Below are 70093 nucleotides of genomic sequence, written 5' to 3' on the forward strand. Positions count from 1 at the left end.
CAACTTCCAGCCAATGGATCATGTTACAGCTTTCTCTGCTATCCCGAAGAGCCCATTATTAAATATTTGATCCCCGTGTAGGTGCTTCTAGACTGGAGTCAAGTCACCCCGGGAGGTGGGAGCTTCTCTTTGCAAAGCTAAATAGCTTGAGCTCCTGGGGTCTATCACTCCAGGCCCCGTTTTGTAATCCTTTAACCATTCGCGTGGCCCCCCTCTGCCCCCTCTCCAATATATTCACATCCTTCTTGAACTGCACCGGAACTGGACACAGGACCCCAGCAGCGGTCGCACCAGCGCCAAATCCAGAGATAAACTGACCTCTCTGCTTCTATGCGCGATTCCCCTGTTTGGGCATCCTTAGCGCCTTTGGCCACACTGTCGCACGGGGGCTCACGTCCAGCTGATTATCCCCCATGGCCCCCTGCACACTGTCAGCGTCTCTGCGTCCCTGGAGAGACACCCCCCCCCACTGGGCTGGGAGCATGGCCGACGCTCTTTGGCCGTATCACAGCACGTGCTGTTGGCTTGTGCCCAGACTACCCTAGCGCTGGGGCTGTTGGTAACACTGGACTTTTCTCTGCTGCCTACGGCCTGGCAGACGCCATGTGCCAGGGGTTAATCACTGGCAGTGCCACGCCCGGCAGGGGCACAAGCCTCTGAGAGGAGTTTGATCTCAGTCCGACTCGCTGCCGAGGGCAGCTGGGGAGACACAGGGGCTGCTGGAGCCCGAGTCCGGGAGGCACCGAGCTCGGCCTTAGGAAAGGCCACGCTCAGGGCCTAACAAGGAAACAGCTTCCTTCCCATCATGCAGTGAGCTGGGTGCTGACTGGCCGAGCTTTCCTCCAGCTGGCATGAGAGCAAATTCACCCTCTCACCCCCACAGAGCCCTGGGCATTGGGTGGGGGAAACTGAGGCACAGAAAAGGGAAAGAACATGCCCTGGCCTCACCCTACTCCCCTAGCGCTGGGCTCTGGTCCCGGAGCACCAAAGTCTCCTCTTTTTCTGCTGGAGACTCCCCAGTTTCCCACCCTGGGATCCCTCCCAGCCACCGATGTGCCACAAAGGGGACCGGCTCTATCTGTCCTACCATCAGTGATGTCTCCTGAGCAAGCACCAGGGCCGGCCCAATTCGTTTTTTCATCCTAAGTGGACCCCCCCCCCGTCAAGATAGAAAATGGGAATTTTGTTTCCCTCCCTCTTTGGACATAATCTATCAGGATTTCATCCACCGAAAAGTTGCCAGATTCACAGGGCAGTTGGGGTTTTCCTGCAATCCCCAGCTGCTGGAGGCATGGGATTGCTGCGCTGTGATAAGGCAAAGCAGTGCGCATCACAGGCACAAACTAACCCACGGAAAGAGCTAGCTCCCTCGATGTTCACCCCCCCCAATAAAAAAGAGGGGTTCTATATATTTGCTTGCTGGTCTTTGGAGCCCCTTTTCCAGCTTCTCCCTCCAGTGGCAAGGGCTGGAAAAGCGGCTCCAAAGACCGGCAAGCAAATATATAGAACCCCTCTTTTGTGTGTGTGTGTGGGGGGGGTGAACATCTGAGGGGCCGGCTCTCCTTCCATAGATTAGCTTGTGCCTGTAAATGTCCTGATTGCGGCTAACGCAAGACAAGCCACTGTTCTGGGGGATTCCACGTGCCCAAGGGTTTGCCCTGGTTTTAGGTGGTTGAACTGGTCAGAGTTTGACAGTGTTTCAAATCACGCCATGAGCCAGACCCAGCGTTGGGGGTAGATTAGCCGCTGCCTGTGCCAGTCTTTCTGCTGGACAGAGGGTGAGGTCCGAACTGCCCCTGTCCCACCCCCCCACCCCCAGCTGCTGGGAATTTCCACCCCACAGAGAGCCAAGACTAATCATGTGACTTGGCAATGCCCTAGCACAGTTAGGGAGGGTGAAACATGGGGAACAGGCAGGGACGATCCTGCCCCATGGGTGGGGAATAGACTGCGGGGGACAATCCTGCAACCTGGGAGAATAGAGCAGAGGGGACGATCCTGCCCCTTGGTGGGGGGGGATAGAGTGGGGGGGACAATCCTGCTCCTTGGGGGGGATGGGCTAGATTGGGGGCAAACACCCTCCACACGCCCTCCCCCCTCCGCCCCCTGCTCTTAGCCGGCCAAATCTTCGCTTCTCTCTGTCCAGGCAAAAATTTTTGTTTCTGAGAAACAAAAGCGTAACTCCCTGTGTCTCATCCTCCCAGCAGCCCAGCTGGTGGGGGTTTGAAGGTGGGTGGGGCGGCCCTGCTCTCACATTGGTAGTGCGAGGGGGTGGGAGGCAGTGGGCCTGTGGGAGGGGAGCACAGAGAGGCCCGGAGAGGTGGGGCCAGGCTGGAAAAGCAAGTGACAGAGACTGGAGGGTGCAGAGAATCTTCATTCCCCAGATCCCCCCACGGGCTCTTCGGAGCAGCAGGGTCTGGAAGTGCACGTGCTTTAAAGGGCACTGAAAGTGTCAGGAACTGTGACCAACTTGGGGGGAAGAGGGAGGGGGACAGTTTGGCCAGAGATACACCCCCTTGTGAATTTCTGGATGTTACCACTGTCTCTCCGTCCAGAAATGACATCCCAACTGCCTCTTCTCAGAAATGAGGTATTTCTTAGAACTGAAAACAAAAACCCTTAGCAAATATTCAACTCTTTCCACTGCTGGGTAATGGTCACCTGGGGCTGAGATGCAGTCACCTCTGGGGTGGGACAGCTGAGGAACAGCAGCACAGCAATACTACATGGGGATGGCTCGCCCAGCGCTGAGATGCAGCTGTCTCTAGGGTGGCTTCTTCAGATAACGTGATCTTATGAATGGGTCCTTTTGTCTTTGGAACTCACTGCCACATGAGCCCTGCTATGTATCCTGGAGCTCTTTGCTGAGGCTTTTTACTGCTTTTTACTCCTGTTTGATGGTCTCCTGTCTGGTATTTCCCAGGTTTTGGTTCTTTACATTAAGGGTGAACCACTCAATAAGACTCATAGACTTTAAGGTCAGAAGGTCATCTAGTCTGACCTCCTGTACATTGAAGGCCACAGAACCTCACCACCCACTGCTGTAATAGACCCCTAACCTCTGGCTGAGTTACTGAAGTCCTCCAGTCATGGTTTAAGGACTTCAAGTTACAGAGAATCCACCATTGACACTAGTTCAAACCTGCAAGTGACCTGTGCCGCATGCTGCAGAGGAAGGCGACCCCTCCCCCCAGGTCTCTGCCAATCTGACCTGGGGGAAATTCCTTCCTAGTCCCAGATTTCGCAGATTTTATCTGCTGTCTAGGCATGCAGCCAGCATGAAGCCACCCAAAAAGCACTGAGTTGCAGCTGATGCTGGGGTGGGACAGCTGGGTAACAGCTGCAGAGTCGCACTGAAGTTCTCAGTGGGGACCTTGCTGTCACCAAAGGCTGTTCCAGGGGAGCATCTCCTTTGGGCTTTTACTGCCATTGGCCACGATACACTGACACTCTGGAACCCTGTATCTCTCAGTAGCACACAGTATTCACCCCGTGATATGATTATGAGATGTTTTGTATTATGCATGCCTTGTGAGGTGGTATGTCAAATGTCTGGATCTGTTGAACATTCATAACCTGTTGGATTGGATGTGCTGTCATTGTATGGGAAGTTATGCTCTATGTGTGTTTCTGAAATATGTTGTGAGGTTGGGAGATGCCCACAGCCAGCTTTACAGTAGAAACAAAGGAGGGCCAGAAAGGTGTTGATGGCCCATCAGGAAGAATCCACTCTCTGAGAGACTCCTTGGAGAGGGCAGTGGGATACTGCCTGACCAATGGGACTGCCTGACCCCCATGACACAGCAAAGATCTTTCTAGCAACTGAAAGAAAGTATAAAAGAGGGACAGAGACATCATAGAATATCAGGGTTGGAAGAGACCTCAGGAGGTCATTTAGTCCAACCCCCTGCTCAAAGCAGGACCAATCCCCAACTAAATCATCCCAGCCAGAGCTTTGTCAAGCCAGGCCTTAAAAACCTCTAAGGATGGAGATTCCACCACCTCCTTAGGTAACCCATTCCCGTGCTTCACCACCCTCCTAGTGACATAGTGTTCCCTAATATCCGAGCCTGGACTCTGTGACTGCATTAGTCGCCAACAGGGGAGTGTGGCAGGAGAGGACACAGAACATGTCTACAAATAACATTTTCTGGACTGCTGAGGTGGGGGGAGAGGCCAGATTCCATCTGGCGCTTTAGGACTCTGAGGACGCTCTGGGATCGGGAGCGAAGTCTCTGGAGCCTCGGGAGGTGCAGGTTTGGAGACATGTGGCTCCTACCTAGTCCAAAGTAACCTACCGTGCTCCCCCACAAGAGCCATGTTAACAGGCAACACTGCCTCTCTCTTTCCTTGGCCAGATGGATCGTGTCCTTTTTCTGGTGGCTAGTCCGGAAAAGGAGGACAAGAGCTCACTACTGCTACCACCTGAGGGAGTTGCTGGGTTGAGATCAGCTGGTAGAAGGAGGCAATAGCCCCAGAATCTGGGACTTCAAGCCCCTAGAGTGACCTCTTACCTTTATAGACCCCTCCCCCCATCATACACAGCTATGTTAAAGGTTAGCGTGATAGTAACGAGACCCCTTTTCAACCTTCACCACACAAGAGAGAGCCGGCAGCATTTGTCATTAACGATTTATTTCTCCTCTCCTGGCTCCCAAACTGCTTCTCCTCCCTACTGCCGCCAGCCACCTTCGAGTTCTCCCTCTTCTCTCCCCGGCTCTGCTCACTTGAGTGCAGCAGCTCAGCGGATGGTCCAGCTTTACTCTTTCACTTCCACTCTTCTTCACTTCTTTGGGGGGCTGCATTTGCCATTGAGCAGGCTGATGGAAATACCTGAGTGCTCTGTCTAGGCCAGGGGTCTCAAACACGCGGCCTGCGGGGCTATTTCTCCGGGCCAGAGCCCAATGCCGTCCTGCACCCCAACCCCCTGCCTGCACCCCAACCTCTGCCACACCTCGCACTCCCTCCTGCACCCCACACCCCAACCCCCTGCCCTGAGCCTCCTGCCTGCACCCCAACCCCCTGCCATGAGCCCCCTGCCTGCACCCCAACCCTCTGCCATACCTCACACTCCCTCCTGCACCCCACACCCCAACCCCCTGCCCTGAGCCTCCTGCCACATCCCACATCCTTCCTGCACCCCAACTTCCTATCCTGAGCCCCCTTCTGCATCCCCCACCCCTTCTGCACCCCAACCTCCTGCCCTGAGCCCCATCTGAACCCCAACCCTCTGCCACACACCACACTCCCTCCTGCACCTCAACTCCCTATCCTGAGCCCCCTGCTGCATCCCCCACCCCTTCTGCAGCCAACCTCCTGCCCTGAGCCCCGTCTGAACCCCAACCCTCTGCCACACCCCACACTCCCTCCTGCACCCCAACCCCCTGCCCAGAGCCCCCTACTGCACCCCCTGCCTCACCCCTCCAACTCCCTGCCCTGAGCCCCCTGCACCTCAACTCCCGCCCTGAGCCCCTGCCACACCCCTCCTGCCCCCTCTGGGGGCAGGGCTGGGGGCAGCGAGGGGGGGGTGTCAGTGATGCGGCCATTGGGCCAATGAACTGGTCCTCATGCGGCCCTCGGGGTCATCCGAGTTTGAGACCCCTGGTCTAGGCTCACAGGCCCAGCAGCTAAAGCCAAGCCCCCTCAGCGATCAGCTGTCCCAACCAGGCTGCGGGGCCGGCTCCAGGCACCAGCGGAGGAAGCACATGCCTGGGGCGGCATTCCGTCCATTCTTGGGGCAGCACAGGCCGGGCGACTTTTTTGGTTTTTGCACTTCGGCAGTTCGGGTGGCGGCAGTCCGAGCGTTGTTGTTGTGTTTTTTTCTGCTTCGGCAGTTCGGGTGGCGGCAGTCCGAGTGGTTGGGGGTTTTTTTGGTTTTCTTTTTGCTCGCTTTGGCAGTCCGAGCGTTGTTGTTGTTTTTTTTGCTTGGGGCGGCAAAAATGGTAGAGCCGGCGCTGCTGGGCTGAGGTCGCTCAAGTGGTCAGCCCCTCAACGCAGTGTATCAGGGGTGGCTCAGGCCTGGGCGGGGCCCAAGCACCCCACAAACAACCAGACTTCCAGGGCGGGCCCTGGCCTGGGTGGAACCCTGGCAGCCAGCAAACAGACAGACTTGACAGGGCTGGCTCTAGTCTGGGCGGGGCCCCGGTGGCCAGCCAACAAACAGTTCCTGTCCTGGGCTAGAGCCTCCTTGCACCATGTAGGGGGTCAGCCACCCGGGGTGGGGTGGCAGGGGGACGCGGGCCCACCCTCCTCCCCCGCGTCCCAGCCCAAGGCGCTGGCAGGGGCAGGATTGGTTGCCCCTGCGTCGGCGGGGATCCAGCCGCAACACGCCGACTGAGTCGCGCCGGGCCCTGCAGCCAGCAGCTCCCGGGCTGCCCCTGGGCTACTTCCTGCCTCCCCGGGGTTTGGTACCTGCGGCCTCCAGGCCTCTTCTGGCTCCTCGGGGTAAACCGCAGCGGGTACTCCGGGCCGGTCCTCGTCCATGTCTGGGGTTAGGGTTAGGGTTAGGGGCCTCTGGAGAACAGGCCAAGTGTCCTCCTCTGTTGCAGGCTGTCCCCCAACTGTGGTGCAGGGCCGGCCTTTTATGTTTCCGGCCACGTCCCGGTCCTTATGGTGAGGGGGGCGGGGCGATATAGGCTCCGCCCTCCAAGTGGCGTGTAGGGGGTCCCTCGCTCTCCTGCTCGGAGGGAGGCCGCTCAGTCGCAACAGAGTCCACCAGAGGCCCTGGTGGCCAGCCAACAGGCGAGGGGGATGGGGCGATATAGTCTCCGCCCTCCAAGGGGCGTGTAGAGGGGCCCTCGCTCTCCTGCTCGGAGGGAGGCCGCTCAGTCTCACTACACTCCCCGTTTAGAGGGAGGAGGAGTTGCTGGTGGCCTTGGAGGCAGAACTCCTGCAGCGCCTCCGGCACTTGGCGCAAGTGCCGGATGATGTGAAGTTGGTTCATTATGTTGGCCGTGACGTCCTCCTGCTGCAAGGGAACGAGGACCTGTCAGAGACTCAGACGCCCCCGTGGAATCAGGGGGAATTAAGGGCACCTGGGACCAGCAGCAATTCCACCCAGCACCCGCGCACCTCTGAGGGATGAAGTCCCCCTCCTGACACCCAGAATGGAGTCTTGTTGTCCTTTCTAGGGACCTCCAGTGCCAACAACCTCCTTGTAGGGGGAGCTCCTGCCACCTCCCACCCAGTGCCCCTGACAGCTGTTCCACCTCCAATCCACAGCTCAAGTTCTCTGACCCCTCTCCTCAACCCCACCCAGGTTGGGCAGGGAGGGGGCTCTAGCGGAGGGGGGGGGTGGAGGGATTCTGGCAGCAGTGAAGTGGGATGTGGGGAGCTTGAGACCTTTCCCCAAGTCATCCCAGCCACTGAGGCTGAAGCCGCAGAATGGCAGCCCTGGTGAATGGGGCAGATCAGCAGCCCCCGCCCATGTGCCTCAGAACTGCCCGGTCAGTCGCCATCACCCCTCAGTCCTTGGCCTCCCAGGCTGCCAGTGATGGGAACAACTCTGGGAGGTGGCGCGGGTGACAGGTGAGGCTCGCAGAGGGCACGTAGAGGACTCTTCTGCCCTTCCCAAGAACAGAAGTCCGTGCTGAGGCAATGCTTGTCATTCATTAGCCTTGCTAAAGAGCTGGGCTGGAGCTGCTCCGGGGACAAGCTGGCTCCCTCCTGCTCATGGAGGTGAATTCATTTCCCTTCCCAGGAGCACCTGCTCTCACTCTCATTCCCCACCAGTCGCCTTGCTGCCAGGCCGGCGAATGGCCAGAGGATGGGAATGAGGCCTGGGCCCCGCCCCAATCTCCTGAGTCTAATGCAGCTGCTCACCTTGTTCCCCATCAGCTGCTGGGCTTGCCCCAGGAGGGAGTAAGTAAGGAGCAGCCCAGCCTGGCTGACACGCAGCAGGGGGTCGTGCATGGCCAGCACTGCTGTCTGCAGGAAGAATCTTCTCTGCCCCTCCGAGAAAAATTTGGCAAAAACCTGAAACCAACCAGATGTGAGGCTTCAGCAGATTGCCCCGAACCAGGCTCCAAATCTTGGCCTAGAACGGCAACTCCGTCGCATGGCTCCAGGAGGCAGCCACCCGCCCTGCAGAGCTGTGCCATGCCCTAGCAGAGTGTCCTTACCTCCCCCACCCTGGCTGTGTTCTTATAGCCGAGGAGCCTGCTGTCCTGGTGCCAGTCCCAGCACCAAAGGTCTTCGACCTCATGGATGTTAAGGTCTGGGAAAGAGAGAGACACACACACCTTTGTCATTCTGCTTGCAGGGCTTGTGTCCTTCCAATCCCATTGGTGGCTGCACAGTGGGCAGAGCCCAACAGAACTGCGGGGGTGGTGGAGAACACAGAAAGAGATAGAGAGAGACTTATCCGCCAGCCGGGGTCACTCGGAGAGAAATTGGCTGGGGTCCCAGTCTCACTCGTCTAGCGGGTGCCAGTTCCCAGCCGGGTTCCTTACCCCTCTGGCGCAGCAGGAGCTGGTAGAGCCGGTAAACCCCCTCCCTGGCCTGCCGGCTGATGTCCTCGTCTGGGTCACCGACGAACAGAGCCAGCTGTGCCACGTGGTGACCCATCCTGGGGAATTCGGCTGAGTTCTAATGGAAGGGAGAGGGAGAGGGGACTCCATCAGCATTTTCCTGTCAGCTCTCAGTCCCGCCCGGGCCAGGACTCTCCTTCCCCTCAGCCCCTCTGCAGGAGATGCTAGAGGATAGGAGCTAGAGCTGGATCCTTAATTATCTCTGCCCGCAAGGGAGCTCGGAGAACAGGGATGTGGGCAGGGCCCTCCATGAGGATTTGCTTCCCCAGCTGCTCCAGGATGACAGGAAGGCAAGAACCTGGAGCATGCTCCCCTTAAAAGCGAGAGTCGCCACTTAACCAGGACAAGAAGAACTTGACTCAAGCCAGGCTCATTCTCTGCTCTGACTCTGCCTCCCCAAGAGGAACACTCCTAACCCACAGCCCCTGCAGCAGCAGATCCTCCAGCCCGTTGGAGCCAGCCCCCCTACGCCTGGAGTCAGGAAGCTGGGCTCAGAGGCCACTTACGTCAAAGTCAGGGAGGGAGATGACGGACGTGAGCAGGGCCGCGCTGCTCCTGATGGCCCTGGCTCTCTCTTCTGGCACCCTGGACACGGTCCAGTAGTTAATGTGCTGTGGGGAAAGGAGGCAGCTCAGGATTGATGGGGGGGTGCATGTGTAGTGCTAATGGCCCCCCCCCATCCCAAGGGGGCTGAGACATTGCATGCGGTGGGGGTGGAATATCTGATTCATTGCCTGCAGAGCTTTAGAAGGGGACTCTTGCCCCCAGGACGATGCTTGTATCCTGCAGGTCACAGCTTGTCATTGTCTCTCTAGATTGGGACAATGCTCGGTGTCGGGGCTGGTCCCATCCTCCCTGAACTCCTGATTCCTGAACAGCTCACCAGGAAGGAGACAGACCCCTCCCCCCTCCCTGGCTCTCAAGTCCTTGGCTGGGTGAAGGGACTGAGTGTGAGCACAATCCCCCCAGGAATCTCGGGGCCCGTCAGACAAGGGGCGATTCTCTGGGGCCCTCCTGTTTCTCTAGGAACGAGGCTGTGGCTGTTCTCTGAGGACCATCTTCTGGATCTCCCAGGAGGGGTTCAGACTCTCACTCCCCAAGCCAGCCGGGGGCCCTGTGGTTAGTGCTCGACACAAGCAGGTAGAGCTCTGGGTGAAGTCCCAGCTCCTTCCTCTGTCCTTCAAGGAGGAAGGGCCTGACACTGCATTGCACTGACTGCCCTGGCCAAGGACGGCCACTGGCGGCCCAGCTAGGAGGACAGACTGGAAAATGGATCTAAGAGTTAAGGTAAAATTGCCCCCACCCCCTCATCGGGCTCACCTCCAAGATGTAGTGGAGCTTGTCAGTGTCTGGGGTCTTTGCCAGCAGGTTCCCCAGCATGGCGTCCAGAAGGCCTGGTATGACCCTATGCAGATCCTGCAAAGCAAGGGAGAGCCATGGGTCAGAGTTAGGGAAACTGGGGCTACACCTGCCACAGGATGGGAAGAGGGGTCTCTGGGAAGCACTGGTGAGACCCCCAAACACATATCCTGGCCTCTCTCATTCACATCCCACTGCAGGCAATTAGCAAGGATTCGGGCAGGATAACAGCTGGCTGATCTACCTGGACTTGATTGGTGTCCGTCTGCGTGCCCAGGGTGAAGACTGCGTGCAGGGTGGCTTGGAGGAGGTGGGTCTCCAGCTCCGGCTCCAGGGCAGGTGTCATAGTGCTGGCAAGAGAGAGGAGCCGGTATTAGACTGTGCAGTGCGGGGGTGGGACTGGCACCAACACGGACGTGAAACTGCAGGGAAATAGGCAGAGGCTGGCGAGAATGGAAACTGAGGCACTGAGCCAGGGAATGATAAGGCCAAGGTTGCCCAGACCGACAGTGGCAGGGCAGGAATGGCGCCTGTTCCCTGGACCCTGCTGCCCCTCCTGTATCTGATCCTGGGAGTCAGCCTCTCCCCAAAGCCATTGCAATGTGACTGGAGTGAAAAGAACAGAGCAGCCAGGAGAGGGAGTGACCCTTCCTGCCACCTCTACCAGAGGAGCCACCCTTGGGAGGTGACCTGGGAGTGGGAGGGGCAGTGACTCCCAGCCACGGGTGTGAGCAGCACCGGGGTTAGGGGAACCGGGCGGGAGGGTCTCGGTACCTGAGGTTGGCCACAGCAATGAGGGAATTGGCCAGGACAGCGCCGGGTGGAGAGTTAGGAGGAAGCTCCTCAATGAGCTCCTGTGAGACGCAAAGGAGACAAAGGAGCGTGTGAGATTCGGGCCTCACTGACACTCCCCAAGGAGGAGATTACACAGCCAGCAGGATCCCCCCAGCTGCCTCCCGCTCCTCCGATTCCTGCCCACTAGTTCTCCCGTCTCCTCTCCCCAATCTTCAGCCCCAGCAATCCCTGCCCTCAGCTGCCCTCCAGCACCAGCCATCCCCCAACCATTGGCCCGGGGAGACCCCTGCCCCTCCCATATCTCTGTCCACCCTCCAGCTCCCGGGCGCCGTGTCTCACTCACCACAATCCTCTCCGCCACAGCCGCCTTCGAGCAGTGTGGCTCCAATGTGTAGTCCCCTCTCTCCTGGGCAGCGAGGCACGCGGTGTAGATGGCGTGCAGGAACTCGAGCTGCTGCGCCTCGTCCTGCACCCACCAGGAGTGGGGTTAGGGGAGAGAGAGCCAGTTAGCCAGGGACCTCCCTGCCCCAGCCACACCAGCTGCAGGACTTAGGCCTGAATGGGGGATAGTGGGGACCTGCCTATTGTTCAAATCACCCACGACTCCTCCCCAATCAGGGTCAGGAACTGGGACAGTACCTGTGGGGGGAGGAGACCCCGGCTGGTGTGTGACAAACACCCCCATCTTGGGGGTCCCAGATCATGAAGGAGAAAGGTCCCCATTAGGGCCAAGACCTTCTGCAGGGGGTCAGGATGCTGGGAAGGAGCAGGACAATCTCAGTTCCAGCACAGCTGGGGAACGTTTGTACCTTTTCTCGGGCATGGAGCTGCTCTCGGATGTTCATGAGAGCAGCCTCCTCTGTTACCAAGTCTACCCCTTCTTCTTCCTCCTCGTCGTCCTCGGAGTCCCTGGCGGACGCTGCACCAGGGAGAGAAGGGGACAGGGTGATGCCTGCTGCCACTCGGGGGAAGGACAGGGGCATGGTGGGACAATGTGTCCCCTTCCCACCTCCGGGACATAGGGCAGATTGGGCCCCACACTCCCCCCCTCAGTGATGGCATCAGCCCCCAACTCCTTCAGGAGCCCATAGCAAAGAGCCCCTCCCCACTGTCCTGGACTCCCTTGGAGGTGCCTCCCCCCCACCCCCGCCCAATGGAGCACCAAGGACCAAAGTGGCAGCATCTAGTGTCCGTGGGGTTCACATGGCTCAGGCCAGACACCTGGGCTGGAGACCCACCCCCATAGCACTGCTCGAGGGCCTGGGCCCAGGGTGTTCACAGCCCCCTCCTCACTCCTCCCTGAACCCAGCCTGGCTCCTCACCTGGAAGAAAGCAGAAGCGTCCGTCGGCCAGGGTGCTGTCCGAGTCGCAGGCGCTGCTGCTGTCGGATGGGGAGCGGCCCGAGCTGCTGGGGCTGGCAGAGGGATCCTCCACCTCCTGCCCTGGGGAGGCTGGAAGGTCCTCACTGACCGAGCAGGGCGATGCCCCCTGCTGGAAGTTGGGGCTGGGCTCCTGGGACCGCTGCTGCCCACACAACCACAAGCCCCAGAGCCACCCTGCCCGGTTCCGCCCCTGGGCTGGGTCCTGCCTGCCCAGCCCCAGCCTGGCCCAGCTCCATTTTGGCCTGGGAGGTGATGCTCCCACCTCGGCGCCTGCGCCGGGAGTGGGTTTCCTCCGCCAGAAGGCTGGGCACTTCCACCTCCTGGCGCGGCCGGGAGCTCCTTCCCCGCCAGCGGGGACGGAGGGGCCGCTTCGCTCCTGGGGAAGATGGTGGCTGCTTCCCTCAGGCTCTGGGGCCACCTGCAGAGCCTTCTTCCTGAACATCCTCAGGAGCCTGGCCATCCTGGAACCCAGCGGGGAGCAGGCGTGAGTCTGGGGTCAAGGCAGCCTCTCACTAACCAGCCTGTTTGCTCCCTCCCCATCCCTGCCCCAGCCAGAGCAGCTCCTGCTCCCCCCACAGGGGTACAGGGAGGGCAAGCTACCCCCACTGGCAGGAGTTCATTGCATGATCTGCTCCCCCTCAACGCTCCCCCTCGTCATCCCTGGGGCTGCAAGAACTGGGGAGTCTCGTCCTTTTCGAACACTGGGGTCAGTCACAAAGAAACTGGTCACTTTGGACAAGCAGCTCCCTCCTGCGACCCCAGACCACACTCACACCCCCCCACCTCCCGCCCAGGCTAGAGAAGGAACAGAACCCAGGCAGGGCCGGCTTTAGGTTGATTCGCCCGATTCCCCAGAATCGGGCCCCGCACATAAGAGGGCCCCGTGCACTCACCCCGGCGGCAGTCGTCTTCGGGGCCCCACTCCCCTGGCCAGAGCGCCGGCCGGAGCGCGGCAGCCCCGCGGCTCCGCTCTCCCGGCTGGAGCTCCGGCGGAGCATGGCAGCTCCGTGGCCCCGCAACCCAGGCCGGAGCGCGGCAGCCCTGTGACCCCGTGACCCCGGCTGGAGCTCCGGCGGAGCGCAGCCAGCCCTGCAGCCCCGCTCTCCTGGCTGGAGCTCCGGCCGGACCACGGCAGCTCAGCGACCCCGGCCGGACCGTCGGCCGGACCGCGGCAAGCCCCGTGGCCCTGCATTCCTGGCCAGAGCGCCATCTGGTCTCCTTTGGGAGAGATTCTCTCCCCCTCTTTCTGCCTCTCCCCAGACAGACGGGGGATGCCCCCGAGGAACCCTAATGCCACTCACTTGCTCTGGTGACGGAGCGATGGATGGAGGATGTTCAGGGTCGTCCCTCGCCCTTCTCCTCACTCTCCAAGCCCAAGGCAGGCTGGAGAGGGTGGTGGTGAGCTGAGGAGTTACCCTGCCCAGGAAGCAGGCAGGGTGATGGCACGGGGCGATCGGCTGGCTGTGAAAACAAGAGTCTGTCTTATTGTCAAGGGACGGAGAAACTCGGCCAGCAGCAGGGGGTGCAGAACACCGCCCTAGTGGGGTGGTGACAGCGCATCCGGAATTCCGACATCCCAACACTTTACACACCTTCCTGGAGCCTCCCGACCCCCCTGGGCTGTCGGGACTGCGACCCCAACCCCACTGATGAGAAACAGGCCTGGGAGGGGAAGCTACTGGCTCAGGGTCACACCAAGTGTCAGAAGTATGGATGGGACCCAGCAGGCCTTCTTTCCAGGCCCCTTCGCTAACCACTGCTGCACGCTCCCTCCCACAGCTGGCAATTACAACCAGGCCCCCATGTCCACTCCCCCTGCCTTTGAGAGAGAGTGTGCGCCGCTGGAGTGACTGGACCAGGGGACTGGGAATCAGGACTCCTGAGTTCCATTGCTGGGTTTCCTGTTGGTTCCACTGCTGGGTGTTTTCCTTTCCCTGTGGGACTTTGGGTAAGTTGCTCCCGCCTCTCTGGCTCTGTCCCCAGCAGTCAGATGGGGATTTCATACTTTCCCACTATTGGAAAGTGCTGGGAGAAGCCCCCAGCAAAAGCTGCTCTGACAGCGCTAAGCAGCATCTGCCCATTCAAAATCGGAGCGCACTGCCCAGGAGGAGGAGGGTTTGGCTCTGGGGTTTCACTTCAGCCCAGTCTATAGAGAGGGGCCCAGCCATGGACTTTGGCTCAAGAAGACCAAGTCTCCAATTTGTTAAGGGCGTTTTGAATTCCAATCCTGTGCTCCAAAGTGCTTGGTGTCATTTGCAAATTGTAGAAGCATGCTCTCCACTCCATTTTCCAAATCCTTAAGGAAAATATTGAATAGTACCGGCCCCCGGACTGATCCCTGCCGGACCCAGTAGGTACACCCTCTCCGTTGGACAGCCAGACATGGAGAAGGGCTCTTGGAGTCTGGGCTTTCAACCAGCTCTGCACTCCCATTCCACTGATTACATCTAGACCACATTTCCCTCCGGCTGCTGTGGGGAGCCCCGGGCCCTTTAAATCCCCACTGGAGCTCCGGCAGCCGGGCTCCCACGGTGATTTAAAGGACCGGTGCTCCTGCCGCTGCGGGGAGCCCCGGGCCCTTTAAAGCGCCGCCGGAGATCCGGCAGTCAGGCTTGGGCGGGGATTTAAAGGGCCCAGAGCTCCGCGGTGGCCGGAGCCCTGGGCCCTTTAATTCGCCCCTGAGCCCCGGAGCTCCCAGCCGCCTCTGCAGCTGGGAGCTCCGGGGTGATTTAAAGGCCCTGGGGCTCCCAGCCACAGCCAGAGCCCCTGGGCCTTTAAATCTTGAAAGGCCCCGCCTCTTCCAGTTGAGGCCACACCCCCGCTCAGGACTCCGGCATAACGGTAAATCCTTTAAGTTCCTTTCACCCCTGGGCAGGGATAGAGCCCAGAAATTGAGATGATGGGGAAATTTCATTGAACCGTTTCTGTCAGAAAATCCCATTCAGACTAAACCAGTTTGTTTCTTGAACTCATAACAAGTGGGATGAAAGTTCTTTGCAAAAATATTTTGTTGCAAAACAAAAGCATCTCCTGTTTGTCACAGTGTGTTAAATTGTCTCCTCGCACACCAAGAGGAGACCCTTAGATCTCGAAAATTAGATAAGAAGCCTGAGTCTGAGCTAAGTAGTTGCTGCTCTTATCAATTTCAAAATAAAAAAATACAAATAAAATAGAATATTTCAGCTATTCTATTATGTCACAATCTGATCTGAGTAAACGTGATAGGACACCTCATATTATGCACTCCTCCTAGTGACACTCTCCAATGGATCCCCATCCTCCACCCACCGTGAGGTAGGTAGGAGCAGATCATTATTATCCCTACTTGAAAGAGGGAGAAGCTAAGGCTGAGAAAGGAGAATTGACTTGTCTTAGGTCACACAGCCAGTCAGTGGCAGAGTTGGGAATAGGACCCAAGAGCCCTGATTTTCAAACTAACCATCGGATCTTGAATTTCATACATTGAAGGACCTGAATAAAGTGCTCTCAGATGAGTTCCAGACCAACAACAGTGCACAGTAATTATTCAGCAAGTATTTGAGGAGAACTGCAATGTTAGAGAGAATCATGAGCTGCTCAGAGACAATTAATGCAGAGAAGCAGCAAAATTCATCAAACCTAGAACTGCTTATGACTTATTTACTTGGTCTTAAAAGAGAACAAGAACCTGAGTCTCCTCCTTGTCAATAACCCCCTGCTCAGGCAGTCAGGGTAGAGGCTGAGGACGGGAGGCTGAGGGTTCTCACCAGAGAGCCCAAAGGATGGCCCAGGTCACTGGTGGGGATCAGTGGCATAGCCAGGTTCTAAGAGCAGGGGGAGCAAACATTAAAAAGGCGCCCCCCCTTGGGTCCTCCTCTGGCCACGCCCCCCTTGGCTCCTCCTACGGCCGCTCCGCGCCCCCCCCCCTTGGCTGGCTCCTCCGGCTGTGCCGCGCCGCGCCCCCCCCCCCCATGGCTCCTCCGGCCGTTCCATGCTGCCGCCGTAGCCCCCCTGTGACTCCTCCGTCTGCGCTGCGGGCTGCCATGCTGCGCCCCCCCTCGCTCCTCTGGCCGCGCCGGCCCCCCCCATGGCTCCTGCGGCTGTGCCGTTCCATCCCCGCGGCCCCACATGGCTCCTCCGGCCGTGCCATGCTGCCGCCGTGGCCCCCCTGTGGCTCCTCCGTCTGCGCTGCGGGCTGCCATGCTGCGCCCCCCCTAGCTCCTCCGGCTGTGCCGGCCCCCACCATGGCTCCTCCGGCCGTGCCGTTCCGCCCCCGCGGCCTCCTATGGCTCCTCCGGCCGTGCGGTTCCGGCCCCGCGGCTCCCCCTCATGGCTCCTCCGGCCGTGCAGTGCCGCACCCGCGGCCCCCCATGGCTACTCCGGCCGCGCTGCGGGCTGACATGCTGCGCCCCCTCTAGCTCCTCCGGCCGTGCCGGCCCCCCCCCCCATGGCTCCTCCGGCTGTGCCGTGCCGCCCCCGCGGCCTCCCATGGCTCCTCCGGCCATGCCGTTCCGCCCCGCAGCCCCCCCCCCATGGCTCCTCCGGCCGTGCCGTTCCACCCCCGCGGCCTCCTATGGCTCCTCCGGGCATGCCGTTCCGCCATCGCGGCCCCCCCCTCATGGCTCCTCCGGCTGTGCCGTTCCGTCCCCATGGCCCCCCATGGCTCCTCCGGCTGTGCCGTGCTGCCCCCGCGGCCCCCCATGGCTATTCCGGCCGCGCTGCGGGCTGCCATGCTGCGCCCCCCCTAGCTCCTCCGGCCGTGCCGGGCCCCCCCCATGGCTCCTCCGGCTGTGCCGTGCCGCCCCCGCGGCCTCCCATGGCTCCTCCGGCTGTGCCGTGCCGCCCCGCAGCCCCCACCCATGGCTCCTCCGGCCGTGCCGTTCCGCCCCCGCGGCCCCCCCTAGCTCCTCCGGCCGTGCCGGCCCCCCCCCATGGCTCCTCTGGCCATGTCGTGCTGCCCCCGCGGCCCCCTATGGTTCCTCCGGCCGTGCCGTTCCCCCCTGCGGCCCCCCCCATGGCTCCTCCGGCCGTGCCGCCCCCACGGCCCCCCATGGCTCCTCCGGCCGTGCTGTTCCGCCCGCACGGCCCCCCCTCATGGTTCCTCCAGCAGTGCCGTTCCGCCCCCACGACCCCCCGCATGGCTCCTCCGGCCGTGCCGCCCCCCCCCCATGGCTCCGCCGGCCGTGGCGCCTCCCCCCATGGCTCCTCCGGCCGTGCTGCCCCCCCCCCATGGCTCCTCCGGCCGTGCTGCCCCCCCTTTGCGTGCAGGAGGTCAGGGCAGGCCAAGCTTCAGAGCGGAGCGTGGGCCCCGCCTGCTGGTGCCATGGTAACCCCTAACTAAGGCGCCGCTTTTGGAAAATGTGCTAAGGGGAACTGGCTGCTTCCCCTGCACCCCCCTAGCTACGCTACTGGTGGGGATCACTGCCGGGGCACTATTTCAGCCCCACATTTTTGGGTGGACCTCCCACAGTGGGAGCTGCAGAGCACTCCCCCGCGACACACAAACCCACACACCCTGGTGTTGGGAGGGGAACAGGGGAAAGGACAAAAGAAGCAAGAGAAGAAAAGAAAGGAGGGAGGGATGGCGGAAAAGGTGAAACCAAAAGGACAAACCCCAATGTCCCCAGTGATTCTAAGGGACAAAATCCCTGGTGCGGAATCAAATTCTGCCTCCTTAAGCTGGTGTTTTCCATGCCTAGAATTCAACTGTCACCCGATGGATCAGACTGAACAGGTTTCCAACCTCGAGGAGGCTCTTACCTTCTAAACAGGGACGTCTGCTTTCTAGTATAATCACGGAAAGGGAAGGAGAAAACTCGACAGAGGTTCCTCCTGCCGCTCACGTACGTGAACCCGAATGTTCTCTCAGTCCTCAAAGAGAGACCTCGAGACAGAGACTTGCTGAAGCAAAGCCACAGGAGTCTCTGAGGTTTCCCGGGCCACTCGCCTCTGTCCTGCCTGGCTGATGTCAGCATCTCTCTGTGAGGTCACCACCTTTGACCAATAGACTGAGGTCCTGCAAAAGGCCTTTGTGATGTCACTGCCACGCCCCTCCCTTGCGGTGCTAATGTCCTGCCCCTGGCCAGGCACTTTGGAGGTTTGAGCTACTCCCTGTGGATCACCCCACTCAAGGAGTGTTCATTTTAGGAAGCAAGCCGACTAGACAGTAAAACCTCAGACGCTGCTCCCAATGCTACACTCAGTTTTTCAGAAATTAGTAGACTTGATGGCCACAAGAGACCATTAGAGCATCTAATCTGACCCCCTGCATGTCACAGGCCTCCTGTATGACACAATTGCTACTTTGGGGGCAAACACATTCCAGAAAGGCATCTAGTCTTCATTAAATGACATCAAGAGATGGAGAATCCACCACTTTCCTTGGTAGCTTGTTCCTGTGGTGAATCATTCTCGCTGTTGAATATTTGTGCTTTATTTGTAAGGCCGTGATCAAGTGGCTTGATGTTTTTGGTCTTTTGGCCTTGAGATGAAAACCTTGTCTGTGTTTCTGGGACCTTGAAGTGAAAAAAATTCTCTTAATTTGTCTCTTTTCACCTTCCAGCCACTGGGTCTTGTTCTGCCTTTCTCTGCTCGATTAAAGAGCCCTTTAATACCCAATCTTTTCTCTCCATTAAGGCACTTCAACACTTCAATGAAGTCACCTTTCAATCTTCTTTTGATAAGCTAAACAGGTTGAGCTCTTTCAATCGCTCACTAGAAGGCATTTTTCTCCAGCCCTCAGAACATTTGGTGGCTCTTTGCTGCCCCAGCTCCAATTTCACAACATCTTTTTCAAAGGTGGACACCCAAACTGGATGCAGTATTCCAATATCAGTCTCACTGATGCCGTGTCACCTCCTGTGACGCTATTGACATAATCTGTAACTGTATAGATCACCGTTGCGAGCACTGTTATATATTTGCAGCCAATATTGTATAAAGGTTGTTGTGGAAGGGGTCTATGGAGAGGTTATGATTGGCTGATTATAATTATGCTATCTGTATCAGTTTTGTAGTTGACGTTATGAATATTGGCTCTATAGTGTCTGTATTTCAAACTTGTGCTATGCTTCCGGGGAACACCCCAGACAAGTTGCTGTTAGTTCTGCCTAGCCTGCTTGATGGCCCACTAAGGACCATGAGCTATACAATTGACCCACTGAGAGAAGGTGGATACACCTTGTGACTCAGCAAGGCATGCAGGGACCTGTTTATGGACAGAACTCTAAGGTTTTTCTATGCCACATGCTGGATAGAGTGTCCTTGGGACAAAGAAAGCAAAGACCACACGGCAAGAGACTATAAAAGGCTGATGCCTCGTCTCCATCTTGTCTTCAATCCTGCTTCATACCTCTGGAGGGACTTTGCTAAAAAAGGAAGCTCTATACAAAGGACTGAACGACCCATCCCAGCTGTGGATGTACTCCAGAGACCTGATTTGAACCTGCAGTTTATTCTATCACTGCTACAAGCCTGAACCAAGAACTTTGCCATTACTGTATGCAGGGCTGGCTTTAGGAAGTGTGGGGCCCAATTTGAACATTTTAGGCGGGGCCCCGACAGGGATGATTAAAAAAAAACACATAAAAAACCCCCTTTCATTTCTTCCATGTATTATTTACTTTCCATAACTATATAAATAAAATCAAAATTATATATTACATACATTGCTAGCTGGAGGCAGGGCAGGGGCTGACTGGAGGTAGGGTCTGCCTGGAGACAGGGCAAGGGGTGTGGGGCTGGCTGTGGGCAGGGCAGGGGGTGCGGGGCTGGAGGCAGGGCAGGGGGTGCAGCAGGGGCTGGCTGTGGGCAGGGGGTGCGGGTCTGGCTGGAGACAGGGGCTGGAGGCAGGCAGGGGCTGGTGCGGGCAGGGCAGGGGGTGCGGGGCTGGAGGCAGACAGGGCTGATGCGGGCAGGGCAGCGGGTGCGGGGCTGGAGGCAGGCAGGGGCTGGTGCGGGCAGGGCAGGGGGTGCGGGGCTGGAGGCAGACAGGGGCTGGTGCGGGCAGGGCAGGTGGTGCGGGGCTGGAGGCAGGGCAGCGGGTGCAGCAGGGGCTGGCTGTGGGCAGGGGGTGCGGGTCTGGCTGGAGACAGGGGCTGGTGGGGACAGGGGGTGCGGGGCTGGAGACAGGCAGGGGCTGGTGGGGGCAGGGCAGGGGGTGCGGGGCTGGAGGCAGGGCAGGGGGTGCAGCAGGGGCTGGCTGCAGGTAGGGCAGGGGCCCCCCTAGTTCTACCACCCTGGCCCTTTGAATAGCTGCCGGAGCCCTGGGGAAGCTGCGAGACTCTCGCGGCTATTTAGAGGACCGAGGCAGCAGAGGCAGCTGGAGCCCCGGCACTTTAAATAGCCCCCGGAGCCCCCTGCTACCCCAGGGCTCTGGTCCAACCACTAGACCCCCCCCCCATAAGCGCCATAGCTCCCCCTTCTCCGCCACTGGGTACATAAAACTACTAGTCCCAGAATCCCTTGCTTCCCCCGCCCCACCTCCTGATTTGGCAGCCAATTGGCCGGAGTCGTTTGCTGATTGGCAGTTGCGCGGGCCAGTGGGGGCGAGCCCGTGCCCGGCGCGCGGTGGCAGCAGGCGATGGCGGCGTCGGGCTGGGAGCGGGCGCTGCGGCTCGTGCTGTGCGCGCTGGGGCTGGCGCTCTCCGTGTACGCGCTGCACGTGGAGAGCTCGCGGGAGCGGGCCCCCGGGTACCGGGCCATGTGCGACCTGAGCCCCTCCGTCAGCTGCTCCAAGGTCTTCACCTCCAGGTGAGCGGGGGGGACCGGCCCCATTGCAACCCCTCGCCCCATGGCATGACTCCCCCTCCCCCTATTGCAACCCCCCGCCCCATGGCATGACTCCCCCTCCCCCCATTGCAACCCTCGGCACCATGGCATGACTCCCCCTCGCTCCTCTGCAACCCCCCGCCCCATGGCATGACTCCCCCTCGCTCCTCTATAACCCCCCCTGCTCCCCACTGCATGGCTCCCCCTCCCCCCACTGCAACTCCTGGTCCCCACTGCAACCCCCGGCCCCATGGCATGACTCCCCTCCCCCACTACATCCCCCGTCCCCATGGCATGACTCCCCTCCCCCCACTGCAACCCCCGGCACCATGGCATGACTCCCCTTCGCCCTATTGCAACCTCCCGCCCCATGGCATGACTCCCCCTTGCTCCTCTATAACCCCCCCTGCTCCCCACTGCATGGCTCCCCCTCTCCCCACTGCAACTCCTGGTCCCCACTGCAACCCCCGTCCCCATGGCATGACTCCCCTCCCCCACTACATCCCCCGTCCCCATGGCATGACTCCCCTCCCCCCACTGCAGCCCCCGGCCCCATTTATAATTCCCCTCTTGCCCCACTGCAACCCGAGCTCCTTTTGCAACACCATGGCCCCATTGCATGACTCCCCTTCCTCCACTGCAATCCCCGGCCCCATTGCATGACTTCCCTCCCTCCACTGCAACCCCGGCCGCATTGCATGACTCCCCCTCGCCCCACTGCAACCCCAGCTCCCTCTGCAACACCCCGGCCCCATTGCATGACTCCCCTCCCCCCATTGCAACACCTAGCCCCATTGCATGACTCCCCCTTGCCCCACTGCAACCCCTGCTCCCCACTGCAACAGCCCGGCTCCATTGCATGACCCGTGCTTCCCATTGCAGCCCCAGCCCCATTGCATGAACCTCCCCTGCTCCCTACTGCAACACCCCTGTGCTATAGCCCCCTTTCCTCAGCCTCAGGGTGTTTTGGGTTCAACTGCTTGGGGAATCTCAGCGCGGGTTAACAAGGGCTGTTGCACATCCACTCTCCTTTGACAAAGAGACAAACTAATTAATGAGCTTGTCCTGTCCAAGGGAGTCTTGAGCCATGGAAGATGGTACATTTCTGGGCTGCAAGGCTGGGGTCTGGGGTGATTTGTTGGAGCCTCTCTCTGTGTGATTCGGGAGTGGCTCAGGGAGCATTCACGCAATTGATCTGGGGGTGAGTCTCCACATGCTGATGGCTGAGTGATCACAGTGCCTGGAGGGGCTGGCTGCCAGTCTCTGGGAAAGCTTTGTAAGACAGCCCAAGCTGGATTGTTAAAGGGGCACAGAGGTGCCACAGTTCCAGATTGTACCCTGAGGATCCCATCACAGCTGCCCTAGCATCGGCTGCAGCTCAGTGCCAGTTATACAGCCCCTCCGCAGCATTGCAATGGGCGTGTTGCTTTTTGAGGGCTTTGTTCGCTGTCTGGGCTTGCAGCCAGCAGCTTACTCTCTTCTTTCTTCGAAAGAGCAGCTCCCACCTTGCGTTCGGTTTCCAGCTCTGTCAGACAGGAAACAAACTCAGTGCAGGGCAGAGGATGTGACAGCCCTGCTATTAATGCACGCTGGCCATCCGGAGGGGGGGCGCTAAGCCTGATTTGGGGCATGTAGGCAGGAAGCTGGGGGCCTGGTTAGAATGGAGGGTTACCCAGATAGATAGATAGATAGAGAAGGGTGTGTGGGAATAGTCAATCTCTGGGGTTGTTATTCGTACACAAAGGAACTTCTTAACTTGATTCAATGTCAAATGTCACAGCCAGGAATGGGCCGGTCCTGATCTCTGCTTAGCCCAAGGTGTGAACTGCAATTGGCAACACTTCATAAACAGCTGACACACTGTTGGAGCTGTCACATCCTAGAGGGGAAATGCCCAATGTCCCATTCTCCACACCCCAGAGTCAGCCAGTCCCCTGCCCTGGGGCTGGATTGGAGTCCGAGCCCCTGAGAGGAGAATCATAGAATCATAGGATATCAGGGTTGAAAGGGACCTCAGGAGGTCATCTAGTCCAACCCCCTGCTCAAAGCAGGACCAACCCCAACTAAATCATCCCAGCCAGGGCTTTGTCAAGCCGGACCTAAAAAACCTCTAAGGAAGGAGATTCCACCACCTCCCTAGGTAACCCATTCCAGTGCTTCACCACCCTCCTAGTGAAATAGTGTTTCCTAATATCCAACCTAGACCTCTCTCACTGCCACTTGAGACCATTGCTCCTTGTTCTGTCATCTGCCACCACTGAGAAGAGCCGAGATCCATCCTCTTTGGAACCCCCCTTCAGGTAGTTGAAAGCAGCTATCAAATCCCCTCTCGTTCTTCTCTTCTGGAGACTAAACAATCCCAGTTCCCTCAGCCTCTCCTCATAAGTCATGTGCTCCAGACCCCTAATCATTTTTGTTGCCCGCTGCTGGACTCTTTCCAATTTTTCCACATCCTTCTTGTAGTGTGGGGCCCAAAACTGGACACAGTACTCCAGATGAGGCCTCACCAATGTCGAATAAAGGGGAACGATCACGTCCCTCGATCTGCTGGCAATGCCCCTACTTATACAGCCCAAAATGTCGTTAGCCTTCTTGGCAACAAGAGCACACTGTTGACTCATATCCAGCTTCTCGTCCACTGTGACCCCTAGGTCCTTTTCTGTGTGATGTCTTTGAGATACTCCTGTCCCTCTTCTGCGCCGTAGGCTTCGGAGAGCTGCCAATCTCGCACCAACAGGTCCAGAGCCTGCAACAGAGAGCGCAGGAGAAGGGTCACACTGGGGCTGGGAGCACAGAGAGGAGACCAGAGCTGGAGGCTGCTGCCGAACCCAGCCACCGACATCGAGATCCTGGGCATGACGTGAGTGTGGAGGTAGAATAATGGGAGCAGGGACTGGCTGTTTGTTCGGGGTTTGACCAGCACCTGGCACAATGGGGTTCTGGTCTAGGAAGGGGGGGTCTGAGGTGCTCTGGCAATAGAGACAATGAATAATAAGAATTAGGTGGGGGTGATGGGAGTGGGGGGTGGAACCAGCATTGGGTTGATGGGAAACGAGGACTCACCTGGATTGGGGGCAGACTGCAGGTCTCTCCGACCTCCTTCGCAACATGAACGAACATCTGCGATGCAGCGAGAGAGAGACAAGGAATTTTTTTTCCATCTTGAACAAAAGATCCCCCCACAGGTGACAAAGACGGAAAACTGAAGATTGAAACCTGAGAAACAATGATAGCTCCCTAAAAATGTGAAGAGAGACACCCAAGAGATACTAACATTTGGCTGTTCTTTGAAAATGGAAATTTTCATGAAAAGATTCTGATTTTGTCAGTTTTCCATTTTTCAGCAAAACTTTTATTTTCCATTTCTCCACACTGTCACTATGAAATAATCTGACAGCTAATGGTGGATACTAAATAACCAACAGCTGGCAGCCAATAGTGACTAACAAGTAACCAATAATTGGCAGCTATTAATGAAGATAAAATTACCAATTATAGAAGTTAATCGGCCAAGTGAAGTAAAAGGCCTAACACACAACTCAATGGCATTTCTCTTTGTCTGTCTGTATCGTGATAACTTTTTGAGACCACATATGATCAATTCGGAAATTTCAGGGGACGCGCTAGACATCAATGAGAAGAACCCCAGTGATTCGGGAGGAAATCGGAAAACTGAAAAAGTCCAGTTTCCATTTAGATCTGGTGAGTAGCATCAGCAGCCAATGAGCCAACCACTCTGTTGAACGGAGGTAGCAGGATCTTCTGGGTGCTGAGCTGGGAGAATGGAGGTGACACAGAGCCTCTAGCGTGGGGGGATGGAGAATGGGAGCACATAGACCCCTGGCATGTGGGGAGGGGCACACAGAGGTAGGGCTGGGGGATGGGACATAGGGTCAGGGTTAGAGTTGGTTGGGTAGATTCCAATGGAACATTTTTCCCATCACAAACATTTCCCTAACGCAGAGCATTATGGTTTGCCCCAGGCTGGTTCCTGCCAATCCAGGCTGAGTGTCTGGGCGCAGGGCAGGTGGAGGTGTCTCCTGCCCCATACTCAGCAAATGCAGAGCGCAGGGCTGGGCGGCACGGGTCTACTGGGGCGTCGCTTCAAGAGGGCCGAGGTACGGCTGGGCTGGCGTTTCCCTTAACTCTGCAGGCCCTGGTTTGGCTGAGCACGACACTCTGGATGGGCACATGTGGCCCCCCACCAGAAAGCCCTGCTGGAACTGGTCAGTCTTGAGAAATGCTGATTTATTGGGGGGAAGAGGGGGAGCTCTATCTGGCCCTTGCTCCGCCCGCCCCAGCTTTGGGTCACCAAACCCACTGGGCGCCACCACGAGGCTCCCGACCCTCCCGGCAACCTGAGTCCGCAGGCGCATTGCAGATCATTTAGGGGAGTCGACCAGGACACAGAAATCTCTTCTCCACCTGTAATGACCAACCACCCAGAGCTACAGGGCTAATGAATAAGAGCCGCCAGATAATGGTAATTAACCGTGAATACGACAATTGCAAATATTTAATAAATACTCATCACTGGTACTGTTTAGACTCTGCATCTGAAGCCCGGCCTAGCGGGAGATCTCTGGGACTTTCTAACCATCAATAACAGCCCCAAAGCCTATAGACTTCCCCTTCTCCAATCCTAACAGCGCCTGGACTCCTGGGTCCTTCCCAGCAGGGCCAAGGCTGAGAGGTCAGTGTCAGTAGAGCCGTGTGTATCCCCTGCCCCACCCACCTCCAGATAATCTGCCTCCGTCCGCGTAAACATGCTGGAAATGTTAAAAATCTAGAAAATAATCAAAAGAAAAGGTGAGCGCCCCCTGCCGAGCCCCACACCTCACCCCAGCATGGCCCCCCTGCCATGCCCACTTCCACACCCTGCTCCCCGGCGCCCTCTGCTGGGCCTCCTACCATTCCCTGAATCACAGTGACCCCTGCGAACCCCCCACCTGCTCCCCACTGCACGGTGCCCCCTCCCGAGTCCCCCCGACTCCCTGCTCCCCCAGCACCCCCTGCTGAGCCCCCGCCCACTCCCTGCAGCCCAGCACCCCCTGCTGAGCCCCCGCCCACTCCCTGCTCCCCAGCACCCCCTGCTGAGCCCCCGCCCGCTCCCTGCTCCCCAGCACCCCCTACTGAGCCCCCCGCCCACTCCCTGCTCCCCAGCACCCCCATTCCCCCCTCCAGCCTCTCTGCTCTGCACAGGAACCTGTCCCCCACTTCCCTCATTCCCCTTCCCTACTGCCCCATCCACCAGCCTGCCCCTCTGCCCCACTCACCTTCCTCCCCTGGGCCTGGACCCAGAGGGGCTGGCCCCACATCCACACCCCCTTTGTGACGGTCGCCGTCCCGGCGCGACATTCAACCCCCCCCCAGGGCCACGTGCTGTTGGTTCTGTAGGGGGGCAACCAGAGACAGGGGATGTGGGAATGCGGTTTGGGGGGGTTGGGGTGCTCAGGGTGCAGGGAATGGGTGGGGACCTGTGGGGCAGGGGCAGGGGCCATGGCTGAGGAGGGTGAGGTCTCGGCAGCTGTGGTCAGGGCCTGGCACAGGGAGAGGACGGACACTGGCTGGGGGTTGGGGGGACCTTTGGTATAGGGGGTGCGGGCTGCAATGAAGCAGGCAGGGGACTCGCTGGGTCAGGTGGAGCATGCGGTGAACGGGGCGGGGCCCTGGCTGCGTAGGGTTGGGCCTGTGGTGTTGGGGACGTGTCCTGTGTAGTGTTGCCAACTTTCTAATGGCTGGAAACCAAAACCCTTTCCCCGCCCCGTGCCCTGCCTCTTCCCCCAAGGCCTCGCCCCCTACCCTACCTCTTCCCCCAAGGCCCCGCCCCCTGCTCACACCTCTCCCCCACTCCTTCCGGTCTCGCTCGCTCTCCGCACACACTCCCCCCTCTCCTGGGACTCACCGGCTGCCGCTGGGAGGAGCTGATGGGGCACAGCAGTATACAGCAGGGATTGGTCCCTGGCACAAGGGGGCAGGGAAGGGTTGGTCCCCATACCGAGGGCCCAGGGCGGGGGCAGTGAGGGCACAGTGGGACAGAAGGAGGCGTGGGCAGGATCCCTTCCCCCCGGGCGGTGGCACCTTCCTCTTGGAGCCTGGTCCAGAAGCCAGCCACTGCTCTGTCAGGCTTCAGCAGCTGAGCAGAGAGCAGCTCCTCCATGTGGCTCCAGCTGCCCCCCAGTGGCAGAGGCCGGTTACTGTGACCAACCGGACTTTTAGTGTCCGGTCAGCTGTGCTGACTGGATGCTGCCAGGTTCCCTTTTCGACTGAAAACTGGACACCTGGCAACATAGGCCTGTGGTGAAGGGAGCAGAGGCCCTTCCTGCGGAGGGCAAGCCTTATCTGGGGTGGGCGGGGTCTGTGGTTCAGGGGGCAGGGCCTTATCTGGGGTGGGCGGGGTCTGTGGTTCAAGGGGCGGAGCCTTAGCTGGGGATCCCGTCCCCACTCACCTGGCGCTGGAGCCGGCGCAGCAGGCAGTTCATCAGGAAGGATTTGCCCCGGCGTTGCTCCCCGATGATGGACACCAGGCAGACGGGGGCGTCCCCCACCCCACCCTGCTCCAGGCAGCGGCTCAGGGCCTCTTCGTCTAGGATCAGGCCCCCTTGCTCGTCCAGACGCACCAGCTGCACCGGCGCACTGGCTCTGGCTGAGCCCCTGGCCCCTGCTGCTGGGAGAGAGCAAGGTCAGAGCTCGGACCCCACCCCTGAACCAACTAGGCCCCTGCCCCCCAAATCAGAGGTTGCGCCCCCTAGGGAGGAAAGGCCCCGTGTCCCATTCCCCACCCCCTGATCCAGCCAGTCCCCGCCCTGGGGCCTGTGAGAACCTGCACCCCTTTCCCCTGATTCAGCCTGTCTGGTCTAACTGGCTCCATCTCTTCCTGCAGAGGTGCTGTGATTTTCTCCCCCAGGGCTCTCAGCCTCGTATCCGGGATCATCCTGTCCCTGGAGCAGGGAGCCCGGCACTCAGGGCAGCTGGGTCCCCAGGCCGAGATCCCGCGCCAGTGAGCCACGAGGCAGCCCTGGCAGAAGTTGTGGCCGCACTCGATCGAAATGGGATCATCCAGGCAGATGGAGCAGGTGATGTCCTCCCGGAGTCGCTGCATCTCTCCAGACCCGCTGAGTGGGGGGAACCTACTGGGTCAGGACCTGGCACCCGGAGCAGTAGGGCTCTGCTGCAGGACGGCTGATCTCTAGCCCAGGTGTGACCCTTCCTGGCAGCAGGAGTCTGGGGAGGAGCGGGAGAACATGGGAATATTTCTGTGAACAAGCTGCGTGACTCAGTTTACCTGCCCACTTTGTGTTCCTGTCCCCCGGGCAGCACCAGAGCGAGAACACGGATTCCAAGAAGTCATGGCAGAGATTGGTAGATTCCCAGGCCAGGAGGGACCAAGGCTGAGCTCCTGGATAACGCAGGCCAGAGAACTGCCCCCAGTTAATTCCTGTTTGAACGAGAGCAGATCTCTTAGAAACACATCCCACCTCGATGAAACACATCCCACCGCACTCCTTGCTACATTGTTCCCATGGTTAATTCCCCTCCCTGGTAAATACGGACATCTTCTTTCCAGGCTGAATGTGTCCAGCTTCAACTTCCAGCCAATGGATCATGTTACAGCTTTCTCTGCTATCCCGAAGAGCCCATTATTAAATATTTGATCCCCGTGTAGGTGCTTCTAGACTGGAGTCAAGTCACCCCGGTAGGTGGGAGCTTCTCTTTGCAAAGCTAAATAGCTTGAGCTCCTGGGGTCTATCACTCCAGGCCCCGTTTTGTAATCCTTTAACCATTCGCGTGGCCCCCCTCTGCCCCCTCTCCAATATATTCACATCCTTCTTGAACTGCACCGGAACTGGACACAGGACCCCAGCAGCGGTCGCACCAGCGCCAAATCCAGAGATAAACTGACCTCTCTGCTTCTATGCGCGATTCCCCTGTTTGGGCATCCTTAGCGCCTTTGGCCACACTGTCGCACGGGGGCTCACGTCCAGCTGATTATCCCCCATGGCCCCCTGCACACTGTCAGCGTCTCTGCGTCCCTGGAGAGACACCCCCCCCCACTGGGCTGGGAGCATGGCCGACGCTCTTTGGCCGTATCACAGCACGTGCTGTTGGCTTGTGCCCAGACTACCCTAGCGCTGGGGCTGTTGGTAACACTGGACTTTTCTCTGCTGCCTACGGCCTGGCAGACGCCATGTGCCAGGGGTTAATCACTGGCAGTGCCACGCCCGGCAGGGGCACAAGCCTCTGAGAGGAGTTTGATCTCAGTCCGACTCGCTGCCGAGGGCAGCTGGGGAGACACAGGGGCTGCTGGAGCCCGAGTCCGGGAGGCACCGAGCTCGGCCTTAGGAAAGGCCACGCTCAGGGCCTAACAAGGAAACAGCTTCCTTCCCATCATGCAGTGAGCTGGGTGCTGACTGGCCGAGCTTTCCTCCAGCTGGCATGAGAGCAAATTCACCCTCTCACCCCCACAGAGCCCTGGGCATTGGGTGGGGGAAACTGAGGCACAGAAAAGGGAAAGAACATGCCCTGGCCTCACCCTACTCCCCTAGCGCTGGGCTCTGGTCCCGGAGCACCAAAGTCTCCTCTTTTTCTGCTGGAGACTCCCCAGTTTCCCACCCTGGGATCCCTCCCAGCCACCGATGTGCCACAAAGGGGACCGGCTCTATCTGTCCTACCATCAGTGATGTCTCCTGAGCAAGCACCAGGGCCGGCCCAATTCGTTTTTTCATCCTAAGTGGACCCCCCCCCCGTCAAGATAGAAAATGGGAATTTTGTTTCCCTCCCTCTTTGGACATAATCTATCAGGATTTCATCCACCGAAAAGTTGCCAGATTCACAGGGCAGTTGGGGTTTTCCTGCAATCCCCAGCTGCTGGAGGCATGGGATTGCTGCGCTGTGATAAGGCAAAGCAGTGCGCATCACAGGCACAAACTAACCCACGGAAAGAGCTAGCTCCCTCGATGTTCACCCCCCCCAATAAAAAAGAGGGGTTCTATATATTTGCTTGCTGGTCTTTGGAGCCCCTTTTCCAGCTTCTCCCTCCAGTGGCAAGGGCTGGAAAAGCGGCTCCAAAGACCGGCAAGCAAATATATAGAACCCCTCTTTTGTGTGTGTGTGTGGGGGGGGTGAACATCTGAGGGGCCGGCTCTCCTTCCATAGATTAGCTTGTGCCTGTAAATGTCCTGATTGCGGCTAACGCAAGACAAGCCACTGTTCTGGGGGATTCCACGTGCCCAAGGGTTTGCCCTGGTTTTAGGTGGTTGAACTGGTCAGAGTTTGACAGTGTTTCAAATCACGCCATGAGCCAGACCCAGCGTTGGGGGTAGATTAGCCGCTGCCTGTGCCAGTCTTTCTGCTGGACAGAGGGTGAGGTCCGAACTGCCCCTGTCCCACCCCCCCACCCCCAGCTGCTGGGAATTTCCACCCCACAGAGAGCCAAGACTAATCATGTGACTTGGCAATGCCCTAGCACAGTTAGGGAGGGTGAAACATGGGGAACAGGCAGGGACGATCCTGCCCCATGGGTGGGGAATAGACTGCGGGGGACAATCCTGCAACCTGGGAGAATAGAGCAGAGGGGACGATCCTGCCCCTTGGTGGGGGGGGATAGAGTGGGGGGGACAATCCTGCTCCTTGGGGGGGATGGGCTAGATTGGGGGCAAACACCCTCCACACGCCCTCCCCCCTCCGCCCCCTGCTCTTAGCCGGCCAAATCTTCGCTTCTCTCTGTCCAGGCAAAAATTTTTGTTTCTGAGAAACAAAAGCGTAACTCCCTGTGTCTCATCCTCCCAGCAGCCCAGCTGGTGGGGGTTTGAAGGTGGGTGGGGCGGCCCTGCTCTCACATTGGTAGTGCGAGGGGGTGGGAGGCAGTGGGCCTGTGGGAGGGGAGCACAGAGAGGCCCGGAGAGGTGGGGCCAGGCTGGAAAAGCAAGTGACAGAGACTGGAGGGTGCAGAGAATCTTCATTCCCCAGATCCCCCCACGGGCTCTTCGGAGCAGCAGGGTCTGGAAGTGCACGTGCTTTAAAGGGCACTGAAAGTGTCAGGAACTGTGACCAACTTGGGGGGAAGAGGGAGGGGGACAGTTTGGCCAGAGATACACCCCCTTGTGAATTTCTGGATGTTACCACTGTCTCTCCGTCCAGAAATGACATCCCAACTGCCTCTTCTCAGAAATGAGGTATTTCTTAGAACTGAAAACAAAAACCCTTAGCAAATATTCAACTCTTTCCACTGCTGGGTAATGGTCACCTGGGGCTGAGATGCAGTCACCTCTGGGGTGGGACAGCTGAGGAACAGCAGCACAGCAATACTACATGGGGATGGCTCGCCCAGCGCTGAGATGCAGCTGTCTCTAGGGTGGCTTCTTCAGATAACGTGATCTTATGAATGGGTCCTTTTGTCTTTGGAACTCACTGCCACATGAGCCCTGCTATGTATCCTGGAGCTCTTTGCTGAGGCTTTTTACTGCTTTTTACTCCTGTTTGATGGTCTCCTGTCTGGTATTTCCCAGGTTTTGGTTCTTTACATTAAGGGTGAACCACTCAATAAGACTCATAGACTTTAAGGTCAGAAGGTCATCTAGTCTGACCTCCTGTACATTGAAGGCCACAGAACCTCACCACCCACTGCTGTAATAGACCCCTAACCTCTGGCTGAGTTACTGAAGTCCTCCAGTCATGGTTTAAGGACTTCAAGTTACAGAGAATCCACCATTGACACTAGTTCAAACCTGCAAGTGACCTGTGCCGCATGCTGCAGAGGAAGGCGACCCCTCCCCCCAGGTCTCTGCCAATCTGACCTGGGGGAAATTCCTTCCTAGTCCCAGATTTCGCAGATTTTATCTGCTGTCTAGGCATGCAGCCAGCATGAAGCCACCCAAAAAGCACTGAGTTGCAGCTGATGCTGGGGTGGGACAGCTGGGTAACAGCTGCAGAGTCGCACTGAAGTTCTCAGTGGGGACCTTGCTGTCACCAAAGGCTGTTCCAGGGGAGCATCTCCTTTGGGCTTTTACTGCCATTGGCCACGATACACTGACACTCTGGAACCCTGTATCTCTCAGTAGCACACAGTATTCACCCCGTGATATGATTATGAGATGTTTTGTATTATGCATGCCTTGTGAGGTGGTATGTCAAATGTCTGGATCTGTTGAACATTCATAACCTGTTGGATTGGATGTGATGTCATTGTATGGGAAGTTATGCTCTATGTGTGTTTCTGAAATATGTTGTGAGGTTGGGAGATGCCCACAGCCAGCTTTACAGTAGAAACAAAGGAGGGCCAGAAAGGTGTTGATGGCCCATCAGGAAGAATCCACTCTCTGAGAGACTCCTTGGAGAGGGCACTTAGTCAGTGGGATACTGCCTGACCAATGGGACTGCCTGACCCCCATGACACAGCAAAGATCTTTCTAGCAACTGAAAGAAAGTATAAAAGAGGGACAGAGACATCATAGAATATCAGGGTTGGAAGAGACCTCAGGAGGTCATTTAGTCCAACCCCCTGCTCAAAGCAGGACCAATCCCCAACTAAATCATCCCAGCCAGAGCTTTGTCAAGCCAGGCCTTAAAAACCTCTAAGGATGGAGATTCCACCACCTCCTTAGGTAACCCATTCCCGTGCTTCACCACCCTCCTAGTGACATAGTGTTCCCTAATATCCGAGCCTGGACTCTGTGACTGCATTAGTCGCCAACAGGGGAGTGTGGCAGGAGAGGACACAGAACATGTCTACAAATAACATTTTCTGGACTGCTGAGGTGGGGGGAGAGGCCAGATTCCATCTGGCGCTTTAGGACTCTGAGGACGCTCTGGGATCGGGAGCGAAGTCTCTGGAGCCTCGGGAGGTGCAGGTTTGGAGACATGTGGCTCCTACCTAGTCCAAAGTAACCTACCGTGCTCCCCCACAAGAGCCATGTTAACAGGCAACACTGCCTCTCTCTTTCCTTGGCCAGATGGATCGTGTCCTTTTTCTGGTGGCTAGTCCGGAAAAGGAGGACAAGAGCTCACTACTGCTACCACCTGAGGGAGTTGCTGGGTTGAGATCAGCTGGTAGAAGGAGGCAATAGCCCCAGAATCTGGGACTTCAAGCCCCTAGAGTGACCTCTTACCTTTATAGACCCCTCCCCCCATCATACACAGCTATGTTAAAGGTTAGCGTGATAGTACCGAGACCCCTTTTCAACCTTCACCACACAAGAGAGAGCCGGCAGCATTTGTCATTAACGATTTATTTCTCCTCTCCTGGCTCCCAAACTGCTTCTCCTCCCTACTGCCGCCAGCCACCTTCGAGTTCTCCCTCTTCTCTCCCCGGCTCTGCTCACTTGAGTGCAGCAGCTCAGCGGATGGTCCAGCTTTACTCTTTCACTTCCACTCTTCTTCACTTCTTTGGGGGGCTGCATTTGCCATTGAGCAGGCTGATGGAAATACCTGAGTGCTCTGTCTAGGCCAGGGGTCTCAAACACGCGGCCTGCGGGGCTATTTCTCCGGGCCAGAGCCCAATGCCGTCCTGCACCCCAACCCCCTGCCTGCACCCCAACCTCTGCCACACCTCGCACTCCCTCCTGCACCCCACACCCCAACCCCCTGCCCTGAGCCTCCTGCCTGCACCCCAACCCCCTGCCATGAGCCCCCTGCCTGCACCCCAACCCTCTGCCATACCTCACACTCCCTCCTGCACCCCACACCCCAACCCCCTGCCCTGAGCCTCCTGCCACATCCCACATCCTTCCTGCACCCCAACTTCCTATCCTGAGCCCCCTTCTGCATCCCCCACCCCTTCTGCACCCCAACCTCCTGCCCTGAGCCCCATCTGAACCCCAACCCTCTGCCACACACCACACTCCCTCCTGCACCTCAACTCCCTATCCTGAGCCCCCTGCTGCATCCCCCACCCCTTCTGCAGCCAACCTCCTGCCCTGAGCCCCGTCTGAACCCCAACCCTCTGCCACACCCCACACTCCCTCCTGCACCCCAACCCCCTGCCCAGAGCCCCCTACTGCACCCCCTGCCTCACCCCTCCAACTCCCTGCCCTGAGCCCCCTGCACCTCAACTCCCGCCCTGAGCCCCTGCCACACCCCTCCTGCCCCCTCTGGGGGCAGGGCTGGGGGCAGCGAGGGGGGGGTGTCAGTGATGCGGCCATTGGGCCAATGAACTGGTCCTCATGCGGCCCTCGGGGTCATCCGAGTTTGAGACCCCTGGTCTAGGCTCACAGGCCCAGCAGCTAAAGCCAAGCCCCCTCAGCGATCAGCTGTCCCAACCAGGCTGCGGGGCCGGCTCCAGGCACCAGCGGAGGAAGCACATGCCTGGGGCGGCATTCCGTCCATTCTTGGGGCAGCACAGGCCGGGCGACTTTTTTGGTTTTTGCACTTCGGCAGTTCGGGTGGCGGCAGTCCGAGCGTTGTTGTTGTGTTTTTTTCTGCTTCGGCAGTTCGGGTGGCGGCAGTCCGAGTGGTTGGGGTTTTTTTTTGGTTTTCTTTTTGCTCGCTTTGGCAGTCCGAGCGTTGTTGTTGTTTTTTTCGCTTGGGGCGGCAAAAATGGTAGAGCCGGCGCTGCTGGGCTGAGGTCGCTCAAGTGGTCAGCCCCTCAACGCAGTGTATCAGGGGTGGCTCAGGCCTGGGCGGGGCCCAAGCACCCCACAAACAACCAGACTTCCAGGGCGGGCCCTGGCCTGGGTGGAACCCTGGCAGCCAGCAAACAGACAGACTTGACAGGGCTGGCTCTAGTCTGGGCGGGGCCCCGGTGGCCAGCCAACAAACAGTTCCTGTCCTGGGCTAGAGCCTCCTTGCACCATGTAGGGGGTCAGCCACCCGGGGTGGGGTGGCAGGGGGACGCGGGCCCACCCTCCTCCCCCGCGTCCCAGCCCAAGGCGCTGGCAGGGGCAGGATTGGTTGCCCCTGCGTCGGCGGGGATCCAGCCGCAACACGCCGACTGAGTCGCGCCGGGCCCTGCAGCCAGCAGCTCCCGGGCTGCCCCTGGGCTACTTCCTGCCTCCCCGGGGTTTGGTACCTGCGGCCTCCAGGCCTCTTCTGGCTCCTCGGGGTAAACCGCAGCGGGTACTCCGGGCCGGTCCTCGTCCATGTCTGGGGTTAGGGTTAGGGTTAGGGGCCTCTGGAGAACAGGCCAAGTGTCCTCCTCTGTTGCAGGCTGTCCCCCAACTGTGGTGCAGGGCCGGCCTTTTATGTTTCCGGCCACGTCCCGGTCCTTATGGTGAGGGGGGCGGGGCGATATAGGCTCCGCCCTCCAAGTGGCGTGTAGGGGGTCCCTCGCTCTCCTGCTTGGAGGGAGGCCGCTCAGTCGCAACAGAGTCCACCAGAGGCCCTGGTGGCCAGCCAACAGGCGAGGGGGATGGGGCGATATAGTCTCCGCCCTCCAAGGGGCGTGTAGAGGGGCCCTCGCTCTCCTGCTCGGAGGGAGGCCGCTCAGTCTCACTACACTCCCCGTTTAGAGGGAGGAGGAGTTGCTGGTGGCCTTGGAGGCAGAACTCCTGCAGCGCCTCCGGCACTTGGCGCAAGTGCCGGATGATGTGAAGTTGGTTCATTATGTTGGCCGTGACGTCCTCCTGCTGCAAGGGAACGAGGACCTGTCAGAGACTCAGACGCCCCCGTGGAATCAGGGGGAATTAAGGGCACCTGGGACCAGCAGCAATTCCACCCAGCACCCGCGCACCTCTGAGGGATGAAGTCCCCCTCCTGACACCCAGAATGGAGTCTTGTTGTCCTTTCTAGGGACCTCCAGTGCCAACAACCTCCTTGTAGGGGGAGCTCCTGCCACCTCCCACCCAGTGCCCCTGACAGCTGTTCCACCTCCAATCCACAGCTCAAGTTCTCTGACCCCTCTCCTCAACCCCACCCAGGTTGGGCAGGGAGGGGGCTCTAGCGGAGGGGGGGGGTGGAGGGATTCTGGCAGCAGTGAAGTGGGATGTGGGGAGCTTGAGACCTTTCCCCAAGTCATCCCAGCCACTGAGGCTGAAGCCGCAGAATGGCAGCCCTGGTGAATGGGGCAGATCAGCAGCCCCCGCCCATGTGCCTCAGAACTGCCCGGTCAGTCGCCATCACCCCTCAGTCCTTGGCCTCCCAGGCTGCCAGTGATGGGAACAACTCTGGGAGGTGGCGCGGGTGACAGGTGAGACTTGCAGAGGGCATGTAGAGGACTCTTCTGCCCTTCCCAAGAACAGAAGTCCGTGCTGAGGCAATGCTTGTCATTCATTAGCCTTGCTAAAGAGCTGGGCTGGAGCTGCTCCGGGGACAAGCTGGCTCCCTCCTGCTCATGGAGGTGAATTCATTTCCCTTCCCAGGAGCACCTGCTCTCACTCTCATTCCCCACCAGTTGCCTTGCTGCCAGGCCGGCGAATGGCCAGAGGATGGGAATGAGGCCTGGGCCCCGCCCCAATCTCCTGAGTCTAATGCAGCTGCTCACCTTGTTCCCCATCAGCTGCTGGGCTTGCCCCAGGAGGGAGTAAGTAAGGAGCAGCCCAGCCTGGCTGACACGCAGCAGGGGGTCGTGCATGGCCAGCACTGCTGTCTGCAGGAAGAATCTTCTCTGCCCCTCCGAGAAAAATTTGGCAAAAACCTGAAACCAACCAGATGTGAGGCTTCAGCAGATTGCCCCGAACCAGGCTCCAAATCTTGGCCTAGAACGGCAACTCCGTCGCATGGCTCCAGGAGGCAGCCACCCGCCCTGCAGAGCTGTGCCATGCCCTAGCAGAGTGTCCTTACCTCCCCCACCCTGGCTGTGTTCTTATAGCCGAGGAGCCTGCTGTCCTGGTGCCAGTCCCAGCACCAAAGGTCTTCGACCTCATGGATGTTCAGGTCTGGGAAAGAGAGAGACACACACACCTTTGTCATTCTGCTTGCAGGGCTTGTGTCCTTCCAATCCCATTGGTGGCTGCACAGTGGGCAGAGCCCAACAGAACTGCGGGGGTGGTGGAGAACACAGAAAGAGATAGAGAGAGACTTATCCGCCAGCCGGGGTCACTCGGAGAGAAATTGGCTGGGGTCCCAGTCTCACTCGTCTAGCAGGTGCCAGTTCCCAGCCGGGTTCCTTACCCCTCTGGCGCAGCAGGAGCTGGTAGAGCCGGTAAACCCCCTCCCTGGCCTGCCGGCTGATGTCCTCGTCTGGGTCACCGACGAACAGAGCCAGCTGTGCCACGTGGTGACCCATCCTGGGGAATTCGGCTGAGTTCTAATGGAAGGGAGAGGGAGAGGGGACTCCATCAGCATTTTCCTGTCAGCTCTCAGTCCCGCCCGGGCCAGGACTCTCCTTCCCCTCAGCCCCTCTGCAGGAGATGCTAGAGGATAGGAGCTAGAGCTGGATCCTTAATTATCTCTGCCCGCAAGGGAGCCCGGAGAACAGGGATGTGGGCAGGGCCCTCCATGAGGATTTGCTTCCCCAGCTGCTCCAGGATGACAGGAAGGCAAGAACCTGGAGCATGCTCCCCTTAAAAGCGAGAGTCGCCACTTAACCAGGACAAGAAGAACTTGACTCAAGCCAGGCTCATTCTCTGCTCTGACTCTGCCTCCCCAAGAGGAACACTCCTAACCCACAGCCCCTGCAGCAGCAGATCCTCCAGCCCGTTGGAGCCAGCCCCCCTACGCCTGGAGTCAGGAAGCTGGGCTCAGAGGCCACTTACTTTCAAAGTCAGGGAGGGAGATGACGGACGTGAGCAGGGCCGCGCTGCTCCTGATGGCCCTGGCTCTCTCTTCTGGCACCCTGGACACGGTCCAGTAGTTAATGTGCTGTGGGGAAAGGAGGCTGCTCAGGATTGATGGGGGGGTGCATGTGTAGTGCTAATGGCCCCCCCTCATCCGAAGGGGGCTGAGACATTGCATGCGGTGGGGGTGGAATATCTGATTCATTGCCTGCAGAGCTTTAGAAGGGGACTCTTGCCCCCAGGACGATGCTTGTATCCTGCAGGTCACAGCTTGTCATTGTCTCTCTAGATTGGGACAATGCTCGGTGTCGGGGCTGGTCCCATCCTCCCTGAACTCCTGATTCCTGAACAGCTCACCAGGAAGGAGACAGACCCCTCCCCCCTCCCTGGCTCTCAAGTCCTTGGCTGGGTGAAGGGACTGAGTGTGAGCACAATCCCCCCAGGAATCTCGGGGCCCGTCAGACAAGGGGCGATTCTCTGGGGCCCTCCTGTTTCTCTAGGAACGAGGCTGTGGCTGTTCTCTGAGGACCATCTTCTGGATCTCCCAGGAGGGGTTCAGACTCTCACTCCCCAAGCCAGCCGGGGGCCCTGTGGTTAGTGCTCGACACAAGCAGGTAGAGCTCTGGGTGAAGTCCCAGCTCCTTTCTCTGTCCTTCAAGGAGGAAGGGCCTGACACTGCATTGCACTGACTGCCCTGGCCAAGGACGGCCACTGGCGGCCCAGCTAGGAGGACAGACTGGAAAATGGATCTAAGAGTTAAGGTAAAATTGCCCCCACCCCCTCATCGGGCTCACCTCCAAGATGTAGTGGAGCTTGTCAGTGTCTGGGGTCTTTGCCAGCAGGTTCCCTAGCATGGCGTCCAGAAGGCCTGGTATGACCCTATGCAGATCCTGCAAAGCAAGGGAGAGCCATGGGTCAGAGTTAGGGAAACTGGGGCTACACCTGCCACAGGATGGGAAGAGGGGTCTCTGGGAAGCACTGGTGAGACCCCCAAACACATATCCTGGCCTCTCTCATTCCCATCCCACTGCAGGCAATTAGCAAGGATTCGGGCAGGATAACAGCTGGCTGATCTACCTGGACTTGATTGGTGTCCGTCTGCGTGCCCAGGGTGAAGACTGCGTGCAGGGTGGCTTGGAGGAGGTGGGTCTCCAGCTCCGGCTCCAGGGCAGGTGTCATGGTGCTGGCAAGAGAGAGGAGCCGGTATTAGACTGTGCAGTGCGGGGGTGGGACTGGCACCGACACAGACGTGAAACTGCAGGAAATAGGCAGAGGCTGGCGAGAATGGAAACTGAGGCACTGAGCCAGGGAATGATAAGGCCAAGGTTTCCCAGACCGACAGTGGCAGGGCAGGAATGGCGCCTGTTCCCTGGACCCTGCTGCCCCTCCTGTATCTGATCCTGGGAGTCAGCCTCTCCCCAAAGCCATTGCAATGTGACTGGAGTGAAAAGAACAGAGCAGCCAGGAGAGGGAGTGACCCTTCCTGCCACCTCTGCCAGAGGAGCCACCCTTGGGAGGTGACCTGGGAGTGGGAGGGGCAGTGACTCCCAGCCACGGGTGTGAGCAGCACCGGGGTTAGGGGAACCGGGCGGGAGGGTCTCGGTACCTGAGGTTGGCCACAGCAATGAGGGCGTTGGCCAGGACGGCGCCGGGTGGAGAGTTAGGAGGAAGCTCCTCAATGAGCTCCTGTGAGATGCAAAGGAGACAAAGGAGCGTGTGAGATTCGGGCCTCACTGACACTCCCCAAGGAGGAGATTACACAGCCAGCAGGATCCCCCCAGCTGCCTCCCGCTCCTCCGATTCCTGCCCACTAGTTCTCCCGTCTCCTCCAATCTTCAGCCCCAGCAATCCCTGCCCTCAGCTGCCCTCCAGCACCAGCCATCCCCCAACCATCGGCCCGGGGAGACCCCTGCCCCTCCCATATCTCTGTCCACCCTCCAGCTCCCGGGCGCCGTGTCTCACTCACCACAATCCTCTCCGCCACAGCCGCCTTCGAGCAGTGTGGCTCCAATGTGTAGTCCCCTCTCTCCTGGGCAGCGAGGCACGCGGTGTAGATGGCGTGCAGGAACTCGAGCTGCTGCGCCTCGTCCTGCACCCACCAGGAGTGGGGTTAGGGGAGAGAGAGCCAGTTAGCCAGGGACCTCCCTGCCCCAGCCACACCAGCTGCAGGACTTAGGCCTGAATGGGGGATAGTGGGGACCTGCCTATTGTTCAAATCACCCACGACTCCTCCCCAATCAGGGTCAGGAACTGGGACAGTACCTGTGGGGGGAGGAGACCCCGGCTGGTGTGTGACAAACACCCCCATCTTGGGGGTCCCAGATCATGAAGGAGAAAGGTCCCCATTAGGGCCAAGACCTTCTGCAGGGGGTCAGGATGCTGGGAAGGAGCAGGACAATCTCAGTTCCAGCACAGCTGGGGAACGTTTGTACCTTTTCTCGGGCATGGAGCTGCTCTCGGATGTTCATGAGAGCAGCCTCCTCTGTTACCAAGTCTACCCCTTCTTCTTCCTCCTCGTCGTCCTCGGAGTCCCTGGCGGACGCTGCACCAGGGAGAGAAGGGGACAGGGTGATGCCTGCTGCCACTCGGGGGAAGGACAGGGGCATGGTGGGACAATGTGTCCCCTTCCCACCTCCGGGACATAGGGCAGATTGGGCCCCACACTCCCCCCCTCAGTGATGGCATCAGCCCCCAACTCCTTCAGGAGCCCATAGCAAAGAGCCCCTCCCCACTGTCCTGGACTCCCTTGGAGGTGCCTCCCCCCCACCCCCGCCCAATGGAGCACCAAGGACCAAAGTGGCAGCATCTAGTGTCCGTGGGGTTCACATGGCTCAGGCCAGACACCTGGGCTGGAGACCCACCCCCATAGCACTGCTCGAGGGCCTGGGCCCAGGGTGTTCACAGCCCCCTCCTCACTCCTCCCTGAGCCCAGCCTGGCTCCTCACCTGGAAGAAAGCAGAAGCGTCCGTCGGCCAGGGTGCTGTCCGAGTCGCAGGCGCTGCTGCTGTCGGATGGGGAGCGGCCCGAGCTGCTGGGGCTGGCAGAGGGATCCTCCACCTCCTGCCCTGGGGAGGCTGGAAGGTCCTCACTGACCGAGCAGGGCGATGCCCCCTGCTGGAAGTTGGGGCTGGGCTCCTGGGACCGCTGCTGCCCACACAACCACAAGCCCCAGAGCCACCCTGCCCGGTTCCGCCCCTGGGCTGGGTCCTGCCTGCCCAGCCCCAGCCTGGCCCAGCTCCATTTTGGCCTGGGAGGTGATGCTCCCACCTCGGCGCCTGCGCCGGGAGTGGGTTTCCTCCGCCAGAAGGCTGGGCACTTCCACCTCCTGGCGCGGCCGGGAGCTCCTTCCCCGCCAGCGGGGACGGAGGGGCCGCTTCGCTCCTGGGGAAGATGGTGGCTGCTTCCCTCAGGCTCTGGGGCCACCTGCAGAGCCTTCTTCCTGAACATCCTCAGGAGCCTGGCCATCCTGGAACCCAGCGGGGAGCAGGCGTGAGTCTGGGGTCAAGGCAGCCTCTCACTAACCAGCCTGTTTGCTCCCTCCCCATCCCTGCCCCAGCCAGAGCAGCTCCTGCTCCCCCCACAGGGGTACAGGGAGGGCAAGCTACCCCCACTGGCAGGAGTTCATTGCATGATCTGCTCCCCCTCAACGCTCCCCCTCGTCATCCCTGGGGCTGCAAGAACTGGGGAGTCTCGTCCTTTTCGAACACTGGGGTCAGTCACAAAGAAACTGGTCACTTTGGACAAGCAGCTCCCTCCTGCGACCCCAGACCACACTCACACCCCCCCACCTCCCGCCCAGGCTAGAGAAGGAACAGAACCCAGGCAGGGCCGGCTTTAGGTTGATTCGCCCGATTCCCCAGAATCGGGCCCCGCACATAAGAGGGCCCCGTGCACTCACCCCGGCGGCAGTCGTCTTCGGGGCCCCACTCCCCTGGCCAGAGCGCCGGCCGGAGCGCGGCAGCCCCGCGGCTCCGCTCTCCCGGCTGGAGCTCCGGCGGAGCATGGCAGCTCCGTGGCCCCGCAACCCAGGCCGGAGCGCGGCAGCCCTGTGACCCCGTGACCCCGGCTGGAGCTCCGGCGGAGCGCAGCCAGCCCTGCAGCCCCGCTCTCCTGGCTGGAGCTCCGGCCGGACCACGGCAGCTCAGCGACCCCGGCCGGACCGTCGGCCGGACCGCGGCAAGCCCCGTGGCCCTGCATTCCTGGCCAGAGCGCCATCTGGTCTCCTTTGGGAGAGATTCTCTCCCCCTCTTTCTGCCTCTCCCCAGACAGACGGGGGATGCCCCCGAGGAACCCTAATGCCACTCACTTGCTCTGGTGATGGAGCGATGGATGGAGGATGTTCAGGGTCGTCCCTCGCCCTTCTCCTCACTCTCCAAGCCCAAGGCAGGCTGGAGAGGGTGGTGGTGAGCTGAGGAGTTACCCTGCCCAGGAAGCAGGCAGGGTGATGGCACGGGGCGATCGGCTGGCTGTGAAAACAAGAGTCTGTCTTATTGTCAAGGGACGGAGAAACTCGGCCAGCAGCAGGGGGTGCAGAACACCGCCCTAGTGGGGTGGTGACAGCGCATCCGGAATTCCGACATCCCAACACTTTACACACCTTCCTGGAGCCTCCCGACCCCCCTGGGCTGTCGGGACTGCGACCCCAACCCCACTGATGAGAAACAGGCCTGGGAGGGGAAGCTACTGGCTCAGGGTCACACCAAGTGTCAGAAGTATGGATGGGACCCAGCAGGCCTTCTTTCCAGGCCCCTTCGCTAACCACTGCTGCACGCTCCCTCCCACAGCTGGCAATTACAACCAGGCCCCCATGTCCACTCCCCCTGCCTTTGAGAGGGAGTGTGCTCCGCTGGAGTGACTGGACCAGGGGACTGGGAATCAGGACTCCTGAGTTCCATTGCTGGGTTTCCTGTTGGTTCCACTGCTGGGTGTTTTCCTTTCCCTGTGGGACTTTGGGTAAGTTGCTCCCGCCTCTCTGGCTCTGTCCCCAGCAGTCAGATGGGGATTTCATACTTTCCCACTATTGGAAAGTGCTGGGAGAAGCCCCCAGCAAAAGCTGCTCTGACAGCGCTAAGCAGCATCTGCCCATTCAAAGTCGGAGCGCACTGCCCAGGAGGAGGAGGGTTTGGCTCTGGGGTTTCACTTCAGCCCAGTCTATAGAGAGGGGCCCAGCCATGGACTTTGGCTCAAGAAGACCAAGTCTCCAATTTGTTAAGGGCGTTTTGAATTCCAATCCTGTGCTCCAAAGTGCTTGGTGTCATTTGCAAATTGTAGAAGCATGCTCTCCACTCCATTTTCCAAATCCTTAAGGAAAATATTGAATAGTACCGGCCCCCGGACTGATCCCTGCCGGACCCAGTAGGTACACCCTCTCCGTTGGACAGCCAGACATGGAGAAGGGCTCTTGGAGTCTGGGCTTTCAACCAGCTCTGCACTCCCATTCCACTGATTACATCTAGACCACATTTCCCTCCGGCTGCTGTGGGGAGCCCCGGGCCCTTTAAATCCCCACTGGAGCTCCGGCAGCCGGGCTCCCACGGTGATTTAAAGGACCGGTGCTCCTGCCGCTGCGGGGAGCCCCGGGCCCTTTAAAGCGCCGCCGGAGATCCGGCAGTCAGGCTTGGGCGGGGATTTAAAGGGCCCAGAGCTCCGCGGTGGCCGGAGCCCTGGGCCCTTTAATTCGCCCCTGAGCCCCGGAGCTCCCAGCCGCCTCTGCAGCTGGGAGCTCCGGGGTGATTTAAAGGCCCTGGGGCTCCCAGCCACAGCCAGAGCCCCTGGGCCTTTAAATCTTGAAAGGCCCCGCCTCTTCCAGTTGAGGCCACACCCCCGCTCAGGACTCCGGCATAACGGTAAATCCTTTAAGTTCCTTTCACCCCTGGGCAGGGATAGAGCCCAGAAATTGAGATGATGGGGAAATTTCATTGAACCGTTTCTGTCAGAAAATCCCATTCAGACTAAACCAGTTTGTTTCTTGAACTCATAACAAGTGGGATGAAAGTTCTTTGCAAAAATATTTTGTTGCAAAACAAAAGCATCTCCTGTTTGTCACAGTGTGTTAAATTGTCTCCTCGCACACCAAGAGGAGACCCTTAGATCTCGAAAATTAGATAAGAAGCCTGAGTCTGAGCTAAGTAGTTGCTGCTCTTATCAATTTCAAAATAAAAAAATACAAATAAAATAGAATATTTCAGCTATTCTATTATGTCACAATCTGATCTGAGTAAACGTGATAGGACACCTCATATTATGCACTCCTCCTAGTGACACTCTCCAATGGATCCCCATCCTCCACCCACCGTGAGGTAGGTAGGAGCAGATCATTATTATCCCTACTTGAAAGAGGGAGAAGCTAAGGCTGAGAAAGGAGAATTGACTTGTCTTAGGTCACACAGCCAGTCAGTGGCAGAGTTGGGAATAGGACCCAAGAGCCCTGATTTTCAAACTAACCATCGGATCTTGAATTTCATACATTGAAGGACCTGAATAAAGTGCTCTCAGATGAGTTCCAGACCAACAACAGTGCACAGTAATTATTCAGCAAGTATTTGAGGAGAACTGCAATGTTAGAGAGAATCATGAGCTGCTCAGAGACAATTAATGCAGAGAAGCAGCAAAATTCATCAAACCTAGAACTGCTTATGACTTATTTACTTGGTCTTAAAAGAGAACAAGAACCTGAGTCTCCTCCTTGTCAATAACCCCCTGCTCAGACAGTCAGGGTAGAGGCTGAGGACGGGAGGCTGAGGGTTCTCACCAGAGAGCCCAAAGGATGGCCCAGGTCACTGGTGGGGATCAGTGGCATAGCCAGGTTCTAAGAGCAGGGGGAGCAAACATTAAAAAGGCGCCCCCCCTTGGGTCCTCCTCTGGCCACGCCCCCCTTGGCTCCTCCTACGGCCGCTCCGCGCCCCCCCCCCCTTGGCTGGCTCCTCCGGCTGTGCCGCGCCGCACCCCCCCCCCCCATGGCTCCTCCGGCCGTTCCATGCTGCCGCCGTAGCCCCCCTGTGACTCCTCCGTCTGCGCTGCGGGCTGCCATGCTGCGCCCCCCCTCGCTCCTCTGGCCGCGCCGGCCCCCCCCATGGCTCCTGCGGCTGTGCCGTTCCATCCCCGCGGCCCCCCATGGCTCCTCCGGCCGTGCCATGCTGCCGCCGTGGCCCCCCTGTGGCTCCTCCGTCTGCGCTGCGGGCTGCCATGCTGCGCCCCCCCTAGCTCCTCCGGCTGTGCCGGCCCCCACCATGGCTCCTCCGGCCGTGCCGTTCCGCCCCCGCGGCCTCCTATGGCTCCTCCGGCCGTGCGGTTCCGGCCCCGCGGCTCCCCCTCATGGCTCCTCCGGCCGTGCAGTGCCGCCCCCGCGGCCCCCCATGGCTACTCCGGCCGCGCTGCGGGCTGACATGCTGCGCCCCCTCTAGCTCCTCCGGCCGTGCCGGCCCCCCCCATGGCTCCTCCGGCTGTGCCGTGCCGCCCCCGCGGCCTCCCATGGCTCCTCCGGCCATGCCGTTCCGCCCCGCAGCCCCCCCCATGGCTCCTCCGGCCGTGCCGTTCCACCCCCGCGGCCTCCTATGGCTCCTCCGGCCGTGCCGTTCCGCCCCGCAGCCCCCCCCATGGCTCCTCCGGCCGTGCCGTTCCACCCCCGCGGCCTCCTATGGCTCCTCCGGGCATGCCGTTCCGCCATCGCGGCCCCCCCTCATGGCTCCTCCGGCCGTGCAGTGCCGCCCCCGCGGCCCCCCATGGCTCCTCCGGCTGTGCCGTTCCGTCCCCATGGCCCCCCATGGCTCCTCCGGCTGTGCCGTGCTGCCCCCGCGGCCCCCCATGGCTATTCCGGCCGCGCTGCGGGCTGCCATGCTGCGCCCCCCCTAGCTCCTCCGGCCGTGCCGGGCCCCCCCCATGGCTCCTCCGGCTGTGCCGTGCCGCCCCCGCGGCCTTCCATGGCTCCTCCGGCTGTGCCGTGCCGCCCCGCAGCCCCCACCCATGGCTCCTCCGGCCGTGCCGTTCCGCCCCCGCGGCCCCCCCTAGCTCCTCCGGCCGTGCCGGCCCCCCCCCATGGCTCCTCTGGCCATGCCGTGCTGCCCCCGCGGCCCCCTATGGTTCCTCCGGCCGTGCCGTTCCCCCCTGCGGCCCCCCCCATGGCTCCTCCGGCCGTGCTGTTCCGCCCGCACGGCCCCCCCTCATGGTTCCTCCGTCAGTGCCGTTCCGCCCCCACGACCCCCCCCCATGGCTCCTCCGGCCGTGCCGCCCCCCCCCCATGGCTCCGCCGGCCGTGGCGCCCCCCCCCATGGCTCCTCCGGCCGTGCTGCCCCCCCCCCATGGCTCCTCCGGCCGTGCTGCCCCCCCTTTGCGTGCAGGAGGTCAGGGCAGGCCAAGCTTCAGAGCGGAGCGTGGGCCCCGCCTGCTGGCGCCATGGTAACCCCTAACTAAGGCGCCGCTTTTGGAAAATGTGCTAAGGGGAACTGGCTGCTTCCCCTGCACCCCCCTAGCTACGCTACTGGTGGGGATCACTGCCGGGGCACTATTTCAGCCCCACATTTTTGGGTGGACCTCCCCCAGTGGGAGCTGCAGAGCACTCCCCCGCGACACACAAACACACACACCCTGGTGTTGGGAGGGGAACAGGGGAAAGGACAAAAGAAGCAAGAGAAGAAAAGAAAGGAGGGAGGGATGGCGGAAAAGGTGAAACCAAAAGGACAAACCCCAATGTCCCCAGTGATTCTAAGGGACAAAATCCCTGGTGCGGAATCAAATTCTGCCTCCTTAAGCTGGTGTTTTCCATGCCTAGAATTCAACTGTCACCCGATGGATCAGACTGAACAGGTTTCCAACCTCGAGGAGGCTCTTACCTTCTAAACAGGGACGTCTGCTTTCTAGTATAATCACGGAAAGGGAAGGAGAAAACTCGACAGAGGTTCCTCCTGCCGCTCACGTACGTGAACCCGAATGTTCTCTCAGTCCTCAAAGAGAGACCTCGAGACAGAGACTTGCTGAAGCAAAGCCACAGGAGTCTCTGAGGTTTCCCGGGCCACTCGCCTCTGTCCTGCCTGGCTGATGTCAGCATCTCTCTGTGAGGTCACCACCTTTGACCAATAGACTGAGGTCCTGCAAAAGGCCTTTGTGATGTCACTGCCACGCCCCTCCCTTGCGGTGCTAATGTCCTGCCCCTGGCCAGGCACTTTGGAGGTTTGAGCTACTCCCTGTGGATCACCCCACTCAAGGAGTGTTCATTTTAGGAAGCAAGCCGACTAGACAGTAAAACCTCAGACGCTGCTCCCAATGCTACACTCAGTTTTTCAGAAATTAGTAGACTTGATGGCCACAAGAGACCATTAGAGCATCTAATCTGACCCCCTGCATGTCACAGGCCTCCTGTATGACACAATTGCTACTTTGGGGGCAAACACATTCCAGAAAGGCATCTAGTCTTCATTAAATGACATCAAGAGATGGAGAATCCACCACTTTCCTTGGTAGCTTGTTCCTGTGGTGAATCATTCTCGCTGTTGAATATTTGTGCTTTATTTGTAAGGCCGTGATCAAGTGGCTTGATGTTTTTGGTCTTTTGGCCTTGAGATGAAAACCTTGTCTGTGTTTCTGGGACCTTGAAGTGAAAAAAATTCTCTTAATTTGTCTCTTTTCCCCTTCCAGCCACTGGGTCTTGTTCTGCCTTTCTCTGCTCGATTAAAGAGCCCTTTAATACCCAATCTTTTCTCTCCATTAAGGCACTTCAATGAAGTCACCTTTCAATCTTCTTTTGATAAGCTAAACAGGTTGAGCTCTTTCAATCGCTCACTAGAAGGCATTTTTCTCCAGCCCTCAGAACATTTGGTGGCTCTTTGCTGCCTCAGCTCCAATTTCACAACATCTTTTTCAAAGGTGGACACCCAAACTGGATGCAGTATTCCAATATCAGTCTCACTGATGCCGTGTCACCTCCTGTGACGCTATTGACATAATCTGTAACTGTATAGATCACCGTTGCGAGCACTGTTATATATTTGCAGCCAATATTGTATAAAGGTTGTTGTGGAAGGGGTCTATGGAGAGGTTATGATTGGCTGATTATAATTATGCTATCTGTATCAGTTTTGTAGTTGACGTTATGAATATTGGCTCTATAGTGTCTGTATTTCAAACTTGTGCTATGCTTCCGGGGAACACCCCAGACAAGTTGCTGTTAGTTCTGCCTAGCCTGCTTGATGGCCCACTAAGGACCATGAGCTATACAATTGACCCACTGAGAGAAGGTGGATACACCTTGTGACTCAGCAAGGCATGCAGGGACCTGCTTATGGACAGAACTCTAAGGTTTTTCTATGCCACATGCTGGATAGAGTGTCCTTGGGACAAAGAAAGCAAAGACCACACGGCAAGAGACTATAAAAGGCTGATGCCTCGTCTCCATCTTGTCTTCAATCCTGCTTCATACCTCTGGAGGGACTTTGCTAAAAAAGGAAGCTCTATACAAAGGACTGAACGACCCATCCCAGCTGTGGATGTACTCCAGAGACCTGATTTGAACCTGCAGTTTATTCTATCACTGCTACAAGCCTGAACCAAGAACTTTGCCATTACTGTATGCAGGGCTGGCTTTAGGAAGTGTGGGGCCCAATTTGAACATTTTAGGCGGGGCCCCGACAGGGATGATTAAAAAAAAACACATAAAAAAACCCCTTTCATTTCTTCCATGTATTATTTACTTTCCATAACTATATAAATAAAATCAAAATTATATATTACATACATTGCTAGCTGGAGGCAGGGCAGGGGCTGACTGGAGGTAGGGTCTGCCTGGAGACAGGGCAAGGGGTGTGGGGCTGGCTGTGGGCAGGGCAGGGGGTGCGGGGCTGGAGGCAGGGCAGGGGGTGCAGCAGGGGCTGGCTGTGGGCAGGGGGTGCGGGTCTGGCTGGAGACAGGGGCTGGAGGCAGGCAGGGGCTGGTGCGGGCAGGGCAGGGGGTGCGGGGCTGGAGGCAGACAGGGCTGGTGCGGGCAGGGCAGTGGGTGCGGGGCTGGAGGCAGGCAGGGGCTGGTGCGGGCAGGGCAGGGGGTGCGGGGCTGGAGGCAGACAGGGGCTGGTGCGGGCAGGGCAGGTGGTGCGGGGCTGGAGGCAGGGCAGGGGGTGCAGCAGGGGCTGGCTGTGGGCAGGGGGTGCGGGTCTGGCTGGAGACAGGGGCTGGTGGGGGCAGGGGGTGCGGGGCTGGAGGCAGGCAGGGGCTGGTGGGGGCAGGGCAGGGGGTGCGGGGCTGGAGGCAGGGCAGGGGGTGCAGCAGGGGCTGGCTGTGGGCAGGGGGTGCGGGTCTGGCTGGAGACAGGGGCTGGTGGGGGCAGGGGGTGCGGGGCTGGAGGGAGGCAGGGGCTGGTGGGGGCAGGGCAGGGGGTGCGGGGCTGGAGGCAGGGCAGGGGGTGCAGCAGGGGCTGGCTGCAGGTAGGGCAGGGGCCCCCCTAGTTCTACCACCCTGGCCCTTTAAATAGCTGCCGGAGCCCTGGGGAAGCTGCGAGGCTCTCGCGGCTATTTAGAGGACCGAGGCAGCAGAGGCAGCTGGAGCCCCGGCACTTTAAATAGCCCCCGGAGCCCCCTGCTACCCCAGGGCTCTGGTCCAACCACTAGACCCCCCCGCCCATAAGCGCCATAGCTCCCCCTTCTTCGCCACTGGGTACATAAAACTACAAGTCCCAGAATCCCTTGCTTCCCCCGCCCCACCTCCTGATTAGGCAGCCAATTGGCCGGAGCCGTTTGCTGATTGGCAGGTGCGCGGGCCAGTGGGGGCGAGCCCGTGCCCGGCGCGCGGTGGCAGCAGGCGATGGCGGCGTCGGGCTGGGAGCGGGCGCTGCGGCTCGTGCTGTGCGCGCTGGGGCTGGCGCTCTCCGTGTACGCACTGCACGTGGAGAGCTCGCGGGAGCGGGCCCCCGGGTACCGGGCCATGTGCGACCTCAGCTCCTCCGTCAGCTGCTCCAAGGTCTTCACCTCCAGGTGAGCGGGGGGGGACCGGCCCCATTGCAACCCCTCGCCCCATGGCATGACTCCCCCTCCCCCCATTGCAACCCCCCGCCCCATGGCATGACTCCCCCTCGCTCCTCTATAACCCCCCCTGCTCCCCATTGCATGGCTCCCCCTCCCCCCACTGCAACTCCTGGTCCCCACTGCAACCCCCGGCCCCATGGCATGACTCCCCTCCCCCACTACATCCCCCGTCCCCATGGCATGACTCCCCTCCCCCCACTGCAACCCCCGGCACCATGGCATGACTCCCCTTCGCCCTATTGCAACCTCCCGCCCCATGGCATGACTCCCCCTTGCTCCTCTATAACCCCCCCTGCTCCCCACTGCATGGCTCCCCCTCTCCCCACTGCAACTCCTGGTCCCCACTGCAACCCCCGTCCCCATGGCATGACTCCCCTCCCCCACTACATCCCCCGTCCCCATGGCATGACTCCCCTCCCCCCACTGCAGCCCCCGGCCCCATTTATAATTCCCCTCTTGCCCCACTGCAACCCGAGCTCCTTTTGCAACACCATGGCCCCATTGCATGACTCCCCTTCCTCCACTGCAATCCCCGGCCCCATTGCATGACTTCCCTCCCTCCACTGCAACCCCGGCCCCATTGCATGACTCCCCCTCGCCCCACTGCAACCCCAGCTCCCTCTGCAACACCCCGGCCCCATTGCATGACTCCCCTCCCCCCATTGCAACACCTGGCCCCATTGCATGACTCCCCCTTGCCCCACTGCAACCCCTGCTCCCCACTGCAACAGCCCGGCCCCATTGCATGACCCGTGCTTCCCATTGCAGCCCCAGCCCCATTGCATGAACCTCCCCTGCTCCCTACTGCAACACCCCTGTGCTATAGCCCCCTTTCCTCAGCCTCAGGGTGTTTTGGGTTCAACTGCTTGGGGAATCTCAGCGCGGGTTAACAAGGGCTGTTGCACATCCACTCTCTTTTGACAAAGAGACAAACTAATTAATGAGCTTGTCCTGTCCAAGGGAGTCTTGAGCCATGGAAGATGGTACATTTCTGGGCTGCAAGGCTGGGGTCTGGGGTGATTTGTTGGAGCCTCTCTCTGTGTGATTCGGGAGTGGCTCAGGGAGCATTCACGCAATTGATCTGGGGGTGAGTCTCCACATGCTGATGGCTGAGTGATCACAGTGCCTGGAGGGGCTGGCTGCCAGTCTCTGGGAAAGCTTTGTAAGATAGCCCAAGCTGGATTGTTAAAGGGGCACAGAGGTGCCACAGTTCCAGATTGTACCCTGAGGATCCCGTCACAGCCGCCCTAGCATCGGCTGCAGCTCAGTGCCAGTTATACAGCCCCTCCGCAGCATTGCAATGGGCGTGTTGCTTTTTGAGGGCTTTGTTCGCTGTCTGGGCTTGCAGCCAGCAGCTTACTCTCTTCTTTCTTCGAAAGAGCAGCTCCCACCTTGCGTTCGGTTTCCAGCTCTGTCAGACAGGAAACAAACTCAGTGCAGGGCAGAGGATGTCACAGCCCTGCTATTAATGCACGCTGGCCATCCGGAGGGGGGGCGCTAAGCCTGATTTGGGGCATGTAGGCAGGAAGCTGGGGGCCTGGTTAGAATGGAGGGTTACCCAGATAGATAGATAGATAGAGAAGGGTGTGTGGGAATAGTCAATCTCTGGGGTTGTTATTCGTACACAAAGGAACTTCTTAACTTGATTCAATGTCAAATGTCACAGCCAGGAATGGGCCGGTCCTGATCTCTGCTTAGCCCAAGGTGTGAACTGCAATTGGCAACACTTCATAAACAGCTGACACACTGTTGGAGCTGTCACATCCTAGAGGGGAAATGCCCAATGTCCCATTCTCCACACCCCAGAGTCAGCCAGTCCCCTGCCCTGGGGCTGGATTGGAGTCCGAGCCCCTGAGAGGAGAATCATAGAATCATAGGATATCAGGGTTGAAAGGGACCTCAGGAGGTCATCTAGTCCAACCCCCTGCTCAAAGCAGGACCAACCCCAACTAAATCATCCCAGCCAGGGCTTTGTCAAGCCGGACCTAAAAAACCTCTAAGGAAGGAGATTCCACCACCTCCCTAGGTAACCCATTCCAGTGCTTCACCACCCTCCTAGTGAAATAGTGTTTCCTAATATCCAACCTAGACCTCTCTCACTGCCACTTGAGACCATTGCTCCTTGTTCTGTCATCTGCCACCACTGAGAAGAGCCGAGATCCATCCTCTTTGGAACCCCCCTTCAGGTAGTTGAAAGCAGCTATCAAATCCCCTCTCGTTCTTCTCTTCTGGAGACTAAACAATCCCAGTTCCCTCAGCCTCTCCTCATAAGTCATGCGCTCCAGACCCCTAATCATTTTTGTTGCCCGCTGCTGGACTCTTTCCAATTTTTCCACATCCTTCTTGTAGTGTGGGGCCCAAAACTGGACACAGTACTCCAGATGAGGCCTCACCAATGTCGAATAAAGGGGAACGATCACGTCCCTCGATCTGCTGGCAATGCCCCTACTTATACAGCCCAAAATGTCGTTAGCCTTCTTGGCAACAAGAGCACACTGTTGACTCATATCCAGCTTCTCGTCCACTGTGACCCCTAGGTCCTTTTCTGTGTGATGTCTTTGAGATACTCCTGTCCCTCTTCTGCGCCGTAGGCTTCGGAGAGCTGCCAATCTCGCACCAACAGGTCCAGAGCCTGCAACAGAGAGCGCAGGAGAAGGGTCACACTGGGGCTGGGAGCACAGAGAGACCACCAGAGCTGGAGGCTGCTGCCGAACCCAGCCACCGACATCGAGATCCTGGGCATGACGTGAGTGTGGAGGTAGAATAATGGGAGCAGGGACTGGCTGTTTGTTCGGGGTTTGACCAGCACCTGGCACAATGGGGTTCTGGTCTAGGAAGTGGGGGTCTGAGGTGCTCTGGCAATAGAGACAATGAATAATAAGAATCAGGTGGGGGTGATGGGAGTGGGGGGTGGAACCAGCATTGGGTTGATGGGAAACGAGGACTCACCTGGATTGGGGGCAGACTGCAGGTCTCTCCGACCTCCTTCGCAACATGAACGAACATCTGCGATGCAGCGAGAGAGAGACAAGGAATTTTTTTTCCATCTTGAACAAAAGATCCCCCCACAGGTGACAAAGACGGAAAACTGAAGATTGAAACCTGAGAAACAATGATAGCTCCCTAAAAATGTGAAGAGAGACACCCAAGAGATACTAACATTTGGCTGTTCTTTGAAAATGGAAATTTTCATGAAAAGATTCTGATTTTGTCAGTTTTCCATTTTTCAGCAAAACTTTTATTTTCCATTTCTCCACACTGTCACTATGAAATAATCTGACAGCTAATGGTGGGTACTAAATAACCAACAGCTGGCAGCCAATAGTGACTAACAAGTAACCAATAATTGGCAGCTATTAATGAAGATAAAATTACCAATTATAGAAGTTAATCGGCCAAGTGAAGTAAAAGGCCTAACACACAACTCAATGGCATTTCTCTTTGTCTGTCTGTATCGTGATAACTTTTTGAGACCACATATGATCAATTCGGAAATTTCAGGGGACGCGCTAGACATCAATGAGAAGAACCCCAGTGATTCGGGAGGAAATCGGAAAACTGAAAAAGTCCAGTTTCCATTTAGATCTGGTGAGTAGCATCAGCAGCCAATGAGCCAACCACTCTGTTGAACGGCGGTAGCAGGATCTTCTGGGTGCTGAGCTGGGAGAATGGAGGTGACACAGAGCCTCTAGCGTGGGGGGATGGAGAATGGGAGCACATAGACCCCTGGCATGTGGGGAGGGGCACACAGAGGTAGGGCTGGGGGATGGGACATAGGGTCAGGGTTAGAGTTGGTTGGGTAGATTCCAATGGAATATTTTTCCCATCACAAACATTTCCCTAACGCAGAGCATTATGGTTTGCCCCAGGCTGGTTCCTGCCAATCCAGGCTGAGTGTCTGGGCGCAGGGCAGGTGGAGGTGTCTCCTGCCCCATACTCAGCAAATGCAGAGCGCAGGGCTGGGCGGCACGGGTCTACTGGGGCGTCGCTTCAAGAGGGCCGAGGTACGGCTGGGCTGGCGTTTCCCTTAACTCTGCAGGCCCTGGTTTGGCTGAGCACGACACTCTGGATGGGCACATGTGGCCCCCCACCAGAAAGCCCTGCTGGAACTGGTCAGTCTTGAGAAATGCTGATTTATTGGGGGGAAGAGGGGGAGCTCTATCTGGCCCTTGCTCCGCCCGCCCCACCTTTGGGTCACCAAACCCACTGGGCGCCACCACGAGGCTCCCGACCCTCCCGGCAACCTGAGTCCGCAGGCGCATTGCAGATCATTTAGGGGAGTCGACCAGGACACAGAAATCTCTTCTCCACCTGTAATGACCAACCACCCAGAGCTACAGGGCTAATGAATAAGAGCCGCCAGATAATGGTAATTAACTGTGAATACGACAATTGCAAATATTTAATAAATACTCATCACTGGTACTGTTTAGACTCTGCATCTGAAGCCCGGCCTAGCGGGAGATCTCTGGGACTTTCTAACCATCAATAACAGCCCCAAAGCCTATAGACTTCCCCTTCTCCAATCCTAACAGCGCCTGGACTCCTGGGTCCTTCCCAGCAGGGCCAAGGCTGAGAGGTCAGTGTCAGTAGAGCCGTGTGTATCCCCTGCCCCACCCACCTCCAGATAATCTGCCTCCGTCCGCGTAAACATGCTGGAAATGTTAAAAATCTAGAAAATAATCAAAAGAAAAGGTGAGCGCCCCCTGCCGAGCCCCACACCTCACCCCAGCATGGCCCCCCTGCCATGCCCACTTCCACACCCTGCTCCCCGGCGCCCTCTGCTGGGCCTCCTACCATTCCCTGAATCACAGTGCCCCCTGCGAACCCCCCACCTGCTCCCCACTGCACGGTGCCCCCTCCCGAGTCCCCCCGACTCCCTGCTCCCCCAGCACCCCCTGCTGAGCCCCCGCCCGCTCCCTGCTCCCCAGCACCCCCTGCTGAGCCCCCGCCCGCTCCCTGCTCCCCAGCACCCCCTACTGAGCCCCCCGCCCACTCCCTGCTCCCCAGCACCCCCATTCCCCCCTCCAGCCTCTCTGCTCTGCACAGGAACCTGTCCCCCACTTCCCTCATTCCCCTTCCCTACTGCCCCATCCACCAGCCTGCCCCTCTGCCCCACTCACCTTCCTCCCCTGGGCCTGGACCCAGAGGGGCTGGCCCCACATCCACACCCCCTTTGTGACGGTCGCCGTCCCGGCGCGACATTCAACCCCCCCCCCAGGGCCACGTGCTGTTGGTTCTGTAGGGGGGCAACCAGAGACAGGGGATGTGGGAATGCGGTTTGGGGGGGTTGGGGTGCTCAGGGTGCAGGGGATGGGTGGGGACCTGTGGGGCAGGGGCAGGGGCCATGGCTGAGGAGGGTGAGGTCTCGGCAGCTGTGGTCAGGGCCTGGCACAGGGAGAGGACGGACACTGGCTGGGGGCTGGGGGGACCTTTGGTATAGGGGGTGCGGGCTGCAGTGAAGCAGGCAGGGGACTCGCTGGGTCAGGTGGAGCATGCGGTGAACGGGGCGGGGCCCTGGCTGCGTAGGGTTGGGCCTGTGGTGTTGGGGACGTGTCCTGTGTAGTGTTGCCAACTTTCTAATGGCTGGAAACCAAAACCCTTTCCCCGCCCCGTGCCCTGCCTCTTCCCCCAAGGCCTCGCCCCCTACCCTACCTCTTCCCCCAAGGCCCCGCCCCCTGCTCACACCTCTTCCCCCAAGGCCCCGCCCCCTGCTCACACCTCTCCCCCACTCCTTCCGGTCTCGCTCGCTCTCCGCACACACTCCCCCCTCTCCTGGGACTCACCGGCTGCCGCTGGGAGGAGCTGATGGGGCACAGCAGTATACAGCAGGGATTGATCCCTGGCACAAGGGGGCAGGGAGGGGTTGGTCCTCATACCGAGGGCCCAGGGCGGGGGCAGTGAGGGGACAGTGGGACAGAAGGAGGGGCGGGCAGGATCCCTTCCCCCCGGGCACCTTCCTCTTGGAGCCTGGTCCAGAAGCCAGCCACTGCTCTGTCAGGCTTCAGCAGCTGAGCAGAGAGCAGCTCCTCCATGTGGCTCCAGCTGCCCCCCAGTGGCAGAGGCCGGTTACTGTGACCAACCGGACTTTTAGTGTCCGGTCAGCTGTGCTGACTGGATGCTGCCAGGTTCCCTTTTCGACTGAAAACTGGACACCTGGCAACATAGGCCTGTGGTGAAGGGAGCAGAGGCCCTTCCTGCGGAGGGCAAGCCTTATCTGGGGTGGGCGGGGTCTGTGGTTCAGGGGGCAGGGCCTTATCGGGGGTGGGCGGGGTCTGTGGTTCAAGGGGCGGAGCCTTAGCTGGGGATCCCGTCCCCACTCACCTGGCGCTGGAGCCGGCGCAGCAGGCAGTTCATCAGGAAGGATTTGCCCCGGCGTTGCTCCCCGATGATGGACACCAGGCAGACGGGGGCATCCCCCACCCCACCCTGCTCCAGGCAGCGGCTCAGGGCCTCTTCGTCCAGGATCAGGCCCCCTTGCTCGTCCAGACGCACCAGCTGCACCGGCGCACTGGCTCTGGCTGAGCCCCTGGCCCCTGCTGCTGGAAGAGAGCAAGGTCAGAGCTCGGACCCCACCCCTGAACCAACTAGGCCCCTGCCCCTCAGATCAGATCCTCTTGAGCCATTTCCACCCCCCGTGAGCCAGCCAGTCCCCTGCCCCCCAAATCAGAGGTTGCGCCCCCTAGGGAGGAAAGGCCCCGTGTCCCATTCCCCACCCCCTGATCCAGCCAGTCCCCGCCCTGGGGCCTGTGAGAGCCTGCACCCCTTTCCCCTGATTCAGCCTGTCTGGTCTAACTGGCTCCATCTCTTCCTGCAGAGGTGCTGTGATTTTCTCCCCCAGGGCTCTCAGTCTCGTATCCGGGATCATCCTGTCCCTGGAGCAGGGAGCCCGGCACTCAGGGCAGCTGGGTCCCCAGGCCGAGATCCCGCGCCAGTGAGCCACGAGGCAGCCCTGGCAGAAGTTGTGGCCGCACTCGATCGAAATGGGATCATCCAGGCAGATGGAGCAGGTGATGTCCTCCCGGAGTCGCTGCATCTCTCCAGACCCGCTGAGTGGGGGGAACCTACTGGGTCAGGACCTGGCACCCGGAGCAGTAGGGCTCTGCTGCAGGACGGCTGATCTCTAGCCCAGGTGTGCCCCTTCCTGGCAGCAGGAGTCTGGGGAGGAGCGGGAGAACATGGGAATATTTCTGTGAACAAGCTGCGTGACTCAGTTTACCTGCCCACTTTGTGTTCCTGTCCCCCGGGCAGCACCAGAGCGAGAACACGGATTCCAAGAAGTCATGGCAGAGATTGGTAGATTCCCAGGCCAGGAGGGACCAAGGCTGAGCTCCTGGATAACGCAGGCCAGAGAACTGCCCCCAGTTAATTCCTGTTTGAACGAGAGCAGATCTCTTAGAAACACATCCCACCTCGATGAAACACATCCCACCGCACTCCTTGGTACATTGTTCCCATGGTTAATTCCCCTCCCTGGTAAATACGGACATCTTCTTTCCAGGCTGAATGTGTCCAGCTTCAACTTCCAGCCAATGGATCATGTTACAGCTTTCTCTGCTATCCCGAAGAGCCCATTATTAAATATTTGATCCCCGTGTAGGTGCTTCTAGACTGGAGTCAAGTCACCCCGGGAGGTGGGAGCTTCTCTTTGCAAAGCTAAATAGCTTGAGCTCCTGGGGTCTATCACTCCAGGCCCCGTTTTGTAATCCTTTAACCATTCGCGTGGCCCCCCTCTGCCCCCTCTCCAATATATTCACATCCTTCTTGAACTGCACCGGAACTGGACACAGGACCCCAGCAGCGGTCGCACCAGCGCCAAATCCAGAGATAAACTGACCTCTCTGCTTCTATGCGCGATTCCCCTGTTTGGGCATCCTTAGCGCCTTTGGCCACACTGTCGCACGGGGGCTCACGTCCAGCTGATTATCCCCCATGGCCCCCTGCACACTGTCAGCGTCAGTGCGTCCCTGGAGAGACACCCCCCCGCACTGGGCTGGGAGCATAGCCGACGCTCTTTGGCCGTATCACAGCACGTGCTGTTGGCTTGTGCCCAGACTACCCTAGCGCTGGGGCTGTTGGTAACACTGGACTTTTCTCTGCTGCCTACGGCCTGGCAGACGCCATGTGCCAGGGGTTAATCACTGGCAGTGCCACGCCCGACAGGGGCACAAGCCTCTGAGAGGAGTTTGATCTCAGTCCGACTCGCTGCCGAGGGCAGCTGGGGAGACACAGGGGCTGCTGTTGCCCGAGTCTGGGAGGCACCGAGCTCGGCCTTAGGAAAGGCCACGCTCAGGGCCTAACAAGGAAACAGCTTCCTTCCCATCATGCAGTGAGCTGGGTGCTGACTGGCCGAGCTTTCCTCCAGCTGGCATGAGAGCAAATTCACCCTCTCACCCCCACAGAGCCCTGGGCATTGGGTGGGGGAAACTGAGGCACAGAAAAGGGAAAGAACATGCCCTGGCCTCACCCTATTCCCCTAGCGCTGGGCTCTGGTCCCGGAGCACCAAAGTCTCCTCTTTTTCTGCTGGAGACTCCCCAGTTTCCCACCCTGGGATCCCTCCCAGCCACCGATGTGCCACAAAGGGGACCGGCTCTATCTGTCCTACCATCAGTGATGTCTCCTGAGCAAGCACCAGGGCCGGCCCAATTCGTTTTTTCATCCTAAGTGGACCCCCCCCCGTCAAGATAGAAAATGGGAATTTTGTTTCCCTCCCTCTTTGGACATAATCTATCAGGATTTCATCCACCGAAAAGTTGCCAGATTCACAGGGCAGTTGGGGTTTTCCTGCAATCCCCAGCTGCTGGAGGCATGGGATTGCTGCGCTGTGATAAGGCAAAGCAGTGCGCATCACAGGCACAAACTAACCCACGGAAAGAGCTAGCTCCCTCGATGTTCACCCCCCCCAATAAAAAAGAGGGGTTCTATATATTTGCTTGCTGGTCTTTGGAGCCCCTTTTCCAGCTTCTCCCTCCAGTGGCAAGGGCTGGAAAAGCGGCTCCAAAGACCGGCAAGCAAATATATAGAACCCCTCTTGTGTGTGTGTGTGTGGGGGGGGTGAACATCTGAGGGGCCGGCTCTCCTTCCATAGATTAGCTTGTGCCTGTAAATGTCCTGATTGCGGCTAACGCAAGACAAGCCACTGTTCTGGGGGATTCCACGTGCCCAAGGGTTTGCCCTGGTTTTAGGTGGTTGAACTGGTCAGAGTTTGACAGTGTTTCAAATCACGCCATGAGCCAGACCCAGCGTTGGGGGTAGATTAGCCGCTGCCTGTGCCAGTCTTTCTGCTGGACAGAGGGTGAGGTCCGAACTGCCCCTGTCCCACCCCCCCACCCCCAGCTGCTGGGAATTTCCACCCCACAGAGAGCCAAGACTAATCATGTGACTTGGCAATGCCCTAGCACAGTTAGGGAGGGTGAAACATGGGGAACAGGCAGGGACGATCCTGCCCCATGGGTGGGGAATAGACTGCGGGGGACAATCCTGCAACCTGGGAGAATAGAGCAGAGGGGACGATCCTGCCCCTTGGTGGGGGGGGATAGAGTGGGGGGGACAATCCTGCTCCTTGGGGGGGATGGGCTAGATTGGGGGCAAACACCCTCCACACGCCCTCCCCCCTCCGCCCCCTGCTCTTAGCCGGCCAAATCTTCGCTTCTCTCTGTCCGGGCAAAATTTTTTGTTTCTGAGAAACAAAAGCGTAACTCCCTGTGTCTCATCCTCCCAGCAGCCCAGCTGGTGGGGGTTTGAAGGTGGGTGGGGCGGCCCTGCTCTCACATTGGTAGTGCGAGGGGGTGGGAGGCAGTGGGCCTGTGGGAGGGGAGCACAGAGAGGCCCGGAGAGGTGGGGCCAGGCTGGAAAAGCAAGTGACAGAGACTGGAGGGTGCAGAGAATCTTCATTCCCCAGATCCCCCCACGGGCTCTTCGGAGCAGCAGGGTCTGGAAGTGCACGTGCTTTAAAGGGCACTGAAAGTGTCAGGAACTGTGACCAACTTGGGGGGAAGAGGGAGGGGGACAGTTTGGCCAGAGATACACCCCCTTGTGAATTTCTGGATGTTACCACTGTCTCTCCGTCCAGAAATGACATCCCAACTGCCTCTTCTCAGAAATGAGGTATTTCTTAGAACTGAAAACAAAAACCCTTAGCAAATTTTCAACTCTTTCCACTGCTGGGTAATGGTCACCTGGGGCTGAGATGCAGTCACCTCTGGGGTGGGACAGCTGAGGAACAGCAGCACAGCAATACTACATGGGGATGGCTCGCCCAGCGCTGAGATGCAGCTGTCTCTAGGGTGGCTTCTTCAGATAACGTGATCTTATGAATGGGTCCTTTTGTCTTTGGAACTCACTGCCACATGAGCCCTGCTATGTATCCTGGAGCTCTTTGCTGAGGCTTTTTACTGCTTTTTACTCCTGTTTGATGGTCTCCTGTCTGGTATTTCCCAGGTTTTGGTTCTTTACATTAAGGGTGAACCACTCAATAAGACTCATAGACTTTAAGGTCAGAAGGTCATCTAGTCTGACCTCCTGTACATTGAAGGCCACAGAACCTCACCACCCACTGCTGTAATAGACCCCTAACCTCTGGCTGAGTTACTGAAGTCCTCCAGTCATGGTTTAAGGACTTCAAGTTACAGAGAATCCACCATTGACACTAGTTCAAACCTGCAAGTGACCTGTGCCGCATGCTGCAGAGGAAGGCGACCCCTCCCCCCAGGTCTCTGCCAATCTGACCTGGGGGAAATTCCTTCCTAGTCCCAGATTTCGCAGATTTTATCTGCTGTCTAGGCATGCAGCCAGCATGAAGCCACCCAAAAAGCACTGAGTTGCAGCTGATGCTGGGGTGGGACAGCTGGGTAACAGCTGCAGAGTCGCACTGAAGTTCTCAGTGGGGACCTTGCTGTCACCAAAGGCTGTTCCAGGGGAGCATCTCCTTTGGGCTTTTACTGCCATTGGCCACGATACACTGACACTCTGGAACCCTGTATCTCTCAGTAGCACACAGTATTCACCCCGTGATATGATTATGAGATGTTTTGTATTATGCATGCCTTGTGAGGTGGTATGTCAAATGTCTGGATCTGTTGAACATTCATAACCTGTTGGATTGGATGTGCTGTCATTGTATGGGAAGTTATGCTCTATGTGTGTTTCTGAAATATGTTGTGAGGTTGGGAGATGCCCACAGCCAGCTTTACAGTAGAAACAAAGGAGGGCCAGAAAGGTGTTGATGGCCCATCAGGAAGAATCCACTCTCTGAGAGACTCCTTGGAGAGAGAGGGCACTTAGTCAGTGGGATACTGCCTGACCAATGGGACTGCCTGACCCCCATGACACAGCAAAGATCTTTCTAGCAACTGAAAGAAAGTATAAAAGAGGGACAGAGACATCATAGAATATCAGGGTTGGAAGAGACCTCAGGAGGTCATTTAGTCCAACCCCCTGCTCAAAGCAGGACCAATCCCCAACTAAATCATCCCAGCCAGAGCTTTGTCAAGCCAGGCCTTAAAAACCTCTAAGGATGGAGATTCCACCACCTCCTTAGGTAACCCATTCCCGTGCTTCACCACCCTCCTAGTGACATAGTGTTCCCTAATATCCGAGCCTGGACTCTGTGACTGCATTAGTCGCCAACAGGGGAGTGTGGCAGGAGAGGACACAGAACATGTCTACAAATAACATTTTCTGGACTGCTGAGGTGGGGGGAGAGGCCAGATTCCATCTGGCGCTTTAGGACTCTGAGGACGCTCTGGGATCGGGAGCGAAGTCTCTGGAGCCTCGGGAGGTGCAGGTTTGGAGACATGTGGCTCCTACCTAGTCCAAAGTAACCTACCGTGCTCCCCCACAAGAGCCATGTTAACAGGCAACACTGCCTCTCTCTTTCCTTGGCCAGATGGATCATGTCCTTTTTCTGGTGGCTAGTCCGGAAAAGGAGGACAAGAGCTCACTACTGCTACCACCTGAGGGAGTTGCTGGGTTGAGATCAGCTGGTAGAAGGAGGCAATAGCCCCAGAATCTGGGACTTCAAGCCCCTAGAGTGACCTCTTACCTTTATAGACCCCCTCCCCCCATCATACACAGCTATGTTAAAGGTTAGCGTGATAGTAAAGAGACCCCTTTTCAACCTTCACCACACAAGAGAGAGCCGGCAGCATTTGTCATTAACGATTTATTTCTCCTCTCGTGGCTCCCAAACTGCTTCTCCTCCCTACTGCCGCCAGCCACCTTCGAGTTCTCCCTCTTCTCTCCCCGGCTCTGCTCACTTGAGTGCAGCAGCTCAGCGGATGGTCCAGCTTTACTCTTTCACTTCCACTCTTCTTCACTTCTTTGGGGGGCTGCATTTGCCATTGAGCAGGCTGATGGAAATACCTGAGTGCTCTGTCTAGGCCAGGGGTCTCAAACACGCGGCCTGCGGGGCTATTTCTCCGGGCCAGAGCCCAATGCCGTCCTGCACCCCAACCCCCTGCCTGCACCCCAACCTCTGCCACACCTCGCACTCCCTCCTGCACCCCACACACCAACCCCCTGCCCTGAGCCTCCTGCCTGCACCCCAACCCCCTGCCATGAGCCCCCTGCCTGCACCCCAACCCTCTGCCATACCTCACACTCCCTCCTGCACCCCACACCCCAACCCCCTGCCCTGAGCCTCCTGCCACATCCCACATCCTTCCTGCACCCCAACTTCCTATCCTGAGCCCCCTTCTGCATCCCCACCCCTTCTGCACCCCAACCTCCTGCCCTGAGCCCCATCTGAACCCCAACCCTCTGCCACACACCACACTCCCTCCTGCACCTCAACTCCCTATCCTGAGCCCCCTGCTGCATCCCCCACCCCTTCTGCAGCCAACCTCCTGCCCTGAGCCCCGTCTGAACCCCAACCCTCTGCCACACCCCACACTCCCTCCTGCACCCCAACCCCCTGCCCAGAGCCCCCTACTGCACCCCCTGCCTCACCCCTCCAACTCCCTGCCCTGAGCCCCCTGCACCTCAACTCCCGCCCTGAGCCCCTGCCACACCCCTCCTGCCCCCTCTGGGGGCAGGGCTGGGGGCAGCGAGGGGGGGGTGTCAGTGATGCGGCCATTGGACCAATGAACTGGTCCTCATGCGGCCCTCGGGGTCATCCGAGTTTGAGACCCCTGGTCTAGGCTCACAGGCCCAGCAGCTAAAGCCAAGCCCCCTCAGCGATCAGCTGTCCCAACCAGGCTGCGGGGCCGGCTCCAGGCACCAGCGGAGGAAGCACATGCCTGGGGCGGCATTCCGTCCATTCTTGGGGCAGCACAGGCCGGGCGACTTTTTTGGTTTTTGCACTTCGGCAGTTCGGGTGGCGGCAGTCCGAGCGTTGTTGTTGTGTTTTTTTCTGCTTCGGCAGTTCGGGTGGCGGCAGTCCGAGTGGTTGGGGGTTTTTTTTGGTTTTCTTTTTGCTCGCTTTGGCAGTCCGAGCATTGTTGTTGTTTTTTTTGCTTGGGGCGGCAAAAATGGTAGAGCCGGCGCTGCTGGGCTGAGGTCGCTCAAGTGGTCAGCCCCTCAACGCAGTGTATCAGGGGTGGCTCAGGCCTGGGCGGGGCCCAAGCACCCCACAAACAACCAGACTTCCAGGGCGGGCCCTGGCCTGGGTGGAACCCTGGCAGCCAGCAAACAGACAGACTTGACAGGGCTGGCTCTAGTCTGGGCGGGGCCCCGGTGGCCAGCCAACAAACAGTTCCTGTCCTGGGCTAGAGCCTCCTTGCACCATGTAGGGGGTCAGCCACCCGGGGTGGGGTGGCAGGGGGACGCGGGCCCACCCTCCTCCCCCGCGTCCCAGCCCAAGGCGCTGGCAGGGGCAGGATTGGTTGCCCCTGCGTCGGCGGGGATCCAGCCGCAACACGCCGACTGAGTCGCGCCGGGCCCTGCAGCCAACAGCTCCCGGGCTGCCCCTGGGCTACTTCCTGCCTCCCCGGGGTTTGGTACCTGCGGCCTCCAGGCCTCTTCCGGCTCCTCGGGGTAAACCGCAGCGGGTGCTCCGGGCCGGTCCTCGTCCATGTCTGGGGTTAGGGTTAGGGTTAGGGGCCTCTGGAGAACAGGCCTAGTGTCCTCCTCTGTTGCAGTCTGTCCCCCAACTGTGGTGCAGGGCCGGCCTTTTATGTTTCCGGCCACGTCCTGGTCCTTATGGTGAGGGGGGCGGGGCGATATAGGCTCCGCCCTCCAAGCGGCGTGTAGGGGGTCCCTCGCTCTCCTGCTCGGAGGGAGGCCGCTCAGTCGCAACAGAGTCCACCAGAGGCCCCGGTGGCCAGGCAACAGGCGAGGGGGATGGGGCGATATAGTCTCCGCCCTCCAAGGGGCGTGTAGAGGGGCCCTCGCTCTCCTGCTCGGAGGGAGGCCGCTCAGTCGCAACAGAGTCCACCTGAGGCCCCGGTGGCCAGCCAACAGGCGATGGGGATGGGGCGATATAGGCTCCGCCCTCCAAGGGGCGTGTAGAGGGGCCCTCGCTCTCCTGCTCGGAGGGAGGCCACTCAGTCTCACTACACTCCCCGTTTAGAGGGAGGAGGAGTTGCTGGTGGCCTTGGAGGCAGAACTCCTGCAGCGCCTCCGGCACTTGGCGCAAGTGCCGGATGATGTGAAGTTGGTTCATTATGTTGGCCGTGACGTCCTCCTGCTACAAGGGAACGAGGACCTGTCAGAGACTCAGACGCCCCCGTGGAATCAGGGGGAATTAAGGGCACCTGGGACCAGCAGCAATTCCACCCAGCACCCGCGCACCTCTGAGGGATGAAGTCCCCCTCCTGACACCCAGAATGGAGTCTTGTTGTCCTTTCTAGGGACCTCCAGTGCCAACAACCTCCTTGTAGGGGGAGCTCCTGCCACCTCCCACCCAGTGCCCCTGACAGCTGTTCCACCTCCAATCCACAGCTCAAGTTCTCTGACCCCTCTCCTCAACCCCACCCAGGTTGGGCAGGGAGGGGGCTCTAGCGGGGGGGGGGGTGGAGGGATTCTGGCAGCAGTGAAGTGGGATGTGGGGAGCTTGAGACCTTTCCCCAAGTCATCCCAGCCACTGAGGCTGAAGCCGCAGAATGGCAGCCCTGGTGAATGGGGCAGATCAGCAGCCCCCGCCCATGTGCCTCAGAACTGCCCGGTCAGTCGCCATCACCCCTCAGTCCTTGGCCTCCCAGGCTGCCAGTGATGGGAACAACTCTGGGAGGTGGCGCGGGTGACAGGTGAGGCTCGCAGAGGGCACGTAGAGGACTCTTCTGCCCTTCCCAAGAACAGAAGTCCGTGCTGAGGCAATGCTTGTCATTCATTAGCCTTGCTAAAGAGCTGGGCTGGAGCTGCTCCGGGGACAAGCTGGCTCCCTCCTGCTCATGGAGGTGAATTCATTTCCCTTCCCAGGAGCACCTGCTCTCACTCTCATTCCCCACCAGTCGCCTTGCTGCCAGGCCGGCGAATGGCCAGAGGATGGGAATGAGGCCTGGGCCCCGCCCCAATCTCCTGAGTCTAATGCAGCTGCTCACCTTGTTCCCCATCAGCTGCTGGGCTTGCCCCAGGAGGGAGTAAGTAAGGAGCAGCCCAGCCTGGCTGACACGCAGCAGGGGGTCGTGCATGGCCAGCACTGCTGTCTGCAGGAAGAATCTTCTCTGCCCCTCCGAGAAAAATTTGGCAAAAACCTGAAACCAACCAGATGTGAGGCTTCAGCAGATTGCCCCGAACCAGGCTCCAAATCTTGGCCTAGAACGGCAACTCCGTCGCATGGCTCCAGGAGGCAGCCACCCGCCCTGCAGAGCTGTGCCATGCCCTAGCAGAGTGTCCTTACCTCCCCCACCCTGGCTGTGTTCTTATAGCCGAGGAGCCTGCTGTCCTGGTGCCAGTCCCAGCACCAAAGGTCTTCGACCTCATGGATGTTCAGGTCTGGGAAAGAGAGAGACACACACACCTTTGTCATTCTGCTTGCAGGGCTTGTGTCCTTCCAATCCCATTGGTGGCTGCACAGTGGGCAGAGCCCAACAGAACTGCGGGGGTGGTGGAGAACACAGAAAGAGATAGAGAGAGACTTATCCGCCAGCCGGGGTCACTCGGAGAGAAATTGGCTGGGGTCCCAGTCTCACTCGTCTAGCGGGTGCCAGTTCCCAGCCGGGTTCCTTACCCCTCTGGCGCAGCAGGAGCTGGTAGAGCCGGTAAACCCCCTCCCTGGCCTGCCGGCTGATGTCCTCGTCTGGGTCACCGACGAACAGAGCCAGCTGTGCCACGTGGTGACCCATCCTGGGGAATTCGGCTGAGTTCTAATGGAAGGGAGAGGGAGAGGGGACTCCATCAGCATTTTCCTGTCAGCTCTCAGTCCCGCCCGGGCCAGGACTCTCCTTCCCCTCAGCCCCTCTGCAGGAGATGCTAGAGGATAGGAGCTAGAGCTGGATCCTTAATTATCTCTGCCCGCAAGGGAGCCCGGAGAACAGGGATGTGGGCAGGGCCCTCCATGAGGATTTGCTTCCCCAGCTGCTCCAGGATGACAGGAAGGCAAGAACCTGGAGCATGCTCCCCTTAAAAGCGAGAGTCGCCACTTAACCAGGACAAGAAGAACTTGACTCAAGCCAGGCTCATTCTCTGCTCTGACTCTGCCTCCCCAAGAGGAACACTCCTAACCCACAGCCCCTGCAGCAGCAGATCCTCCAGCCCGTTGGAGCCAGCCCCCCTACGCCTGGAGTCAGGAAGCTGGGTTCAGAGGCCACTTACGTCAAAGTCAGGGAGGGAGATGACGGACGTGAGCAGGGCCGCGCTGCTCCTGATGGCCCTGGCTCTCTCTTCTGGCACCCTGGACACGGTCCAGTAGTTAATGTGCTGTGGGGAAAGGAGGCAGCTCAGGATTGATGGGGGGGGGTGCATGTGTAGTGCTAATGGCCCCCCCCCCATCCCAAGGGGGCTGAGACATTGCATGCGGTGGGGGTGGAATATCTGATTCATTGCCTGCAGAGCTTTAGAAGGGGACTCTTGCCCCCAGGACGATGCTTGTATCCTGCAGGTCACAGCTTGTCATTGTCTCTCTAGATTGGGACAATGCTCGGTGTCGGGGCTGGTCCCATCCTCCCTGAACTCCTGATTCCTGAACAGCTCCCCAGGAAGGAGACAGACCCCTCCCCCCTCCCTGGCTCTCAAGTCCTTGGCTGGGTGAAGGGACTGAGTGTGAGCACAATCCCCCCAGGAATCTCGGGGCCCGTCAGACAAGGGGCGATTCTCTGGGGCCCTCCTGTTTCTCTAGGAACGAGGCTGTGGCTGTTCTCTGAGGACCATCTTCTGGATCTCCCAGGAGGGGTTCAGACTCTCACTCCCCAAGCCAGCCAGGGGCCCTGTGGTTAGTGCTCGACACAAGCAGGTAGAGCTCTGGGTGAAGTCCCAGCTCCTTCCTCTGTCCTTCAAGGAGGAAGGGCCTGACACTGCATTGCACTGACTGCCCTGGCCAAGGACGGCCACTGGCGGCCCAGCTAGGAGGACAGACTGGAAAATGGATCTAAGAGTTAAGGTAAAATTGCCCCCACCCCCTCATCGGGCTCACCTCCAAGATGTAGTGGAGCTTGTCAGTGTCTGGGGTCTTTGCCAGCAGGTTCCCCAGCATGGCGTCCAGAAGGCCTGGTATGACCCTATGCAGATCCTGCAAAGCAAGGGAGAGCCATGGGTCAGAGTTAGGGAAACTGGGGCTACACCTGCCACAGGATGGGAAGAGGGGTCTCTGGGAAGCACTGGTGAGACCCCCAAACACATATCCTGGCCTCTCTCATTCCCATCCCACTGCAGGCAATTAGCAAGGATTCGGGCAGGATAACAGCTGGCTGATCTACCTGGACTTGATTGGTGTCCGTCTGCGTGCCCAGGGTGAAGACTGCGTGCAGGGTGGCTTGGAGGAGGTGGGTCTCCAGCTCCGGCTCCAGGGCAGGTGTCATGGTGCTGGCAAGAGAGAGGAGCCGGTATTAGACTGTGCAGTGCGGGGGTGGGACTGGCACCGACACGGACGTGAAACTGCAGGGAAATAGGCAGAGGCTGGCGAGAATGGAAACTGAGGCACTGAGCCAGGGAATGATAAGGCCAAGGTTTCCCAGACCGACAGTGGCAGGGCAGGAATGGCGCCTGTTCCCTGGACCCTGCTGCCCCTCCTGTATCTGATCCTGGGAGACAGCCTCTCCCCAAAGCCATTGCAATGTGACTGGAGTGAAAAGAACAGAGCAGCCAGGAGAGGGAGTGACCCTTCCTGCCACCTCTGCCAGAGGAGCCACCCTTGGGAGGTGACCTGGGAGTGGGAGGGGCAGTGACTCCCAGCCACGGGCGTGAGCAGCACCGGGGTTAGGGGAACCGGGCGGGAGGGTCTCGGTACCTGAGGTTGGCCACAGCAATGAGGGCGTTGGCCAGGACGGCGCCGGGTGGAGAGTTAGGAGGAAGCTCCTCAATGAGCTCCTGTGAGACGCAAAGGAGACAAAGGAGCGTGTGAGATTCGGGCCTCACTGACACTCCCCAAGGAGGAGATTACACAGCCAGCAGGATCCCCCCAGCTGCCTCCCGCTCCTCCGATTCCTGCCCACTAGTTCTCCCGTCTCCTCTCCCCAATCTTCAGCCCCAGCAATCCCTGCCCTCAGCTGCCCTCCAGCACCAGCCATCCCCCAACCATCGGCCCGGGGAGACCCCTGCCCCTCCCATATCTCTGTCCACCCTCCAGCTCCCGGGCGCCGTGTCTCACTCACCACAATCCTCTCCGCCACAGCCGCCTTCGAGCAGTGTGGCTCCAATGTGTAGTCCCCTCTCTCCTGGGCAGCGAGGCACGCGGGGTAGATGGCGTGCAGGAACTCGAGCTGCTGCGCCTCGTCCTGCACCCACCAGGAGTGGGGTTAGGGGAGAGAGAGCCAGTTAGCCAGGGACCTCCCTGCCCCAGCCACACCAGCTGCAGGACTTAGGCCTGAATGGGGGATAGTGGGGACCTGCCTATTGTTCAAATCACCCACGACTCCTCCCCAATCAGGGTCAGGAACTGGGACAGTACCTGTGGGGGGAGGAGACCCCGGCTGGTGTGTGACAAACACCCCCATCTTGGGGGTCCCAGATCATGAAGGAGAAAGGTCCCCATTAGGGCCAAGACCTTCTGCAGGGGGTCAGGATGCTGGGAAGGAGCAGGACAATCTCAGTTCCAGCACAGCTGGGGAACGTTTGTACCTTTTCTCGGGCATGGAGCTGCTCTCGGATGTTCATGAGAGCAGCCTCCTCTGTTACCAAGTCTACCCCTTCTTCTTCCTCCTCCTCGTCCTCGGAGTCCCTGGCGGACGCTGCACCAGGGAGAGAAGGGTACAGGGTGATGCCTGCTGCCACTCGGGGGAAGGACAGGGGCATGGTGGGACAATGTGTCCCCTTCCCACCTCCGGGACATAGGGCAGATTGGGCCCCACACTCCCCCCCTCAGTGATGGCATCAGCCCCCAACTCCTTCAGGAGCCCATAGCAAAGAGCCCCTCCCCACTGTCCTGGACTCCCTTGGAGGTGCCTCCCCCCCACCCCCGCCCAATGGAGCACCAAGGACCAAAGTGGCAGCATCTAGTGTCCGTGGGGTTCACATGGCTCAGGCCAGACACCTGGGCTGGAGACCCACCCCCATAGCACTGCTCGAGGGCCTGGGCCCAGGGTGTTCACAGCCCCCTCCTCACTCCTCCCTGAGCCCAGCCTGGCTCCTCACCTGGAAGAAAGCAGAAGCGTCCGTCGGCCAGGGTGCTGTCCGAGTCGCAGGCGCTGCTGCTGTCCGATGGGGAGCGGCCCGAGCTGCTGGGGCTGGCAGAGGGATCCTCCACCTCCTGCCCTGGGGAGGCTGGAAGGTCCTCACTGACCGAGCAGGGCGATGCCCCCTGCTGGAAGTTGGGGCTGGGCTCCTGGGACCGCTGCTGCCCACACAACCACAAGCCCCAGAGCCACCCTGCCCGGTTCCGCCCCTGGGCTGGGTCCTGCCTGCCCAGCCCCAGCCTGGCCCAGCTCCATTTTGGCCTGGGAGGTGATGCTCCCACCTCGGCGCCTGCGCCGGGAGTGGGTTTCCTCCGCCAGAAGGCTGGGCACTTCCACCTCCTGGCGCGGCCGGGAGCTCCTTCCCCGCCAGCGGGGACGGAGGGGCCGCTTCGCTCCTGGGGAAGATGGTGGCTGCTTCCCTCAGGCTCTGGGGCCACCTGCAGAGCCTTCTTCCTGAACATCCTCAGGAGCCTGGCCATCCTGGAACCCAGCGGGGAGCAGGCGTGAGTCTGGGGTCAAGGCAGCCTCTCACTAACCAGCCTGTTTGCTCCCTCCCCATCCCTGCCCCAGCCAGAGCAGCTCCTGCTCCCCCCACAGGGGTACAGGGAGGGCAAGCTACCCCCACTGGCAGGAGTTCATTGCATGATCTGCTCCCCCTCAACGCTCCCCCTCGTCATCCCTGGGGCTGCAAGAACTGGGGAGTCTCGTCCTTTTCGAACACTGGGGTCAGTCACAAAGAAACTGGTCACTTTGGACAAGCAGCTCCCTCCGGCGACCCCAGACCACACTCACACCCCCCCACCTCCCGCCCAGGCTAGAGAAGGAACAGAACCCAGGCAGGGCCGGCTTTAGGTTGATTCGCCCGATTCCCCAGAATCGGGCCCCGCACATAAGAGGGCCCCGTGCACTCACCCCGGCGG

The 70093-nt window shown here is 59.1% G+C and overlaps 1 long non-coding RNA gene across 1 annotated transcript; it reads left to right on the forward strand.

Moving 5' to 3' along the window:
• Window positions 1-20649: 20649 nt before the first annotated feature.
• On the forward strand, window positions 20650-25646 carry LOC135877696 (uncharacterized). The gene is made up of 4 exons (XR_010561375.1): window positions 20650-20794; window positions 23518-23672; window positions 24428-24514; window positions 24796-25646. It is a non-coding gene; the product is annotated as an uncharacterized LOC135877696 (long non-coding RNA).
• Window positions 25647-70093: the final 44447 nt, after the last annotated feature.

Source organism: Emys orbicularis, chromosome 4 (genome assembly GCF_028017835.1).
Source record: "Emys orbicularis isolate rEmyOrb1 chromosome 4, rEmyOrb1.hap1, whole genome shotgun sequence".
NCBI classification, from domain to species: domain Eukaryota; kingdom Metazoa; phylum Chordata; order Testudines; family Emydidae; genus Emys; species Emys orbicularis.